Source organism: Diceros bicornis, chromosome 33, assembly GCF_020826845.1.
Source record: "Diceros bicornis minor isolate mBicDic1 chromosome 33, mDicBic1.mat.cur, whole genome shotgun sequence".
Taxonomy (NCBI): domain Eukaryota; kingdom Metazoa; phylum Chordata; class Mammalia; order Perissodactyla; family Rhinocerotidae; genus Diceros; species Diceros bicornis.
Window position 1 is genome coordinate 14,041,908 of NC_080772.1, and position 72,089 is coordinate 14,113,996.

The 72,089-nt window shown below is 43.8% G+C and overlaps 1 long non-coding RNA gene across 1 annotated transcript; it reads left to right on the plus strand.

The window, feature by feature from the left end:
- Window positions 1–431: 431 nt before the first annotated feature.
- LOC131396661 (uncharacterized) lies at window positions 432–32,730 on the plus strand. Its single transcript, XR_009216608.1, has 3 exons — window positions 432–495; window positions 30,551–30,626; window positions 31,606–32,730. It is a non-coding gene; the product is annotated as an uncharacterized LOC131396661 (long non-coding RNA).
- Window positions 32,731–72,089: the final 39,359 nt, after the last annotated feature.

Sequence of the window (72,089 nt, forward strand, 5' to 3'; positions counted from 1 at the left end):
TTCAACCATTAACAAGTGTGAAAATCAATCAGGTATAGGCTGGATTTGGCCTGTAGGCTGTAGTTTGCTGACCCCTGATTTAGGCAACAGGTTGCCTCTAATTGGAAAACTTCTTAGATCGTTGGTCACATCCATTATGTGTTGATTTTACAGTGTTTTTATTAGGTACAAACTTATTTCCAAGCTCGTAGGGCCTGTCTCACTGTGGCTGTCCCCTTCTCCATGCCCACATCCCACCATGCAACGGCCACACGCCTTGTAGGCCACATGTACCTTATATGTGAGGGTTAAATGACATAATATGCAAAAAGAGCAGTGCCTGGTCATGTGAGTACTCAGTTAATGTTCCTTTCTCAATTTCCCTTTTTGCCTAGGATTGTGCTTGGAACCTGTCATCAACAAGACTGAAGCCTGCCCTTAGTGGAAATGGGTGTGCTGCCCTAACTTTCCATTTGAGATAAGAAGGGCACCTTCTTTACTCCATAGTCCAACCTGGTGAGGAATCCCTTGTGCTTATGATGAGTGGGATGGAGAAAAAAGCTATGATAGTGCACTATGGAAATAATACCACTAGATTCCCCTAGAAAATGCTTAGGTTGTGCCCACAAGAACATGCCTGAATTCCAATTCTTGCCTCAAATACTCACTGAACATGTATCTGGCTTTTAGTCCTCTCTTAAGAAATAGATTCAGCTCCACAAAATACTTAATAAAAGTATATATTTTACTGAGGATATTGTGGGAATTCAGGAAGAAGAATTCAAAAAAAATTCTACACTGCAAAAACAATAAAACATCCTATTAGGCATTTCTTTTGACTTCCACAAAGTACATCTTTTTTTTTTTTTTGCTAGCTTTCTTGTCTCCCTTTCTTCTCTTGCCTCAAAATCCTAGTTTCCTAAGCAATTCAGCTCAGCATTTCTTGTTCTATTCCAGAGCATCCTTTTAGATGCTTTTAGAAAATTTTGTTTTTCTAGATGTTCATTCTTTAGATGTTCATTTGATAAGAGTCTGTTAATGGTAAACTGTCTTAGTTTTTGTTTGGTCAAATGTTTTTATTTTCTTATCATTCTTTTTTTTTTTTTTCTGAGGAAGATCAGCCCTGAGCTAACATCCATGCCAATCCTCCTCTTTTTGCTGAGGAAGACTGGCCCTGAGCTAACATCCGTGCTGATCTTCCTCCACTTTATGTGGGACGCCGCCACAGCGTGGCCTGACAAGTGGTGCATCGGTGCGCGCCCGGGATCCAAACCCAGGCCGCCAGCAGCAGAGCGTGCACACTTAACCGCTATGCCATGGGGCCAGCCCTATTTTCTTATCATTCTTGAACGATAATATTTCTGAAAGCACAGTTCTAGATTGACAGTTAATCTTTTTCAGCCTTTGAAGGTATGGTTCCACCATCTTTTGGCTTCATTGTTTCTGTTGGAAGTCTGCTGTCATTCTGTGATAGGTGATCTGTCTTTTCTTTCTTGTTACTTTCAAGATTTTCTCTTTGGCTTTGGTGTTTTACAGTTTTACATGGTGTACCTAGTGTGTGTAATCATTTTTTAAAAATTTACCCTGCCCGGGATATGTTTATATTTCCTGTCTCTGAAGATTCATGTCTCTTTTTAGTTCTGGCATTTTCTTAGCTTTTATCTCTTTAAACAGGGTCTCTCCCTTATTCTTCCCATTCTCTCTTGTGTAACTCTGTTTGGATGTATGTTAGAAAGTCTCATTCTTTCCTCCTTTCCTCTTTCTGTTTTCTATTATCTTTTTGTGCTGTCTTCCAAGTGTTTTCTTCAGATCGGTCTTCAGTTCACTAATCTTCTCTTCATCTATGTTTATTTTTCTGTTTCACCTATCCATTAGTATATATATCCAGACATATACATATATTTTAATATATACATATGGCTTTAATTATATATAGTTTTATTTTTATTTCTATAAGTTGTGTTTGGTTCTTTGTCAAATCTGGTCATTTTTGATAGTCCTCTTTTTCCTTGTTCATTTTCCTTTTATTTCTTTTGACGTTTTTAATATAGTTATTTAATGTTCTATATCTGCTAACTCTAATATTTGAATTCTAGGGGCTTTAAATCATGCTTGTTGTTTCTGTTGACTCTCACTTATAGTGGTTGGTTACTTTGTGGTTTGGTAAATTTTTTCTCTTTTCTTAAACTTATATTTAATTGAACTTAAACTGTGGGAATCCTCGTGTGACTCGGAAGAAGGCTTTGCTCTGGAGAGGATTTGCATTTCCCTTTGCCAGGCACACAGGCGTTATCAACCTGGGATCACTTTATTTTCTTTGAGGTTTTCAAGATTAGGTGGGTAGTGAAAATTTGAACCTGAGACTCATGTGACAGCAGGCCCATAGGTACAAATTCCCAGGGGAGGATATCATTCTTACTTTTTATTTTTATTATTATTGCTATTATTGGTAACATTTTCCACCTGGAGCTATGGCAGAAACAGATAGATTTTCCTCTGAGTTGTTTTGCCAGCAGGTGTGTTTTTCCAGTCTCCCCTTTTCCTGGAGACTGAGCCCCTTTGAAGGTTCAAACTTTAAGTGAGTCTCAGGTTCCACCCTCTACTTTGTACAGGCCCAAAGACCCCATTTCCCTACACAACCGTTAAGAGTTTTTCCTAAAGGATCAGAGAATAAATGTTTTAGGCTTGTAGGCTGTATGGTCCCTGTTACAACTGCTTAACTATGCTTTTGAAGCACAAAAGCAGCCATAGAGAATACATAAATAAGTGGGTGTGTGCCAATAAAACTTTATTCACAAAAGCAAGTGGTTGGCTCGTGTGTTGTGGTTTGCCAATTCCTGCTCCAAAGTCCTGGTATAGGCATTTGTTTCCTGAACAGCTCCAGCTCCTGAATTTTCTTACTTTTTAGCTCATGGCTTATTTTGTTTTGTTTTATTTTACTTTATGTTTTTGGGAATTTCCCTTATTATCTTGAGAGTTAATCAATTCATTTAATATTGCAATTTATGCAGCATCTCAATTTTTTTTTTTTTGCAATGGAAGAATTTTCAAAATATCTAGTCTTCTGTATTTCTAATAGCAAAACCCAACAATTTATCTCCCCCTTTTAGCTTACGTACCCTTTTGGCTCAACAAAACCTGGAAGTTAGCTAAATGACAGCCATCTATTTCCTTAAGCATCTTCCCCAGTCCTTTAGCATCTTGTTGCACTGATTTATAGGTCCTCTTCCACTTGAGAGCTTACAGCCTCGGGTTAGCAAGAATCTGACCTCTCTTCTCTCATGTCAGAGGATAGAGTAGAAAAATTGAGGTGTTATATATGAACATGGGCTTCTAGAAGTTCTTTCAGCCATGTTTGTTGAGCCTCTTCCACATGCCTCTCACTGCTCTAGGGGCTGAGGTTTGCAGGTGGAAAAGACAGAAAAAATCCTGCTCTCTTGAACCTGGCATTTTAATGGGGAGGAACAGAAAATAAATAAGTGCATAAAACCAGAAAATGTTAGGAAAGGAGAGTGCTGTGTTGAAAATGACAGAAGTCCTTTTAATAGAGAATGACTGGGAGATTGTTTTCGTTTGTTTCAATCGGATGGTAGGAAAGGGGCACTCAGTGAGGAGGCAACATTTAAACCTGACTTGAATGTATAAAGAGACAAGCTCTGTAAAGATCTGAGGTGGGGAGCGGAGGGGAGCATTAAACACAGAGCACTTGTCACAAAATGTTGTGCAAACCAGTGCAGAGTCTATAAAATAGAATCATTTTTTTTTTTTTTTTTGCTGAGGAAGACTGGCCCTGGGCTAACATCCATGCCCATCTTCCTCTCCTTTATATTGGACGCCGCCACAGCATGGCTTGACAAGTGGTGCCTCAGTGTGTGCCCGGGATCCGAACCTGTGAACCCTGGGCCGCAGAAGCAGAGCGCGTGCACTTAACCACTGCGCCACCAAGCCGGCCCCCATTGTTGGTATTTTGTTGGGTCAGAGAGAATCCTAGTGTAGTTGAGATACAGTAGCAAAATCAAAACAAAATAGCAAAATATAATTTTCTATATAGTAGCAAAATAGCAAAATCAAAACAAAAAAGTCTCAAAGAAAGAGAAAAATGGGACTCTGAGAAACAGTGAACCTAACCCAGGAGTATAATGAAAAGGAACTCTGCAGTGATAGCTGAGCAGCCGTCTTAGACCACAATTGGTCCAAATTAGCACAGGAAAGCAGAGGGCCCAATAAAGAATGTCCTTAATAAGAAAGGGAGTTCCATTACACACATTATATCACGAAGAACTTGGAAGATTTTCACAATGAGTGTATATGTCTTCTGTTAATCAGAAAAAAAGAAAGGCATTAGAAATTATGAGAAAAACAAAAATTTTATAAGAAATGTATAGTTCAAATATGAAGTGAGCTGAAATATAGCGTGATTTAGAGCAGTTGATACAATTTAAGAAAAGAGAATGCATTTGATCTTGCTGTGTGAACATTGTCCTCTGGCAGCACGAGTTTAGTGACATTCAGTCCAATTGGTACACTGACTTTTCTGTGAGTTCGGCCATATTACTCAGTGTAGCAGTGGATGATATTTATGCAATAACAGTAGTATAGATGTTGTTTTGGGGTTTAAAGTTTTAGATTCAACTTACGTTGACAAAGCTAGAAAGACCCAAATGTACTTAAGGACAGAAAGTAAATGCTATAAACCTGACTCTATAGAAGCATGCATACCAGCTAAAGAAGGCTGGGAGGACCATGCCCTCTGCATACACTCATTTCGTTTTACGTAGTATGTCTGAAGGGTGAGGGTTTGAGGGAGAATTTAAATTTTAAATTCTTTGGTATGCTTTAAAACTTTTAAAATTCCCTGCCTGTATTATTTTTATGACCTTACTTTAGAAAGAGTTATCCTTCAGGTCTTTTATTCCACAATCTCTATGGAACATTTTCTACAATCCATATGCCATGCACTGAGGAACAAATGGAGAACAAGATAAAATATGTCCCTGTCCTCATGTAGCTTATATTCCAAAGGGGGAGAATGTGCCTTTCTACAAGTATCAAAAGACCCAGTTAAAGAAATGGAGTATTAGTGACAACTCAGTCATGCTCAGCAACTTCCAAGGTTCGGTCGCCTTGTATCTGTTGATGACCCCAAACCTCTATCTTCAGATCAGATCTTGTTCTTGAGCTGGAGATATGCATGTCTGAGTGCCTAATGAGCATCTCTAAACCCAATCTTCCACATCCTCTGACGCAGCTCCATCACAAAACATCTTCCTCCCTCTTCCCACCCACACACCACCCCACATCCAATCAGTTACCAAGCTCTGCTGATTCTGCCTCCTGTGTAGAACTCAACCTCCTGCATTGGTTCTATGCTCATGGCTCCTTCTCAGTCCTGGCTGTTATTTCTCACTTCCGTTATTCCAACATGCCCTTCACTGCTCTCCAATCCATTTTCCACACTGCAGCCAGAGCAACATTACAAACAAACAAATCTGATCATCTTGTTAATCTGCCTAAAGTCCTTCAATGACTCCCTACCACCCTTGGGAAAAAGTTCAAGTTCTTTAGTATGGCTTGCAAAGTCCTCCTCTCTTTCTCTCTCTCATGTATGTGTGCACACGCACATGCACACGGGCCTACATATATGTTGCTCTTTCCAGAATGTTCTCCCCATCACCTAGCTCTCTTCTACCAGGGTCTTCCCACCCTTCCCGTTAGTCAGCTGCTTGTGTTGTTGGCAGGGCACAGGCCCCGCACTTGGCTCACGAGGCTCTGCTTGTTTTGGTGTCCCTTTGACTGTGTCTGGGGCAGAGCAATTAGAGAATGCAGGCTCTGGGGTCCCGCCCCTTGGTTCAAATCCTGATTCTACCACTTCCTTGGGCTGTTTACTTAACTTCTCTTAAGCTGCGTGAGCATCTGTAAAATGGCGGATCACAGTGCACTTACCTCACAGGTCGTTACAAGACCTGTGACAGGCCCCACGATGCCTCTTTGCTACTGCTGTGCTATTATTGTGACTCTCGTGCTCTGGTCTCAGCTTCATGAGGCTCTCAGGGAGGTCTTCCTTAAGATGCCCTCTGTGCTCATGGCTCTTACATTTCCCCTCCATGCACACGTCCTCCTTTATTGTAATCATTCGTAGATTACTGCTGGGGGGAGTTGTAATTGTCTGCTGGTGTGTGAGCTCCACGAGTGTGGAGACCAACCTCTTATTTCCCACAATATTCCCAGTGTTCCATATAGTGCTTGGTACATGGGAGGGCTCAGTAAAAAAGGAATAAATGAGGAACGAGTGAGATAGATACAGAATTTAGTTAGTCTGACTTGACCCTGGAAAGAACTTTCTGGCTTTGAATATCTTGGGATTCTGGAACACCTGAACAGGACAACTCTACACCTAGAAATGCAGTCTATCATTCTGTAGTTTAGAAGAGCTTAAAAAAATTGTTTAATTTTTTGTTTTAAAAAAAATGCTTCTTTTCCAGCCATGTTTCTAACTTAGAGACAATCAGGAGATGTGTCCAAATGTCCAAATGTTGGAACCCCCCCTACCAGCTGAGTGCAGAGAGGTTTAGAGCTGGGTTTGCAGAGCACCACACACCCCTCAGTCTACAATGTCTTTCTGCCTTGGAAAGGTCCTCTTTTAAGGGGCAGTGTTATGTATTCATCTATGTCCCTGTGCAAACCTGTCACAGAACCAGCCTGCACTCCTCCCTTGAGGATGTTGCTCTGACCTGAGGCTGGTGGACCAGTGTCTGAGGTGGGTGTGATAGGAACTCATGTGAGATTTGGCTCCTTTAAGAGGTCGGACGAGCTCCAGGAGTCCTGTGACTCCCAGCCCTCCGTTGCGAGCAGCAGAACCCAGCTGTCAGGAGGCCCCACGGGGCCCTCACTGTGTTGACACGGATGGTCATATGGTAACCTCTCCAGCTCACGGGCAGCCTGCGCCGTTACCTCATCTGCAGTGCAATGACCTCATCCACGTAAAATGTGGCAAGTGCGAGACAGGAGCAGAATGGGCCCAGCCTCTCATTTGGAACTAGAGAGAAGCTGTCCTCCATGTGGGCTCAGGAAATCAGCTGGAGAGTTGTCCATTTAGTAATTACTCCCAGGCAGAGCCGATTCATAAGTCAAGTGGATGTCTTCCAGGGGGTGGGACTGAGAGGTGTCTGCAGAAATGTGTGCCCACACCTGGGAGCTGCTAATGTCAGGGGGTTTGTGTCTCCCCCAAGAAGGACCGCTGACCCCAGGCTAGGCAGAGCCACCATCCCCCTCCCCCCAGCCACTTAGGCACTTTGAAGATGTTGATGCACAAACAGGATGAGAAATGCACCACAAAAGCAGAGAAGGGCACGTGTTCCCTTAACTTGCGGGTGGAAGCATCACGAGATATTGTTTTTTTTTTTTTATTGTTTATCACTTTCTTTGAATTATATTTGCTCTCCTTCTCCAAAAAATATTGCATGTGATGACTAGGAATATAAAATAAATTACCTTTGCCATAGGCTGCTGGGTTTATTAGCCCCTTTCAAGCTCTTCACAATGTAAAGGACAGGCTGACCTAGCGTGATCTCCTCCTTCCAGTCGGCTCCCTCTCCTCTCCCGGTAGCTGGAGCGCTGCTATTTGTGCATTTCACAGCTTAACCCTTTGAGTGACTCCAGGCTCTGGATTCTTTCCGGGATTTCTTTTGGGAGAGTGTCTGGCTTTGGGATGGCATTTTAAATTTTAAGGCAGCTGATTTATGTTATTCTTAGGATGTATACATTTGAAAAAATAGAAATGAAAAACAAGGCTAGGAAATAAAAAATAGAAAAAACAACACAAAAGTTAAATAGCTTCAGGGGTTAAGAATTTATTTGGATAAGGTCTGCACAGTGAAAGTCTTGCAGGGGGGTACTCATTTTAAGGAACAAATGTTAATAAACGTACATCCCCCTGACTACATGGACATCAATGTTCGATATAGGACCCATTGCTGTTTTCCTTTAAATGCCTGACAAAATCAGTTATTAAAAGTTGGATCTAAGTCTTCTAGGGAGGGAGGCAAATGCCTGTCTATAATGAGCATGAGAGCAGAGGTCATTATTTCAATGGGGTGTTTGCCGTTTACTCCCAGTTATGCTCTGGACATTTTCTTTCTTGTTAGCAAGCCTGGAGCAGCACTGGAGAGTGTTCGAGTAATTTCCCCCAAAATCTGGACTCCAGGACACTCCTCCTGCACACAGATGAATGCCCCTGTGAGCAAATTGCTTCCCCAGCCTGTCCAGAGTCACCTAGGCTGCTGGCAAATGGTTTTTCAGAGCAAGGTAAGCACTACGGAGAACTGGAGGCTGTATATTTAAACAATTATGGGCCTGTGTGTGTCTCAGCCTCCTGCTGCACAGTCCCGAGCAAGATGGTGTAATATGTGCATTTTACATATCAATGGCAGAGGAGGCTGTTTCCAGATGGCTGTACCTATTTCAAAGCCACCTTTTTATGCAGAAGGAAGACTGTGTGACCTCCCTCCAAGTAAATGTGTTTTGTAAGCCCTGGGAATGAATGCTTAAAAAATGGTCCTGGGCTATATTTCATGTCCAGTGCAACGTGTCGTGTGTGCACAGCTGTTCAGGACTGGCATGTGGTAGCATATTAAAAGGAAGATTACCATGTCCCATTTTTTTCCCCTTCTGAAGGCTTGCTATGCATAGATGAAACTTGTGAAAAAAATAGGCATAATGAGACAAGGAAGCCAGGTCTCAAGGCACCGGTCGGTGCACATCTGGAGTTTGTAGCATTCTGGAGATAGTTACTTATTCCCAGGAGCCGCTGCCGGAGTGGGAATGGTAGCCCGGTATCCATGGTGAGCCTCCCTATCGCACCATGCCAGGTGTGTGCCTGTGTGTTATGTCTTGGAAAAGCTGTCCTCTAAGGGGGTGGGGAGGGGAGAGGACAAGAGAAGAAAGGAGGGAAAAAAACAGAAGGGAGGTAATTAGGCGCCACCTTGCCCAACGGAGCCAGCTCAGGCGTCGGAAATCAGGAGTGGGTATTGGAAGGGCGCTGGTGGAGTCAGATGGTACGCGCAGAGCCTCCTCGGAGCCTGCCAGCTCCATGCTTGTTTCTATGGGGACAAGACTGGGGAAGGAAGCCCTGGGGTCAGAAAAGACTCACAGATAACAATACCAAGCAGGATGGGCCTGGGAAGGGCGTTGCAACTTGCCTCCTATGCAGTGTGATGTTGGTCTTGACCTGACAACCTGAATTCACCCTGTTTTTCCCCCAGTTAAGAAATTGGAAGTAGTTCAAATCTCATAGGCTGTTATTTGGAAAAAGGCTTCATGGGGGAGCATTTTTACTGAATAGCCAACTGGCTGATCCTTATATTCCCATTTAATGGATAGAGAAAGTGAGGAGTTAGGAGCTGTATGGACCTGCCTCACCATAAGAGATAAGCCAGGAGTGAGTCTGGGAAGTTTTCCCAGGAAGGGAGTTCATTAGAGTTTCATAGATTCATGGGATTCGTTTTTTTTTTTTCCTTGAGCTGCAAGATTGTGAGGTTCCAGATGCTCTGTGTAAAACAATGCCCCACAGGGGAAAGTCAGGGAGGGAAGTGTGAGGTCCAGCTTGAGGCCACCCTAAAAAAGGGCTATAAACAGCAGCTGCTTCTATTGTGCGTGCCAAGTGCTGCCTATTAGTTTAGGTCTCCTAACTCCTTGTTTCTTTCTCTTAAACCAGATGTGACCAACAGGAGTTTGTCAATTCATAGGTGGACCCAGATGGTGGGAATCTGGGAAAGGAAGCTGAGGGGCATGTGGGGTTTGGGGCCCAGGTGGGAAAAGGCTCTCAGCCCTTTCTCGGGTGCTTGGTCCTCCTCTGTCTCCACGTCTGATCTGCCATCCCGCTGCCCAGCTCTCTAGATTCGGCAGTGGAGGCAAAGTGGGAAAAGGGTGCCTGACATGTCTGATCTTCCAGCTCAAACGTGGGCATGTGGAGGGCACAGGACACACTTGAGGAGGACAGATGATGGCAGAGGGGTACTCAGAGGAGCCACGGTGAGGTAGCCCTCCCGATGGAGGGCAGGAAGAGTGAAAACAAAAGACCTCCATGCTGCTGGGACCAGGCAGACCCTGGGTGATGAAACACGAGGACGCGGGCAGGAAAAGACAGTGGCATTTCACCCAGCCGCACCTGGCAAAGGGGTTCATCAATTCCCCAGTTGGTAGGGAACAGACGTCAACCTCAGAGCCATGTTACTTCTAACTAATTGTCTGTGAGGGTGTTTCTACTGTTTAAGAAACTTTGGGTTCAGGTATTCTTAATTAGCGCTTTCTTATTTCTCTTTCCCTCTTTCTTTCTTTTCCCAAATTAGAAACCTTTTGAGATATGAATCAAAAAAGCTGTCTAAAATAGGTTGTGCCCTAACTAATACAGCCAAGAGTCAGAAGCAGAGAATGGGGAGAGTGGGTAAGCAGCATCTCTTAAACAGAGATTATTCCTGTCTCTACATTAAAGGGATGTGGTCCAAGTAAATGCACCCGCAAGCAACAGCATCTGTCTTCTGTCCTCTCCTTTTCATGGAGATGACGAGAATCATTGCAAGACTTATCTTCTGAGGTGCTCAACTGTGCTCCCAAAGCTGTTTCTGTCACATTGTATTTGACAGCTGTTTCTGAATTACACAGCAGTGAATTCTCATGTACAGCTGGTAGAGGTGAGATGGGTGTAGCCATTCTGGACAGCAATTCAAAAATACTTAGCCAAATTACATATTTTTATATTCCATGACACAGCAATCCCAATATATGCCAGAGAAACACTTACAGACGTCCATACGGAAACAAACGTGTAAGGATGTTCCTCATAGCATTATTCTGGGTCCCATGGAGTTGGAGGCAACATAGGTAGCCATCATTTGGAGAGTGGATAGATGAAATGTGATAGAAGCTTGTGGTGGAATACCATGCAGCAATTGAAGCAATAGATGACCACAGTCCTTTAAAAAGAGTGTTAAATGAAAAAGTAAGAAAGAGAACAAGATCTATGGCATGATACCATTTTAATAAAGTTAAGAAAAGCATACACATACAAACAACACTCTATTTTTAAGGTAGGTACATTTCCAAGGGCAAATTCCTAATACATTAGATGGGTGTCTGTTGGGTGGGAAGAGAGGAAGGAGACAGACAGGTCTTGAGGATTGAGGAGAAAAGGAAAAAATTCTAATAAAATTAAAGAAGGGAGAGGTTTTGTACTGACCAATTATAATATTGTGCCACAAAATGAAGGAACAATGAACTCAGCTCTGTACCTGAATTTGTATGTATAAAAATTCTCTCTCATTGATCTACCTACCTATAAAATGCCATAGTTTCTCTGATAAGAGATACTGTAGAAATGCTTAAATGCATAGATAATATCACTATCAACAATCAGTCATCAAATACTCTTTAAACCTATACTGTGGGTTTACTTCTGTGCTAGATCTGATGGGCGTGCAGAAGCATATGCTATTGTCTTTAGTTTTATCATGCAGCTTGGAAATTATATGTGAATAACAGTGTGCAATTCAAAACAATTTATAATTAAGGCCCAAACGGTGTGAGACAAACCACATGAGTTGCATGAGATTAAAAAAAAAAGAAGAAGAAGCTAGTTGGTGAGGACAGGAGAAGTCAGGGAAGATTGAATGGAGAAAGAAGCCCTGCAGTGGCCCTGAAGGATGGTAGGGCTTGGCTTGGAGGAGGGGAGGAGGTCTTGGGTCTGCCGATGGGACCACTGGAGTATTCAGACCCCAGAGAAGGCGGCAGGTGTGAGGTGTGGAGAAAGTGGGATACACTGCACACTTACTCTGTGGCCTGTGTGCGTTCATCTCCTGAGAACTGTGCTTCCCCTCCCCCAGCTCATCTGTCCCCTCGGGATCCTCAGGAAGCCATTTTGTGTCACTTCTTCAGAGCCTCTCCTGCGCCTGCTCAGGGGTGGGCACTTGAGAGTGGGATTTGGGACGCGGCCAGGAGGAGGCATCTGCCACCGCGCATACCCTTTCTCTTTATTTTCCCTCGTATACTTGGACTGCCTCCCAGCTTCTCCTCCTTCCATACGACCACTGACGGGTTACGTTTTAAAGTGACAATCCTACACTCGCAATATTACGTAGAAAATTCTCGCTCCACGCATTCGTGGACAGACTTTCCAGTGATCGTTTTTCAAGATCTTTTTAAAAATGAAAATCATACGTGCATGAGTTTAAAGAGTCAACCAATACTGTGAGGTTTGTCAAGAAAAACGGGAGTCCCAAGCCTCTTTCCCCTCCATTTCTCCTTACTCAGAGGCAGTCACTTGGAGCTATGTTGATAGATTGCTTTTGTGTTTACTGCTGTGTTTCTGCTGCTACTTTTTAATTGTTCAGTTCCAGGCATCTAGGATTTAGCTTTCTTTCCTCTTCCTTCCTTAATACAATGAACATTTCCCAATCCCATCTTCCCAATGGAGGTAATATTATAATTTTGATTAAATGTATATTCAGAGTATGTTATTCGAAGCTGAGCCGTGTAGTAACTATGATTATTTTTCCTTTTCCAAATAACTTTTTGATCTCTCTGGATCTTAGCTATCCAATACAATATCCACTAGGCACACGTGGCTGCATACTTGAAATGTGGGTAGCGCGACTAAGGAATTAATTTTTAAATAGTATTTAAATTTAATTATTTTACACATAAATTAAAAAACTGACAGCTTTTGGAAAAATTTTAAGGATGTTTGGAACACCTTTGGTATGTGAGTAACTTTTTCAACTGCAAATTTAATGAAAACTGAATACAGGTATAATCAAATATTTCTGAGAAATTTTAGTGTGCAAGTTGAGATGGGCTATAAATGCAAAATACATACTGGATCTCAAAAATTAGTATGAAAAAAGAATATAAAACATCTCATTAATTTTATGTTGAAATAATATTTTAGATATATTGGGTTAAATAAAATATATTATTGATATTAAGTAATTTTAGCTCTTTCTTTTTAAAATGTGATTACTAATAAATTTAAAATTATGTATGGGGTTCATTCACACTTTGTTCCTACTGGAGAGCACTGCCTTGGATTATAGTTGTTTTGTTTATTTATTTGATTTGCGTTACAGTTATCAACCCCTGATTCTATGCCAGTGTTCTAGATCTCCTCTTGACGTGTGCGTTCACATCAGACATTCTGTTCTCTTCATCTTCTGGAGTCCTCTGAGGGGCTCTTGTCTGGACTGGTTGCTGTCATTCTGTGATCTTTCTTCACTAACATCCTCAGAATTCCCTTTATTGTTCTACTATGTTGAAACCCGTTTCCTGGATCTCATATCTTCTTCTTTCTTGGTTCATTTCTTTGTTTTATGAAACACACTCTCCTATAGTTTCCTAAGAAAAAGTGTGTAGGAGATTAATTTTTCATATGTTTGAAAATGTCTTCATTCTGTACATGCCCTTGACTCCTAGTTTGTCTGGATAGATAAGCCCAAAATGGAGATAATTTTTCAGAATTTGGAAGGCATTGCACTATTGTCTTTTAGCTCCCTGTGTTGCTATTGAGAAGTTCTAAGACATCATTAGATTTCTTATCATTTGTATGTGATCTTTTTCTCAATCTCTCTCTTTCCTTGCAGAATCTTCTTTTTCTCACCAATGTTGTGAGGTTTCATGATGATTTGACCTGGTGTGGGTCATGCCCTTCAATTCTGGGAAGTTCCTTTGAATTACTTTACTGGTGATTTCCCCCTCTCCATTTTCTCTGTTCTTTCTCTTTGGAACTCTTTGTTATTTGATGAAACAGGTAAGTTTTGGTCTGCACTGGTCCTCTAATTTTCTTATCTTTTCTATTTTCCATCTCGGTCTTTTTCTCTCCTTTCTAAAAAGTTTCCTCAGCTTATCTTCCAACCTTTCTCCTGAATTATTCACTTATACTATCATATAATTAATTTCCAAAAGCCCTTTTTTGTTCTTTGACTACTTTTTCTTTTTAATAACATCCTGTTCTTGTTTTACGGGTGCAATAACTTTTCCTATATCTCCTTCTCCAAGAACAGTAATGATCATTTTGCTTTTTAGATTTCTTTCCCCCTCATAATCTCTGTTTCCTCTAAATCCTCTTTCATCTGTGTGTTTGGTGTCTTTGGTTCATACTAAAGGCTTTGGATGTCTAGTAATCCTGGATTGTTTGCACAAGTTCAGGGTGGGGACTGAAAGCTGGAGGCTGTGTGCCTGTGGGCAGGATCCTACTGAAAGGGAGCTAGGGTGGCTGTGCGAGTTCCCAAGTGAGTTGCTTTTGGCCTTTCTGCTACAGCTGGTCAGAATTCCCAGAGGAGAATCTGCCCGTCTCCTGCCTGAAGGGTAATATCCTGGTGGCCTGGGGGCTGAGGTGGGGAGGAGGGCTTGGGATTTCAACATTCAGCAAGTGTACATTCACCAAATCCACCCGCTTCTGTATGGTGCCCCAGGCTGCTGTTGGCTGCCTCTGACTGCTATCTATTTCTGTTTAACAAACTACCCCAAAACTTTGTGGCTCATTTTATTTTGCTCATGATATTTAGGGTCAGGAATTTGGTAGCTCAGCTGGGTGGTGTATCTCTGATCAGCTGGCCTCAGCTGGTGCAGCTGGGATGGAGGGTCCACTTCCATGCTGGCTTCTCACTCCCAAGGCATGGCCTCTCTCAGTCTCGCTTCCTCTCTCTCTGTGGTGTCTCACTCTCCAGGGTCTCTCGGTGTGGCTTGGGCTTCTCACAGCATAGTGGTCTCAGGGTGGGCACACCTTTTACGTGGCTGCTGAATTCCAATGGGCAGGAAGCAAAAGCTGCCAGACCAGCTATGATCAGAGCTGGCCCACTGTCACTTCCAACATATTCTATTGGTCAGAGAAGTCACAGAGCTCCCTTCGCCCCCTGCCCAGATTCAAGGATGTGAAGAAATAGACTCCTCCTCTTGATGGAAGAGGAAGGTCACACTGCATATGAGCGTGTGGTTTAAGAGACTGCCATCTTTGGAAATTTTAATCTGCTATACTGCCCAGGTTAAGGTTGATTTAAAAAAATTCTAGTGAGCATGATTTTCACCACAGGAATATTTATCAATTGCTTCCTCTTTATTACTATTCTCCATAATGTCCTTTCAACATTGTTGAAGATCCAAATTAAAGATTGTGTTAAATTTATCCCCTGCTTTTTGGAATAAGTTTATTTTGTAGATAAACATTTGCTCTGAGTCTTCAAAAATGTTTTCTTGTAAATATCTACGCACCCAATGTAGGTGCACCTAAATATATAAAGCAATTATTAACAGACATAAAAACAGAAATAGACAGTAACACAATAATAGTAGGGGACTTTAACACTCCACTTACACCAATGGATAGATCATCCAAACAGAAGATCAATAAGGAAACATTGGCCTTAAACGACACACTAGAACAGATGGACCTAGTAGATATATACAGAGCATTCCATCCAAAAACTGAAGAATACACATTCTTTTCAAATGCACATGGGACATTCTCCAGGATTGATCACATATTAGGCCACAAAACAAGTCTCCATAAATTTAAGAAGATTGAAATAATACCAACCATCTTTTCTGACCACAATGGTATGAAACTAGAAATCAACTATAGGAAGAAAATCAGAAAAGCCACAAATACATGGAGATTAAACAAAATGCTACTGAACAACGACTGGGTTAACGAAGAAATCAAAGAAGAAATCAAAAAATACCTGGAGACAAATGAAAATGAAAATACGACATGCCAGAATTTATGGGATACAGCAAAAGCGGTTCTAAGAGGGAAGTTTGTAGCGATACAGGCCTATCTCAACAAACAAGAAAAATCTCAAATAAACAATCTAACAATGCACCTAAAGGAACTGGAAAAAGAAGAACAAACAAAGCCCAAAATCAGTAGAAGAAGGGAAATAATAAAAATCAGAGCAGAAATAAATGAAATAGAGACTAAAAAAACAATAGTTTTTGTTTAGGTTAATAACCTAGGTTAATAACCTAGGTTAATAGAACCGAGAGCTGGTTCTTTGAAAAGATCAACAAAATAGACAAACCTTTAGCTAGACTCACCAAGAAAAAAAGAGAGAAGGCACAAATAAGTAAAATCAGAAATGAAAGAGGAGAGGTTACAACAGACACCTCAGAAATACAAATTATAAGAGAATACTATGAAAAGCTATATGCCAACCAATTCGACAATCCGGAAGAAATGGATAAATTCTTAGAATCATACAACCTTCCAAAACTGGATCAAGAAGAAGTAGAGAATTTGAATAAACCAATCACCAGTAAGGAGATCGAAACAGTAATCAAAAACCTCCCCAAAAATAAAAGTCCAGGACCAGATGGCTTCCCTGGTGAATTCTACCAAACGTTCAAAGAAGACTTAATACCTATCGTTCTCAAACTCTTCCAAAAAATTGAGGAGAGGGGGAAGCTCCCTAATTCATTCTACGAAGCTGACATTACCCTGATACCAAAACCAGACAAGGACAACACAAAAAAAAGAAAATTACAGGCCAATATCACTGATGAACATCGATGTGAAAATCCTCAGCAAATACTAGCAAATTGCATACAACAATACATTAAAAAGATTATACACCATGATCAAGTGGGATTTATTCCAGGGATGCAGGGATGGTTTAACATTCGCAAATCAATCAACGTAATACACCACATTAATAAAATGAAGAACAAAAATCACATGATCATCTCAATAGATGCAGAGAAAGCATTTGACAAGATACAGCATCCATTTATGATAAAAACTCTGAATAAAATGGGTATAGAAGGAAAGTACCTCAACATAATAAAGACCATATATGACAAACCCACAGCTAATATGATCCTCAATGGTGAAAAACTGAAAGCTATCCCTCTAAGAACAGGAACCAGACAAGGATGCCCGCTGTCACCACTCCTATTTAACATAGTATTGGAAGTCCTAGCCAGAGCAATCAGGCAAGAGAAAGAAATAAAAGGGATCCAAATTGGAAAGGAAGAAGTGAAACTGTCACTATTTGCAGATGACATGATTTTATATATAGAAAACCCTAAAGAATCCACCAGAAAACTTTTAGAAGTAATAAACGAATATGGTAAAGTTGCAGGATACAAAATCAACATACAAAAATCAGTTGCATTTCTGTACACTAACAATGAAGTAGCAGAAAGAGAAATTAAGAATACCATCCCATTTACAATTGCAACAAAAAGAATAAAATACCTAGGAATAAACTTAACCAAAGAGGTGAAAGATCTGTACACCGAAAACTATAAAACATTTCTGAAAGAAATTGAAGAAGACACAAAGAAATGGAAAGATATTCCGTGCTCTTGGATTGGAAGAATTAACATAGTTAAGATGTCCATACTTCCTAAAGCCATCTATAGATTCAATGCAATCCCTATCAAAGTTCCAACAACATTTTTCACAGAAATAGAACAAAGAATCCTAAAATTTATATGGAACAACAAAAGACCCCGAATAGGTAAAGGAATCCTGAGGAAAAAGAACAAAGCTGGAGGTATCACACTCCCTGATTTCAAAATATACTACAAAGCTATAGTAACCAAAACAGCATGGTACTGGCACAAAAACAGACACACAGATCAATGGAATAGAATCGAAAGCCCAGAAATAAACCCACACATCTATGGACAGCTAATCTTTGACAAAGGAGCCAAGAACATACAATGGGGAAAAGAAAGTCTCTTCAACAAATGGTGTTGGGAAAACTGGATAGCCACATGCAAAAAAATGAAAGTAGACCCTTACCTTACACCATGCACAAAAATTAACTCCAAATGGATTAAAGACTTGAATGTAAGACCTGAAACTATGAAACTTCTAGAAGAAAACATAGGCAGTACGCTCTTCCACATCGGTCTTAGCAACATCTTTTCAAACACCACATCTGACCGGGCAAGAGAAACAATAGAAAAAATAAACAAATGGGACTACATCAAACTAAAAAGCTTCTGCACAGCAAAGGAAACCATCAACAAAACGAAAAGACAACCTAACAATTGGGAGAAGATATTTGCAAACCATACATCTGATAAGGGCTTAATCTCCAAAATATATAAAGAACTCATGCATCTCAACAACAAAAAAACTACCAACCCAATTAAAAAATGGGCAAAAGACCTGAACAGACATTTCTCCTAAGAAGATATACAGATGGCCAACAGACACATGAAAAGATGTTCAAAATCACTAACTATCAGGGAAATGCAAATCAAAACTACAATGAGATATCACCTCACGCCCGTCAGAATGGCTATAATTAACAAGACAGGAAACAATATGTGTTGGAGAGGATGTGGAGAAAAGGGAACTCTCAAACACTGCTGGTGGGAGTGCAAACTGGTGCAGCCACTATGGAAAACAGTATGGAGATTCCTCAAAAAATCAAGGATAGAACTACCATATGATCCAGCTATTCCACTGCTGGGTATTTATCCAAAGAACTTGAAAACACCAATTTGCAAAGGTACATGCACCCCTGTGTTCATTGCAGCGTTATTCACAATAGCCAAGACTTGGAAGCAACCTAAGTGCCCATCAAGGGACGAATGGATAAAGAAGATGTGGTATATATACACAATGGAATACTACTCAGCCATAAGAAACGATGAAATCCAGGCATTTGTGACAACATGGATGGACATTGAGGGTATAATGCAAAGTGAAATAAGTCAGATGGAGAAGATCAAATACCGTATGATTTCCTTCATTAAGTAGTAGATAATAACAACAATAAACAAACACATAGGGACAGAGATTGGATTGGTGGTTACCAGAGGGGAAGGGGGGAGGGAGGAGGGTGAAAGGGATAATTCGGTACATGTGTGTGGTGATGGGTTGTAATTAGTATTTTGGTGGTGAACATGATGTAGTCCATGCAGAAATAGAAGTACAATGATGTACACCTGAAATTTTTGCAATGTTATAAACCAATGTTACTGCAATAAACAAAAAATTAAAAAAAAAAAAAAAAGATTGTGTTAAATTTATCCCCTGCTTTTTGGAATAAGTTTATTTTATAGATAAACATTTGCTCTGAGTCTTCAAAAATGTTTTCTTTCTTTTTGTGTACTAAATCTTTTCATATGTTCTGTGATTTTTATTTTGTTTCAATTTGCTTTTTCCTTTGGAAGGAGATCTATATTTACCCAGTTTGGAAACTTCAGTTGGTTTTGTCAGCAATTGTATTGGTTCCTCTTCTCTTAGTCCCAAAGGGGAATTTTAAGTTTTTATTTATTTGGTAGTTTTATTTTCCTTGCTTAGGAATCTATTTGGCTGGGAGAAGTTGGTAGCAATTACTGGGAAGGCGTTTTTTTGCCTTCGGAACTCACTGCTTTTTTGGATGGTTCCTTGGAAGCCTCTTGTGGTGGAGGTGCTGATGGTGGCCTTCCCCAGATCCCTCCAGGGCGGCCAGCAGTTCTGTTTTGAGGCATTGGTGTGGTTGCAAACTGCTCTCGTTGGCCACCACCAACTGTCCCTCAGTCCTATTCTCTTCCAATTCAAGTGTGAGAATTTCCCTGGTCTTTGGGGGGAATTTCACCCACTTTCTTCCCACATGGCTTTCTTTGTCAGCACTGAATAGTTCTTTTTTTTTTTTTTGAGGAAGATTAGCCAGGAACTGACATCTGTTGCCAATCTTCTTTTTGCTGAGGAGGATTGGCCCTGGGCTAATGTCCGTGCCCATCTTCCTCTACTTTATATGGGACACCGCCACAGCATGGCTTGACAAGCGGTGCGTCAGTGTGCGCCTGGGATCTGAACTTGCGAACTCCGGGCTGCTGAAGCCCGGCACATGAACTCAACTGCTACACCACCAGGCCGGCCCTCTGAATAGTTCTTGTTAGCACTTGGACCATCTATTTTCACCTGCACCAAATCATGCCCATGTCTTCATAGTGTGCAGCCCCTTGATCCCATTCTTCCTTATTTTACATGAATGTTATAGACTTTCCTCCCTACTTAGTATAACTCTATGATCCTTTCAGTGGGATTTGGAAAGGGAGGGGCATTTAACTGTCAGCTCAACTTGCCATCTATACATCTTATTGGCCCCTTTGTCCTAGGTTTTCATCAGCAGGTTTACTAAGACATGCTCCAAAGATTTGATTATGCTTGAAAGAGTGAATATTTTCTTTTCTATGGCTAGTAAGAGGTGCAAACATTGTCTGTAGCAGTGGTTCTCAATCCTGGCTGCACATTAGGATCACTTGGGTGGCTTTGACAAAATGCTGATGTTCAGGCCCTACCCCTGGAAGTTATGATTTGCTTGGCCTGGGATGGGGCCCAGTCATCAGCTTTCATAAAAAGCTCCCTGCGTAGTCTTGGTACTTGAGTGCTGAGAACCATGGGTCTAGAGGAATGGGTGCATGTCCTGAGCCTGTGAGTGCCTGTGGAATAGGGAAAAAGGAGGAAGGGGAATCAGGAGGGGTAGAAAAGAAGACATCATAGGGCCAAGGAAAAAGCACGAGATTTAGTGCCTGTGTCTAGCTCCACCACCGAAAGTCTGCATAAGCTTATATTACCTCTTTGAGGCCCCATTTCACTCTCTGTAAAATAGCAATAATGATACCGACCTTGTGGCATTGATGCAGGATAAAATTGCATGTCGGTGAAAGCAAAAGTTTGTTATTATTTTTTAAAAAAATGAAGAAAAGAGAGAAAATGTAGTGTTAAAAAAGGAAGAGAAATGACACAAAAAATTCATAAGATTGAGAACAATGGTACCATTTGGTTGGCTGCCTGACCTTGGCATGAATCTAAATCACTTATTTTTTAATGGTGAGAAACTGCAGGGACGTTCCAGGAGGGAAGCCCAAGGGGCTTAAATTTGGGTCTCAAATCTTTGAATGCTTCCTTCGCTCTAGGAGCAGTCACAACTCCAGCGACCAGCTCACAGATTTCACCCTCGGTAAATGTTATTCATATTTCCTGCCCATTCTCCCAGAAGACCACCTGCAGTGTAAACTCAGGATTGATGGGCAGGTGGAGTAAGCCGTGAAGACTTACAATCTTTTCTATAAAGTTTGTGCAAAGACCTCCTGTCTAACCAGGCAAAAGTTGTCTCTATCATGAAGCACCCATTATCCTCTCTACTTTTGCCTTCTTACAGATTCATAGATTTAATTAATATGTGCTCAGTAGTATAAATTTTGTGAGAATACAAGAATCCTGCTTCTTCTTTCCCTTCCCTTTTGTGGTGAATTGAATTATGTACCCCCTAAAATATATGTTCAAATCCTAACCCTTTATGTGGTGTTTTCTCTGACACCAACCAATTCTCTAATTCTTCAACACCAAAACTGGGTGTCCAGAAATTCAATTCAATTCAATTCTGACACTAATTACCCAGAGTTAATGCAGATCCTACCGGTTAAGGGCTCAGTCTTACAAGACTTTCCCCACTTCAGATGCCAGTCACAAGTGTCAGGCCACCCAAAGCTCTGACTGATCAGGTATAAATTGAAGGTCCCCATGACCCCCTCCTCAGGTTTGATAATTTGCTAGAACAGCTCACAGCACTCAGGAAAACAGTTTGCTGATGTTTACTGGTTTATTATAAAGGATAAAATTCAGGAACGGCCAGATGGAAGAGATGCACGGGGCAAGGTATGAGGCAGGGGCACGGAGTTCCATGCCCTCTCTGGGAGTGTCACCCATCCAGCACTATGATGTGTTCACCAACCTGGAAGCTCTCTGAATCTCATCGTTTAAAAGATTTTATAGAGCTCAATCTCCAGCCTTCCTGCCTAGAGGTTGATGGGTGCGGCTGAAAGTTCCAACCCTCTAGTCGCTTGGTCTTTCTGGTGACCAGCCCCATCCTGAGGCTATCAACAGTCTCTGCCCACTTCATTAGCATAAACTCCAGTCTGATGGAAACGGGCTCATTATGAAGAACAAGAGACATTCCTATCACTCAGGAAATCATAAGGGTTTTATGAGCTCTGTGCCAGGAGCCAGAGACACAGACCAAATATATTTTTATATTATACCACACCTTGGTATCTGTGAATGTGACCTTATTTGGAAATAGGGTTTTATAGATGCAATTAAGTTAAGGATCTTGAGGTGAAATTATTGTGGATTTAGGGTAGGCCCTAAATCCAGTGACTGGTATCCTTATAAGATACAGGAATGGAGAGATAGATACATAGACACACAGAGGAGAAGGTCATATGAAGATAGAGGCCGAGATGGAAGTTATGTTACCACAAGACCAAAAATGCTTGGAGCCACCAGAAGCTAGAAGATGCAAGGAAAGATTTGGAGATCTTTAGAGGGACTTTGGCCCTAGTGACACCTTGAGTTTGGACTTCTGGTCTCCAGCACTGTTAGAAAATAAATTTTTGTTGTTTTGAGCCACCACATTTGTGGTAATTTGTTATGGCAGCCCTAGGAGACAAACGCACCCTTCCCCTCTTCCTCCTCCTTCAGCTTAATTATAATGTTTAAGAAATTATTCTTGTTCTCAAGAGAGATCTAATTATGCTGGAGCAAAGAATGTATGTCCCAGCAAAAGTTAAGTGATACGCAAGTTAAATGACCAAACAGGACCAGAAGATGGGGATGCCACAAGCCAGCAGGTGGCTGAGCTAAGTGAAGAGTGCATACAGTAAGTACAGGGAGGTCAGGGACTTCTTTGCACTCAGACTCAATGTTTCTCTTGATCAAATATTCCTTGATCCTGAGAACTAGCTTGCTTTCTTCGTGCACTGGAAGATACTCCTCATTTAGCAACATTACTTTGGTTTCTCAATTCTGACTCTCCTGCTAGACTCTTCTAGGTCTAAGTTTTTTCCACATCATGTTTCCAGCATGTTTTATACCTTGATGCCTCTTAAAGAGATTTTAAGATATATAACTTAAGTACGGCAGACAAATATCACTGGGTTGTTTAATCTCTCATGAGGGACCATGAGAAAGTCAAGACCCACAATGATAAGATGTTTTTTCATGTTTGATAAAACCATGTACTTTGAACTGTGAATTAATAATTATTTTCTCTGTCTTGTTTCTAAATTAAAATCAGTCACTATTGGGTGATGTCAGGGGAGACGGCAGAGTGGGAAGCTCCAAGAATCTGCCCCTCCACCAAATAGCGATTGAGCTGGCAGGAACTATGTGCCCAATCACGGGCTGAAGCAGCTTCTGAAGGGATTTAAAGAGACAAGATCTATTTTTTTTTTTGCTCCCCCTCACTCCTTTTGGGAGGTAGACATTTAAGGAAATCTTTGTCAGGTCACTGGCTGACTGTACAGATAACAGAATAGAAACATGAGTGCCCACACAAAGCAAGGAATACACACATTGCAAAAATAGTTTGGAAAAGTTACAAATGGATGGCTTCAGCTTTCAATAAACAAGATTCACCAATCCTCAAGGTGTGGGAGAATTAGATTTTTAGAGTTATCATAACATAATACTCAGAATGTCCAGTTCTCAACAAAAACAAAAATACAAAATACATAAAGAAACATGGCCCATTCACAGGAAAAGAAGACTTTGTCAGAAATAATCCCTAAGGAATCTCAGACATTCAAATTATTAGTCAAAGACATTAAATTTGCTATCTTAAATATGTTCAATGAGCTAAAAGAGACTATGGACAAAGAACTAAAGGGAATCAGGAAAACAATGTATGAACAAAATGAGAAGATCAACAAAGATATAGAACTTATAAAAGGAACCAAATAGAAATTCTGGAGGTGAAAAGTACGATAACTGAAATGAAAAGCCAGAAGAGGGGTTAAACAGCAGATTTGAGCAGGCAAAAGAAAGGATCAATGAACCTGAAGATGAGACAACTGAAATTATCCAGAGGAGCAGAAACAGAAAAGAATGAAGAAAAATGAACAGAGCGTGAGGGATGTGTGAGATATCATCAAACAGAGCAACACACAATATAGGAGTTCCAGGAGGAGAAGAGAGAAAGGGGAAGAAAAACAATTGAATATATTATAGCTGAAAACTTCCCAAATCTGAAGAAACACATGAATATACATGTCAAAGAAGCTCAATGAACTCCATGCAGGATAAACTCAAAGAGATCCACTTTGAGACACACAGTCAAATTGTCAAAACTCAAAGAGAAAGAGAATTTTGAAGGCAGCAAGAGAGAAGTGATTCACCTTGTTCAAGGGATCTTCAATAAGATTAACAGCTTATTTCTCTTCAGAAACCATGGAGGCCAGAAGGCAGTGGGATGACATATTTAAAGTCCTGGAAGAAAAAAGAAACTGCCAACCAAGGATTCTCTATATGGCAAAATAACTTCCAAGAATGAAGGAGAGGGCTGCCCTGGTGGTGTAGTGGTTGAGTTCATGTGCTCTGCTTTGGCAGCCTGGGGTTTGCAGGTTCAGATACCAGGCATGGACCTACACACTGCTCATCAAACCATGCTGTGGCGGCATCCCACATACAAAATAGAGGAAGATGGGCACAGATGTTAGCTCAGGGACATCCTTCCTCAAGCAAAAAGAGGAAAATTGGCAACAGATGTTAGCTCAGGGCCAATCTTCCTCACCAAAAATAAAAAAAGAATGAAGAAGAGAGCCAGCCCTGATGGCCTAGTGGTTAAAGTTCAGTGCTCACCACTTTGGTGGCCCAGGTTCGCTTCCTGGTCATGGAACCACACCACCCGCCTGTCAGTTGCCATGCTGTGGTGGCGGCTCACATAGAAGAACTAGAATGACTTACAACTAGGATATACAACCATGTACTGGGGGGACTTTGGAGAGAAAAACAAAAAAAGAGGAAAATTGGCAACAGAAGTTATCTCAGGGCGAATCTTTCCCTGTGGGAGGGAAAACAATGAAGGAGAAATTAAGACATTTCCAGATAAACAAAACCTGAGAGACTTCATTACTAGTAGACCTGCCTTACAGTAAATGTTAAAGGGAGTCCTTCAGGCTGAAATGAAAGGACAGTAGACTGTAAATGGAAGCCATTAGAAAAAGAATAAAGCACACTGGTAAATGTAACTACATAGGTAAATATAGAATCCCGTATCATTGCACTTTTGGTATGGTTTGTAACCTCTCTTTTTCCTATATGATTTAATAGGCAAATGCACTAAACAATGGTTATAAGTCTATGTTAATGGACATACAATGTATAAATATGTAATCTGTAACAATAACAATATAAAGGGGGAGAAATGGAGCTGTGTAGGAGCAGAGTGTTTGTATACTATTGAAACTAAGTTGCTATTATTCAAACTGGGTTGTTATAAATTTAAGATGTTATTTGTAATTCTCAAGATAACTACTAAGAAAATAACTGAAAAATAAGGGAAGGCAAGAAGAGAGAATCAAAATGGGACACTGAAAAATCAAGCACTACCGAAACTTTCTACATTTTTTCAGAATATCTTGTGATGGTTTTTTTTATGGGTTCTCACAACCCAGCCTGTGTGAGAGGACTCTGTAACATACTCTCCTCTTTGATGGCTTGGAACACTCAGTTGTGAGCTGGTGCATTGGACCAGTTTTATAAGGCCAAGTGAAGACCTTGGGTTAAAGAAGGAGGATAATAAATGGAGAAAGCAGTGGACTAGAAGACAGTAGAAGTGGGTTCGAGCTGCTTGGGTTCTTTGCGGCTAACCAGCCATGTGACACTGGAGAGCTCTCAGTTTTCCTATCTGTAAAGGGAGGATGTTGAACTCAGTAATCTCAAAGGTCTTTCCAGGCTGATGATGGGCACCAAGGTCTGCACACAGTCCCCTCAATAGGGCATACCCTCTGAACTGAAGAGAGTGAGTAACGGAGATCTTTTTTTACTCAGTTCCAGTGCAGATGTGCACTCTCTGAGGCTAATTTTAAAAGGGATGAAAGTATCACATGGCTGGAAGGGACCTTGCAAAATGATTTAGTGCAAGAGCAGCAACACCTGTGGCAACGCTGATGCCTTCTGTCTGTGCAGAGTTTCGGAGTGATCTTCAGAGGGGGTGTGCCCAGTATCGCTTTGAGTCTCTGAGTTAGATAAGGCAGACACTCAGTTCAAGGAAATGAATATTTATTGAGGGTCCTCTGTGTGCCAGGCAATGTGCTCAAAGCTGCACACAGAAAAATAAGAGTGAGTTCTGCCTTTAAGGAGCCCATGCAGTACATCTGCCCCAGATGAGAAACTGGCCCTTAGAGAGGTCTGGTTTTGTGAATAAAATCACAAGAGAAGAGGCAAAGCTGGGGCAGGAAGCCAGGTCTGACTTGGAGACCAGAGAATGATATGAGGCTGCACTGGCTCAGCCGGTGCACCATTTTCACGATGTCCAGAAGAGGCGGTTCTAGAACTCCACTTGGAAATGAACTCTGGTGCGGCACACCTGACTGTAGGGACTCTTTTCTAAGCAGTAGCCTAAATATGTCATGTCGAAGTTCACACTTACTTCCTCTTGTTCTGTTTAATTGAAAAACACACAGTCTCTGCCCTTTTTCACTTCTGGTCAGCGGTGTAAGTTCCTCATTCAGCACATTGCAGCACACATAAATACAGTGCCCTCGGGGCAGGACAAGAGGTGCAGGAGGGAGAAACAGAACTGCCAGCCTGAGCCCTGTGAGATCTTCAGGGCCCAAGAACCGCACGTGTTCTAGCGGCAAGGTTTGCAAAGCCTGTGCTTTCTTCATCTGGAGGTGAAGAAACAGGCCTGTTTCCTCTCCTGGGCCTTGGTGAGAACTTAATCTTTTGATGGCCTTGCTTTCTCTTTAACTATCACATTAACTCAACTAATTTTAATGGGCTTTGGCATGGACATCTATTTTAATTTGGTACCAGCTTTGTCACATCTTTGAAATCTCTTTATGTCCCTTATGTCATCAGACTCAAGGTCAGAATTGTATGGTCAATAAAGAATTAACCAGAGAAACTTACAGTGGACTGAATGGTGGCCCCCAAAATATCAGGCCCTAATCCCTGGAACCTGTCAATGTTGCCTTTTTTGGAAAAAGAGCCTTTGAAGATGTAATTAAATTAAGGACCTTGAGATGAGGAGATTATCCTGGATTATCCAGTTGGGCCTTAAATGCCATCGAAAGTATCCTTATAGGGGCCAGCCCAGTGGCCTAGTGGTTATGTTTGTGTGCTCCACTTCAGTGGCCCGGGGTTCGCAGGTTCAGATCCTGGGTGCAGACCTACACACCACCTATCAAGCCATGCTGTGGCAGGTGTCCCACATAAAATAGAGGAAGATGGGCACAGATGTTAGCTCAGGGCCAATCTTCCTCAGTGCCCACCCCACAAAAAGTGTCCTTCTAAGAGAAAGGCAGAGGGAGATGATGCACATAGAAGAGTAGGCAATGTGGAGATGGAGGCAGAGATTGGAGCAATGTGGCCACAAGCAAAAGAATGCTGGCAGCCACTAGAAGCTGGAAGAGGCAAAGAATGGATTCTCCTCTGGAGTCTCTGGAGGGAGGACGGCCTGACGGCACCTTGATTTCTGCTCAGTGAGGCTGATGTTGAACTTGTGGCATCCAGAATGGTGAGAGAATAAGTTTCTGTAGTTTGAAGCCACCAAGTTGTGGTAACTTGTCACAGCAGCCACAGGAAACTCATACAGGGACAAAACAGCTAAGGCCTCTATTGTTAGAGCAGTCTGGCAAAGCCTATGGATCACTTCTCAAGGAAAATGGTTTCAAATCATAAAATAAAATACATAAGATCCCGCAGAAAGCCAAATGTATTGAAATACAGTTGTTAGAACATAAGAAAACAACTTTGTGCAGCTTTGAGCACGTTAATCAAGACGACACATTTCAAATATAGGCGAGTTAGAGCTGATTTTATTTTTGGAAAACACTAGTGGGGAGGCTGCTGTGGCCCAGCTTGTGTACACACTGCACTGTGGAGGGACCTGCGGTGAAGAAGGTTGAGCTCACGTGCGACCTACTAGGGGAGGGGGGTCTGATACCCACTGTTATTGTTTTGAAGTAGTGATGAATGTAGAAGTTTCCAAGGCATGTATAGTAGCTGTAATGTGATCATGGAACTATCTGGTGCTCTCTGGGGACCAGGTCCCAGGGACTGCTAATGCTCTGTGGTTTGTTGCCTACATTGGGAATCAAGGGAAAGGCCGAATTGCAGTTTGTGAAGCTCGGGTGCAGGGCCCCCAGCTCCAAGGGAGAGAAAGCAGGAGCGTCAGTGGGTGTGGAGTCGGGGCTGCAGGGAGGCCAAGGAGGGCCGGGCAGGGCTTCTGTAAGGACGGCAGCCTGTTGAGGCGCTGGACTTCTTACGAGGGCGGGCGCTCAGAGGCAGCAGCTCGCCAGGGCCGCCCAGTGATAAAGCAGGGCCGGCCAATTGGGCGGAGTGTCAGGCTGACTATAAAATATGACGGATTAAAAGCTGAGGCTGGTGGTGTGACCTGCTTTCAGACACTTCATTTAGAAGTTATCATATTGCTGGATGCTTCCTATAATTTGTGATGATGCTGATTGTGATAAATCGTGAGTTTCTGGCAAACTCCCCCAGCCTGCTCCAATGGCTGAACAGAGAAAATGGGTAATTCTATGGGAACATTCATGCCACGAATGCGAGCGAGGATCTGGCCGTAACAACAGAATGCTCAGTCAGTGAACAAAGTAATTAAATCAAGCTAATTAAACCACAATAAAAATAATTTTAATTTAATTAATTTCTCTGCACTGATTGAACATTATGTTGCAACCATGAGGCCTTCTGAACACTAATAGAATTTAGGGGCTGGGACACCGAAGTGGTGGTCACTGGTGTGGTACGTGGGTTATTGTTGAGGGAATGAAATTAAATACGTTTAACGAGATGCCGAAATGTTGACGGAGCCACAGACAGAAAATAGTTGTGGAATCAAAATAATGGGATCTTTTTTTCTCCCAGTTAGGTTTCTGTACTAACTAGGGCAATAAATGTCAAATTTGGTAATAATTTAAAAGGTCTAGATAAAGTAGGTGGCACGCGATTTCTTTGCTGTGTTGGAGTTGGTGGGAATCTTATGTCAGGATCTCAGCAGTGAGCGGAAGTACAAGGGACATTTACCTGTCATCAGCCCTACCCCTGGCCCGTGGTACCTAATGAAGGAACCAGAAGCATTAGAACTGGAATCCTGTGAGGTCCTCAGTCAAGGATGAAACAAGTGGCAATTTGTGGGTTTTTAACAGCAACGTGAAAGATTTAGGTGAGGCATATAGAAGGACTTTCTATCTGGGACAAGTATTAAACATAACCAGTTACTTCTTGAAAGCATGAACCATGGTTCCCTCACCCAACCCCCTACCCCTTATCCCCAGTGCTAAGCAGAGAGCCTTACACTAGCTGCTACTCAAATATTTATTGTTAAATTGAATTATTGAGGTCTCAAAGAATTTCTTTCCTTAGCGCTTGAAAATTAGGACGGACACTCTTCTTCTGGGGTTGTTTAGACACTTTAGTTTATAAGCAGGAGGATGCTCAACAAGACGACCTCTCAAGGTCACCTCCCCGAGACTAATTTTGTCATGTAAGCAACACTGGAATTCTGAGTGTGGGTTAGCAGGCGCTCACATAATTACCAACCGTGATTTGAGAGGAGTCCTGTGCTTTGGATCCCAATATTATTTATCATGCACGTTATTTTAATTAATATTTTGTGTGTGTGCCAACATTTGAACCAGACCTCATTATGACTAGCCGGGGCATGGCATTGTTTGCTGAGTGGAATTGTTTTCCGAGATGCAGCTGGATTCTCTCCTTGGCAGCCAGGGAGGGCAAAGAGACCAAGGGCCAGTATTTGCGGAAGCCTCTGCTGCCACAGACGTATGTGGTGATCCTGAGTCCTCATCAGCAAGGAGCTGTTGCTCCATCCAAAGGAGAGCGGTGGAGGGATGCCCCTGGGGAGGGTTCTGGACACTGAAGAAGGTTCCCCAGGGAGCAGGAAGTGGGGATCAGAGCTTGTGATATGTGAGCGCTGCCCGCCAGCCCCAGGAATGAGGTGTGTTCATGTGCCTTTGAAGAGTGAATTGGCACCTTTTCTGTTGTCTGTTGTTATGTAATTGTGCAAACAGTTGTGAATCCAGGAGAGCACAATACCCCTGAGCTCCAAAGACCCTCTGCTCCCCAACGCTCCACCCACAGGACCCGAGGGTACAGGCTCTTCTTCCTGGCAGAGCTGCCCTTGAGGTTAGAACATGACATTTTCCAGGAGATATTTGTTGTTCTGGAAAGGAGAACTTTCAGCTTAACCTGCATTCCAGCAAGTTCTTCCCCACCTCCTTTGGCTTCAACCCCACCTGCATTCTGACTCCGCCCTCCCAGCACTTCCTGGGTGCCGCCCTCACGCACAGGGGCAAACGTCCATCCTCATCACCGGGAAGGCACGGTGCAGCGACTCCATCTCTCTAGAGCGTCTCTCCCATTCTAGCCCCTGATGTTAGAAAGATGTACCCGCCAACATGGAGCTTCCCAGTATTCGTTAATGAGAATTACAACCCTAAAATGACCACCCTTTTCCTCACTCATAGACACATGAGGTCTAGTGCTAGTCATATTTTTTATTTTGCTTCAAATAATGCTATCTAACCTTCATTTCAGGTCAAATAGGTGCCCAGCAATGTGCTAAGCTCTTTACCTGCGTCATCGCATCTGGTTCTCACAGCAACTCTATGAGGTAGGTGCTATTTTTATTTCCTTCGCATGGCTGAGGAAGTGGTGGCTTGCAGAAATTTAATACCTTACTCCAGGTGACAGCTAGTAAGTGGCAAAGCCGCTACTGGAATCTAGGTCTTTCTTTTTCCAAAATCCCTCCTCTTAACCACCACCCTGCCCCGACATGAGCCAGGGACTGAGATACATCCTGTAAGCCTTCCGCTCCTCGCCTTCCCATCGCCGAGCTGCCCACGAACACACATACTGTTCGTCTGTGTCCAAACTCCACAATCCTCCCCCAAATCCTCTTTCCCAACCCCGGAAAGCAGTTTTACAGAAGGAAGATTTTAGACCAACTAAGAATGTTAGGACATTTTTTTCTCTTATAAAGTAGATTAACTACACACTGTGCATCTTTATTGGTCCAAGGATTCAGTCACAGGAGGAAATCTCTTTAAAGGGGTGGACTCGGAGACCCGAGGACACCTCCAACACTGGTCTTGACAGCAGCGGCGAGGCCAGGGTCCTGCGCATGCGCGATGTCCGCGGCGCGGGGCTTTGCTGGACGGTGCTTCTGAGATAATTACCCAGTGCCGGCCACAGGCACGAGACCAGGCGGCTCGGCTCGGTCTCCCCGACCGGAGAGCTCCTCCTTGATCTCCGCTGGTCTCCCTCTCGTGATCTCTTTCTCTCTTCTTCTCTCCAAATCAACTTCGTCAACTCTCCTCCCCATTCCCGTGCCAGCCCCTCACTGTCCTGTCATCTTGACTGCAGTTGGCTCCGCACTACATCCTTCAGGTGGTCTTTGCCGGCCTCATAAGTCTCTGCTGAAAACTGATAATAACAGAAAATTAAGCAGAGAAAATATTTACCAGTTCGGAAACGGCTTGAATTAATGAAATAATGTTTTGGGGCATTTAGATCGCACCGGTGTAATTGGAGGTTGCAAAGTATAATAGTAAGTCATGCAGGGATATCATTTTGTGCCATTTTACTTTCAGGTTTTTGTTAATCCAGTGGGTTTGGTGGAATTAGAAGGCTACTGTGAAAAAAAAAAAAAAAGCCAGAGCAACCTGCTGGCGTGAGAACAGCCTTGTCAACTAGCAGGCGGCTGGACTGTTAGCCTTTATCCAGCGTACAATGAGGGCAATCACCCGGGCCTGCAGCAAGAGTATTGAACGGTCGACACAGGACGTTTTTGTTGAAAGTGGTCCTTTTGATTTCATCTTCCCAGCCTAATGTAATAAAAACAGACATTATGGAACACATTCATCTCAGTTTGATAGGGACCATCATGAATACCCAGCAACGTGTGCAGTCATCAAGGTTACCCGAGTGCCGGAAGTGACTGGAAGATGATCGTTGAGCCAAAGGTTGTGAGCACCTCACCCCAGAGGAGAGCGGGTGGCTGTCCCCAGAGCAGGCCGATGTGTGGATGGAGTAGAAACATGCTGTTTCCACTAGGAGGATATTTGACTTCTCGAACATTCTAAGTTTCAGCCGCAAGCCTGTTTTCTCTAATTAGCAAAACCTTGAGGGGTTATCTCAAAGGAAGAAGAAAGGAAAACAATGTGGAAGGATCTCGGACTTATTTTTGCTGATGGGATGGCCGTTTCTGTGGAAACAGAAAGGGAGGCAGGAACCTGCGCCGTCAGAGGCTTGGTTCCTGTCAGCTTCTCCCACTTGCGGTATTCCCGAATTCCATACTCTGACTCTGGGAGTTTATGACCTCAATGGGGACCAACTACAGAGAACAGAGCCTCACATGAGTTGGGAATTTAGGAGTTCTCTCCCAAACAAGAAGCCCACAGAAGTTAGGGTGACGCTGGCATTTGGGAGGATTCCCACTTACTAACCCTTCTAATTTCCTTAACTACTTGAAGCATTCCAAGTTTACCGTAACAAAGTAAACAGTACTCCCAATATGTATTTGTGTGGTTGCTAGGGTGCTATTCTCCAAGTACTTTGCTGAAGTGCCTGAAAGGAACTGCTTATTCTCTTAGTGTCAGTTATACTCTGCCGGGAGTTTATAGGTAACATTTTGTTGGGCGTTAGAATGAAAACAGGTGAGTAATTGCTGATTGAATTTGAGACATAGTATATGATTCCTCAGACTGAATAAAAGCATGACCTGATATTTCTTATGTCTCATTGTTCTAACAATTACTGTTGAATTCATTGTATTTTATACTATTACAATGTAGTATGATAAGCACCGTGACTGGGAGACGCCCAGGGTACAGTAGGAGCCAAGAGGGGAGCCAAAGGTTGAGCCGTTTGTGTGTGTGTGTGTGTGTGTGTGTTGTGCGCGTGCCCGCATGTTCATGGTGTTTGGAAGTGTATAGCTTAAAAGTGGGCTTCTTGCTGGAGATGTTTTCTAAAATAAATCTCAAAGGATGAAAGGAAGTTAGACAACAAAAGGGAAAGGAGTTACATTCTAGATGAGAGGAATAACGAGGGCAATTGGTATTCTAAGACCTCCAAGTTACTTGGTTAGTGAGAGCTACGATTGCTTGGGGTTGTGGTGATGGATGAGTCTGGAAAAACTGGCAGTGCTCGTGTGTTTCATGCTAAGGAGTTTATCTGTGAAAGGAAGGTAGAAAGGAAGGAGGGAAGAAATGGCAACAGGGAGTATTGAAGAATAGTAAATGATCTAAAAAGATATATTTTTTCCTTTCCCTGGTGATTTTCATAACTACACGATGTCTTTTTTTTTTTTTGGTGAGGAAGATCAGCCCTGAGCTAACATCCATGCTAATCCTCCTCTTTTTGCTGAGGAAGACCGGCTCTGAGCTAACATCTATTGCCAATCCTCCTCCTTTTTTTTCCCCAAAGCCCCAGTAGATAGTTGTATGTCATAGCTGCACATGCTTCTAGTTGCTGTGGGACGCGGCCTCAGCACGGTCAGAGAAGTGGTGCGTTGGTGCGCGCCCAGGATCCAAACCAGGGCTGCCAGTAGCGGAGCGTGCGCACTTAACCGCTAAGCCACGGGGCCGGCCCTTACACGATGTCTTTTAATATTTAACCTCTGAACTCAGTTTCCTCATTTACAAAAAAGAGTTATCCATCCAACACAGGGAAGTTGTGAGGGTCAAGTGAGATACTGGTATAAGGTGCTTAGCACAGTCCCTGGCACATTATTAATGCTCAGTAAATGGTGGTCATTATTATTACCATGAGCGTGGAGGGTGGATTGCAAGGAGCAAAATCCGAAGCAGTAAAGAGGCTGTAATGACAGTGCCAGTAAGAGATGATGGTGGCCTGAAATGGAGTGGAGAGATAGGTACTGATGTGAGAGATATTTGGGGAGCCGGAACCGGCAGGGCTGATGACCAGGGGTGTGGGAGAGGAGAGTCAAAAATGACTTCTAGGTTTCTGGCTGGGTGCATGGTGGCTCCTCCACTGACAGGGACACAGAGGGAGCCGCAGGCAGTGTCCACAAGGCAAAAGACCATACAACACCAAAACCCAAACCAGCCCTTGGTCTGTGGAGCTTGTTTTCAGAACCGGATGCAATTGACGCAGTGGGATGTGCTGGTGGGCGGATGCAGAGACATCTCAGTGGAGCGGGGATCAGAGCAGTTCCCCCCAGGTGACCCTTCCTCAGTGCCATGTGACCATCTGCACTTCCTGCTCCTGACTGGACCTGCTTCTCTCTGCCTCCCTGATCACCTGTAAGAATCAAGCCTCTCTATACTTTCTTCCATCAGCCCAGGTTGCTCACCTGTCACACGACCTGTGATGCTGGTGACCTTTGATCCTCCATACACACCAGACCTAGGGTCATTGCATATAAACCTGCTACTGGGGAAAAAAAAATGAGTTATGAATCCTGCTTCTTTGTGTTCTAGCCAAAGCAATAAAATATATTCCCAGTACTAATACTGCAATTTAAATTTATTGTCTTTATGCTTTATAGTATCCATAGCAGTAAAATCTATTCCCAAGAGTATCATTACACTTTCCAACTACTTAAGGAGTTATTTTTGTTTACGTTTTAAAGCCACGGCAATAAAATTTAATACCAACAATAACACTACAACTTTGTATGCACTTAAAACTTGTCATAAATGATAATTGTGAGGAGAGAGTCAGTAAACATGTAAATGCTTTTCCAGGAGAAAGCAGCCTTTTTGGTTTGTCTCATGGTGAGGCCCAGATTCTTAACAGAGCATTGAAAAGCACACTTCTTTCCAATTGGTCAACAAGTCTTGTTGATCCTATCTCCCAAGTATTTCTTGAATCGGCCCATTTCTCTGTCCATGCAGCCCCTGAAGCAACATACCATTGCTGTAATCTAGAGAGCTATTGTCTCCTGCCTGGGCAACTAACATAGCCTCTCATTGTCCACTCTCCCACCCTTCAATCAGTTCTCCACATAGCAGCTTGGATAAAGTTTTCAAAACACAAATCTCGCCGGTTTCTAGGAAAATGTGGCAGATAGAGAACAAGTTATATGAACCTGCAAAGAAGCAGTCAGCCAAATGCAGAATGTGGGACACGGTGCAGGACAAATGACCTGCTGTGTCTAACAAATCAGTGGCGTAAAAGAGAGAGAGACAGAAAGAGAGGAGAAGACAGTGATGGAATGGAAGAGATGTTAGAACTATAAACACAATGACCATATATTATCTGTAGGCCTTGTGTGACTCCTGATTCCAGTAAGCCAACTGTATAAAGACATTTTTGAGAAAATCAGGAAAATCTGACAATGGAATGGGTATTAGATGATACTAAAGAACTACTGTTAATTTTGTTGGCATGTGCTCATTTTCTTAGAGCAAAGGCTTTATCCGTTGAAAGTGGGTATTTACAGAGGAAATGACCTGATGTCTTGCATTTGTTTTAAAATACCACAGCACTCTCCTTCCCTAAAGTGGACGTGTGGTGGGGATAGATGAGAATCGAGATTGCCAGAATGTTGACAATTGTTGAAGGTAGTGGATGGGTACATGGGAGTTCATTATATATACTGTCTACTTTTGTGAATGTTGGAAAAGTGGCATAATTAAAAGTAAAAAATGCAAGAAAATAGGCCAGAGAAAGCATTTGTTCTTTTCAATAGTAACTGAGTTATTCAGCAAAGATACTTTGTCATCATCTACTTCGATTCAACACACTTTACTGAACACCTACCTCATGCAAAATTGAACAGGACACAGCTTCTGCCCCTCAGAAGCTTACCATCTGGTAGGGGAGGAGAAACTCACATTTGTGAAAAGGTGACTAATACTAATACTGATAGAAGAGCTAAATCGACAATATGCAAAACAGTCAAAAGCTATCACAAACAATTCAAGGTACGGAACACTGCATGCTATGCTACTTTCTGAATATATAAGGAAAAAAACAAGAGTCTCTAGTCTTAATTGCTTCTATAAAAATAAAAAAAGGTCGGGAAGGAGACATAAGAAACTATACGCAAGGTGAACTGGGGGCTAGGAAAGACCTTTTGCTGCATACCTTTTCATACTTTCTGGTTTTTGAAAACATGTGAATGTATTGCATATCCAAAAATTTAAAATAAAAAGTAAAAGAAGCTCTCAGCTTCTCCCCCATATCAGACCATGGCTCTCTTCTATTTAAAACCCTTTATCAGGTCGTATTATCCTTGGGATATAATGCACAGTCCTTTTGGTGGCTTTCAGCATGGCCACCATCTGGCTTCTGTGTCCTCTCACCTTGTGCCTGTCATCCTGGCTTCTGCAGATTCTCAGCTCAGCCAAGCTCGCCTAACTCTGGAAGCCAACAAGCTCTTTGCGCCGCCAGGTTTGTCCCTCCCGCTTGGCCTGACCACCCCGATCCTTCTTCAGGTTTCGCTGGAGACACCTCTTTCTCAGGGCAGCCCATTCAGCAACTTCCTTTAGGTCCCTCTGCTGCATGCTCCCAAAGAACCCGCACTTCTCTATTTCAGTAGGGTAGTGGGTCGAATTTGTAATTGTCTGATTTCATCTTTTTTACTCATCTGTAAACTCTACGAGAGCACACCCGTGTCTCATTTTCTCTTGTGTTTCATCACCTATTTTCAAGCTCATATTTAGTGAGAGTTTAATATAATGTTTAAGTGAAGGCACCACAGTTATAGAAATGATCAGTTTGCATGTGGGTGATAGATAGAATGCAGGAGTCAATAGAGTTTCCATGAGAAGTGGAGGCGAAGAGAGACTAGAATGTTCAGACAGGAAGTAGCACAAAATAGCACAACCAGCGCAAAAGGACGCTGTCTGAGGCAGAGACCTTCCCTGAATGACTGCAATGGAGGGCAAGCATATGTACTGGAGGGGAACGTGGTGGGGAAAATGGACAAAGAGAAAAGACTTCAAGTTTGTTAGAGAAGGAGAGGGAAACATCGAGGGCAGGGTTGTCTCCCAGGTGCCTGTGTCCGTGTTCTGGAGGTCTGTGAATCTCTAGCAACTGCACGAAAACTTCCATGGAGATTTTTATGTGCATTTTTTTTCTGAGTAAATTTCATAGTTTTTGGAGGATCCTAAAAGCCTTGTCAGCCTTAGACAAACCAGAAGACCTGAGGAGAAGAGAAAACCATGACACCATGAGAGCTGGCCTGTGACAACGGAGAACCAGGAGGTGAATGTGGGAAGCGTTTCACAGAAACAGCAGCAGTGAACTGGGAGGTGGGTGGGGCGTGGAGTTAGGGAAGGTCATGGAAGGTCAGGGAAACCCCATGGAGGAGCCCTGTCGCTGCCTGGATTGCGAGCACGTCATTTGCTTCATTGATCCTCATTTTCACTGTTGGGGAGGAGGAGGAGTGGGTGAGCATTACGAAAACACCTTCTTGTCTACCTCACAAGGGTATCATGAGGGGATAAGAAAGACTGTTAACTAATGTCTGGAAAGTTGTGGGGTTTTTTCTTTCTTTATGCAATTTCCCTTAAATTTCATGTAAAAATAACTACAGTCCCACTGAATGGTGGGGAGGGGGAGGCCCTTAGCATTTTTTGGTCTTTAGCCCCTCATTGACTTTCTGGAACCATGAAAAGAGAATTACAGCGGCTCCCCAAACTACAGGATCTTTTCCCATTTAGTTTATATACTGTCAGTTTGGAATGGCCTTCACTTCTTTTCTATAAAGTTCCCAGCGTGGAATTCTGCCCCAGGACCCCACACTCCAGAAGTGGTTTTGTGCACTGGGCAGCCCTGGGGCCCTTGTGCCCTCCTGGGCTCTCGACCTGCTCTGCCTCTTGCTGGCTGATGACCCTGAGCCAGTTACTTCGCCTCTGCATCTCGGGCTTCTCACCTGTAAAATGGGAAAAGCAGTAGTCCCGAGCTCCGGGCACAGTGGTGAGGATTATCTGGTGTAATACACGTGAAACTCTGAGAGGAGAACTTGCCCAAAATCTGCTCGGGAGTCGGCTCCTCTGACTGCCTCTCCACGCTGGGAAGTCTGGCGGAAGGGGCGCTCCCCACCAACGGCAGGAGACGGGCCGGCTTCTTCGCAGCCCCTCACTGACCTCCCCGTCAATACTTTCTCTGGAGCCACCCCGGGTGGCAGGTTTAAGGGGAATGCCTGCCCATCTGTGGAGAAGGGACGTTTTGTCCAGTGCTTCTCCTGTCTTTAGGGGCTGGGAAACTCCATTCTCTTTTCAAGGCCTCTGAGTCAAAGCCAGAAGGTGTGTTTTCATTCCTGCTCTGCCACCTCATAATTTTGTTTCCGAGCAAGTTACTTTCCGTCACTGAGCCTTTGTGTCCTCGCTTCTACACTGAATATACAGGCTGTTGAGAAGGTGCGTTAGTCTACTAGGGCTGCCATGCAAAATACCACAGAGTGGGAGCTTAAATAACAGAAATTTATTCCCTCATAATTCTGGAGGCTGGAAGTCCAAGATCGAGGGGTCAGCAGGGTTGCTTTCCCCTGAGGCCTCTCTCCTTGGCTTGTAGATGGCTGTCTACTCCTTGTGTTTTCAGACAGTTTTCCCTCGGTCTGTGTCCTGATCTCCTCTTCTTGTAAGGACACCAGTCTAATTTGATTAGGATGACCCTAACAGCCTTATTTTTACCTTAACTACCTCTTTAAAGGCCCTGTCTCCAAATACAGTCACATTCTGAGGTACTGGGGGTTAGGCCTTGAACATATGAATTTTTTGGTGGGGGAGGGCACAATTCAGCCCAGGACAGAAGGCTACATGAGAAATTGTATGTTAAAACTTGGCGTAAAGCAGACACTTGATAAGTGCCAGTGAAATATGTTGACGTATGTCGCTGCATTGTCTTTCGTAAGACAACCTATGGTGTGTGCAGTGGATGGACCTGCTGCTCTGACTTTAATAAAGCCACTGGGCTTTATTTTCTTGTATTTTTCAGCACGACTCCCTCACACCTCTATCTGGTGTGCCACTGCTGGCAAGGGGCAAATGAGTGGAGAGTTAAGAATTTTTTTTTTTGATTGCAATGCCATTGAGTGGAAAATTGACTTGGTGATTTTGTTACACCACATGTTGTTAGAGGTTTTAGTACCTCATCTCTGTTGTCTGGATATTGCTCTTACTGGTCCCATGCCCTGTGTCACTGGAGCACAAGTTCACAATTGTCACCTTATGAATGAAGGAAGATGTGTTCTGAGTCATATGGGTTGCTTGCCGTATCTTTATAAAATAGCTTTTCAGTATTTCTTCAATTAAAACAAAAGCAAGGAAAAAGCAGCAGTAACAACAACCATAAAAATGAAGAAAGAGGGAGAAAGAATTACTTGGTTCCAAAGGTAAGAAATGTGAAAAGCTCTCTTGAAAATTCTACCCCGGGGCCCAGCTCTGTCTCAGTTTCAGAACAGTAGCAGCCCCTTCTATTTGGCTTTTCCTCTCTCCTTTCTCTCTTCTTGTTTCCAGGTTCCCGCATCTACAAATACCATCACCTTATGTATTCCTTTGAGTGGTGCTCTGGCGGCTCTCTGTCACTCAAATTGTCCCTCTGGCCAGGGTTAATGACTGAGAGCAAGGACTTGCTAGTTGGCATCTACCCTTCTTCTGGGGAGAAGCAGACAGAGGCTTTTACGCCATTGTGCAATCACCTGCAACCTTTGCCTCTCCAAGGCCTCTGCATTCTGACCTTCTCTGCTCTTTTGGTTAATGACAATTATAAATGTTCAAGAGGCACACCACTGAGGCAAGCGGCCTCCGCTAATTGGGGGAAATGATTAAATGGAGTTAGACATTTTTTTCTCCGGTATACAGCCATATATGTTCCAAGAGCATAAATAATGAATTTGAGAAAAAAATTAAGCATGGAACCTAATCGTGGTTTAAAAGGAAAAAAATTTTAATTTTAGATTTTGGGGAAAAAATGGTTGCAATTTTGGATATTCTTGATGGATGGATTTGCTTCAGGTGGGGGATGTCAAAGGCTCAGGTGTGAGTGACAGGGGGAGGGCGGACTACAGCTGCAGTACGGAGAGGCCAGATGGCTGGCAAGGAAGGAGTGAAAACTCAGGGAATGCTAATGATAAGGAGCCCTCAAAGAGCTTTCAGAGAGCGGGCAGACAGGCTGGGAATCCTGGGAGCCATCGCAATTAGCATCTCGAAACAATTGTGAGACATCTTTGCCTAAAATACAGGTGCAGTATAGTCTCAGCGCCTGGAGTATGTACTCAGAACAAAACAAACAAACTATATATCTAACATATATGTGTATGCAACCGTGTACAAATTTTATATATTTATATGTACGATTTATATCTATATGTGATTTATATTTGATTTATAGCTACATATGATTTATATGTGTAACTATATATAGTACATCTTTTTTAAATCTGTGCTGGTTAGAATGAAATCAGGTGGGGGGAAGGGTGGCAGACCACACGTTTCCCAGTCTCCATCCATTGTCAACTTTCTCATGTTGCTATTGGGAACAAGCCCCTGGTTGCCTGTCTGGGAAGGGAACAGCTTCCTGAAGTGATGGGCGATGCCCAGCCCAGCCCAGGCTGAGGCATGCTCTCTACCTTCTGTGGAAGCTGTGCCATCAATGAAAGGGGAGGCTGTCCCCTTACTCTAGCTGCAGCCAAGCTCTCTCTTCTTGAGCTGAGAAGAGCCTAAGACTTGGTCTTTTAAATAGTACAGGATCACCTTAAATAGCCAGATGGTCATTGTCAAAAGAAGATGTTCTTTTTTTATGCAGAGTTCCTGGAAAGGAGCTCACAGCACTCTCGGGATTCTTGCTAACCCTCAAGGTTCTTCTAGATGAGTGTGTGTGTGTGTGTGTGTGTGTGTGTGTAGGATGGTGGGAAGGTTGGGAATAGGTCAGAAGGAAGGCATCATCTTTTTTTCCAAAAATAACTGAGGTGCTGAGAGTTTGTGTTTGCCCATGATCTCCCTTAAGAAAGAACCCAAGTAGTAGACTCCTTGTTGAGTGCTCTCTCGGGGAGGACTTAAGACATGAGCAGGTCCTACTCTTTTGCTAAGAGTGCTAAGGCTGTTAGTTGGCAATGATTTGAGAGGAGCACAGCAGAGGGAGAAGAGAAGTGCTGTGTCGTGCTGGGAGGGCTGGCCAGCTGGCCCCCCCTCTCTACCTACCTGCTTCCTGCCTATCCTTGTATCATCTTCAAGCTTGAACACACTCAGCCTTGTTCGGTGAACTTATTTGACCTTAATTCCATAGCTGCATGCAATACCAGGATACCTGACTGAATTTTCATAGGAAGATGTGAGAGCTTGCCCCTGGTGGTGATGGTCTCCGGAGTGAGGGACGAGGGTGGGGCGTCACTTCTCCTCCGTGGTTCTGTGTGCCTGCCTGGTTTGGCTACTGTCATACTCGGTAGCACAGGAGATGGATTAGGGGACAAAAAGAAGTCCTGCCAGGCTTGGGGTACTGTAGGAATTCTATTTACTGGCCCCTGCCACTGGCTAATTTGCATATTTTAGAGCAATACTACATTTCCTGCTATTTGGGTCTGTTCCTGGTCTTGGAGGAAAATCAGTAAACATGACCCCAAAAGTTTCAGTTTAAAAAGAAAAAACCCACAACAAAGCAGCCTATTTTTTCTTTATTTGGCAGCTTTTCCCTTCACCTGTAGCACAGCTTTGTTGACTGTCTCACTTGGTGTCAGTTGAGTTGGCGCAGGTAGTCCCTTATGCTGCTGGAGAATCTGCCTGCTGGGTTTTTCTTTTCTTTTTTTCTTCCAGTATTTATTTGCTCCCAGGGAGTGCTACAAAACACACCGAGGATGAGAAAAAAAACAGAGATGAGCCTCAAGGTTTTACAGTCCATGGTGGTTTGGGAACACAGGGGACAGTACTCCATTAAGCAGCCACTGTCCTGGGGTATGAGGGGCATGTGTGAGAGCGAGGTGGCAGGGTGGAAGAGAGGGTGGAGAGCAGGGTAGGGACAACTGATGATAGCATTTCAGATCAAAATCCTACTCTAAAGACTCATAGCCAAACCAGGGAATTCGCTCTGAGATGGCAGAGGACTTCTGGCTGATTTGTTCCTCTCAGCTTAGTGTGCAATGCTCCTGGCTGGCAGTTACTGACCAAAGGGAGCCTGGGCAGAGGATGAAGTGGAGAGGAAGCAATGTGGGTGAAGCCAAGCAGAGGACTGATGAGAGACGCGAGAGGCCAGAAATCAGAAACGAGAATGCGGAACAGCACCCGATGAGGAAGTGAAACAGGGGTATGGTAGAAAGGCGTCGTGATTTGGGAGCAGAAGACCTAGGTTTCACCTCTGCCCTTTATGAGCTGGGGAGCCTTAGGAAAGGGATTTACCCTCTTTGAGCCTCCATTTTATCGTCTTTAAAATGGAGCCAATGATAATCTCTACCCGCCCTATTTCATAAGGATATTGTGAGAATTAAATGAAAGCATTAACACCCCATAAGCTCAAACTTATGCCAACACACTACTTGGCCAACCGTGACTACTTAACAAATTTGGCTGAAGGCATAAATAAATGGGTGAGCATAAAACAGAACATAGAGGAAAGATGATTAATCAAAGTGAGCAAGGGGGAGCTAGGCGGAGAACTGAGAAAGAACCAAATGGCGATGGTGTTGGCAGAGGCATCAGACTCACTCAAAAATAGAAAAAGAGTGACAGGGTCCAACAAACAAGTGGGAATACCCATGCTATAGAACCTAACGTGTCAGCTCCTGTGCTGATGAGTGGCAGACAGGAGGAGGGTCAGCAGGGAAGAAGCCACAGGATGGAGGTGGGTGACAAGAAGTCAAACAACAGCTTGTTTTAGGGAGACTGAAGGCATAGGCAGGAAGTTGCCTACTGATGGACAGATGGAGTAAGCTTGGATAGGGTAGAGTTGAAGTGAGGCAGAAGGAGGCAGGTTACCTTAGTTGATATTTGGGATAGAAGAGATATTTATTCAAAATGGCAATCTAAGAAAGGGACTCACCATTTTTTTCAGGAGAGAAAGCCTTCATTTATTTGCTCTGAATCCAATTATTTAGTTCAAACTGGAAGTTTAATCATTGGTAAGGGAGACCAGGGAAAGAGTCCCATCTCTAACTAAAGAGAAGGCTGGTCAAGCTTCTGTAATTCAGTGTCCTGAGAGGTAAAGGAAGACTTTCTGGAAGGAGGTGACAACACTGTTTAGCCTTTCAGGAAAGAGGTGAATGAAAATGGAATGATTGTAGTTGATTTAAGGGGTAAAAGTTGAGAGCAAAGGACAACTAAGGTTGAAAGGGCTTCTCTGAGTAGTCCTTTTGTTCATGGGCAAGATGTCGCTGCTGACTGGTTCAAGGGGAGTGGAGGGCATGGGAGAAGTGGGAGGGATGATGGATTGCCGAAGAACCTATGGAGAATGAGGCAAAGCAGCATGAAACCATTTGTTTGGGTTTTATAGTTTTCCTAATAAAAACGTCAAGGTTTTTTCACACCATTTTGAAAATGTCATCAAATGCAAAACATTTCTCCTTGTGCCAGTGACAAAGGCTGCATTTCCAATGGTAAATTCCAGCCTGAGATGCAATAACAAACTTTGTCAGGTTTTCCTTGGAGTCAAACCAGGGGTCAGATTTGGTCCAGAACCTTTTGGGGTGACCTTTGACCCTTCACAGTAACTGACCTTTCCCAATAGAACCCAGAACTTTCCTGACCTCGAAGTATTTGGGGAGTGATTAAGGGTTAGTGTTCGGCCAGTGGAAACATTCCTGAGAACAGGGAGTCCATTTCTGAGTCATGTTTTGGGAGTGAAGAGCATATTTCTGAGGCTCTGACTCAGTCAGGTTGCTTCTGATGTGGCTGTTAAAAGAATCTTTCAATGGCCTTTCTTGTCTCTAAACTCTCCTTCTTGCAATCTGCCTCTCACACTTCCTCAAAGTTATGATTTTTATTATTATTATTTTAGTGTATCTCTAATCATGTGACAGCCCAGCTCAAAGACCTTCAATAGCTCCCCTTTGCCTTTTTTTTGTTTTCATTTTCATAACATTTTTATTTAACCCAAGAAATCCAAAATATTATCATTGCAAAATGTAATCACATCAGAGTGATGAATAAGATGTTTTATGTCCCTTCTTCATACTGGCTTGGAAATCGAGCGTGTGTTTCCCAGTTACAGCATATCTCAATTTGGAAGTTAAATTTGATCAGATATACTTAATCTGTATTTAGCTTTTATAAGATGTACAGTTCTAAGAGAAGATTCAAAACCAAGTTGTCCAAATATACCTTAAAATTTTCCAATAAATGAATCAAATGTTAGTTTTTAGAGCTGAATTTACACTGGTTTGAATTTGAATCAAATTAAAAACATCTCATTCTTCTTTTTGCAGAATGGTACCCATTGTAGGGATGGACCATTCATTCCCCTTTGCCTTTTAAATTAAGCACAAACTTATTTGACTGGCTTTCTGCACCCCAATTCCTTTGCAGCCTTATCTTCTGCAATTCCTGGGCATGTACCCCATACACGGGCCAAACTCACCCAGCCTTTGCCCCCACCCCAACCCTTCACACTGCCAGCTCTCCACTGCAATGTCACAATGTCACTCCCCCCATGTAGGGCATTTTCCCGTCAGGCCATCTTTGCCTATTAAAATCCGCCTATTCCTTCAAGATTTATCTCAGAAACCACTTCTTTCATGAAATCTTTCCTCATTTTCTCAACTGTGATTCTGTAGACTGTGATTTCTTCCTTCCTTCCCTTTGGTGCCTCCAACCAATCCACTTGAACGTGTATTGTTGTGTAATCTGAGATGCTCATCTCCTTGAAGTTGAAGTAGAAAACTGTGCCTCACATATTGTGCAGCCCCTACACCCACCACCTCAATAAAGCTTCCTTGAATCGCCTCCTGTGGGTCACCATGATTGGGGAAGAGTGGAAGCATTCAGTTTAGAGTGAGTCTTCTTTTTGGGTTCATCTCGATCAAGTTTACTTGCCTAAAGGACCATATATAGAAAAAAGGAAAAGAAAAGAAAAAAGGAAGGGAGAGGAGGGGGTTTGGTACCTTGGTCTAGTCTTGTACCTCACATCTGCTGCCTCACATTTGACTTTGCAGATGTCTCTTTCCTGGGCCCAGAAGCAGAGGCCAGGAATGGACTTGCAGATATGCTGGCTTCCTTTCCTTGCTGGCTTTTTGCAGCTCAGAGGTAAAAAGTTAAAGCACCATGAAGAAAGAGCGGTGTCTGAAGGGACTCTGTTACACACGTGAGATTTCTGGCGGGGCTTGCTCTAGAGGAGTATCTAGTGGGGTCCTGCTCCGACATTTCCTCTCGATCTCCTAAGCATGAGGGTATTACACACTGGAAGGAGTTACTTCTGAGGATCATGGCAAACACAAGAATTACATTCTTTGACTTTTAGAAAAAGTACTCGAGTTCTGTCTGGAAGACACAGGGGTCAACTCAATAGGCTTCTGCTTCCCAGGAGCCACTGAAGTGTTGGTAGTCGGATTAGTGATGTCTAGGCAAGAGTTGTGCAGTAGACAGGAAGAAGACTTGAAAAAGCTTGATAAATCAGCTCCCAGCCACAATTTGCAGGGGGTAGGAAGCCACTGATGGGATAATTGGCAACGGCTTAGTCTGTCAGTCACAGAATTTGATGGTTTAGTCCTAGATCTACCAGTGGTTTAAGGTAGAATCTTGAAAAGGTCCACCTTGTGCCTGAATTGTCCATATGTAGGTAGGATTGCTGCCTGCCTTTTTTGGCAACCTGGCCAAACATCGTGAGTATTTTAGCTTCAAGCTGGAAAGAAATGCATCCCCCTTCCTTCCTTCCTTCCTTTCCTTTCTTCTTTCTTTTCTTCCTCTTCTCCTTCCTCCCTTCCTCCTTTCCTCCTTTCCTTCATTCCTTCCTTCTTTCTTTCCTTCCTTCACAGATATTTATTAAGTGCCTGCCACGTACCAGGAGGATAAGCAGTGAGCAGAATAGTCAAAGTCCCTGACCTCATACACATGCCAGCAACAGCTAGACAAGTAAATATGTATAATATCAGGTGGTGATAAATGCTCCAAAGAAAGACAGAGATGGGTGAGGGGACAGGAAGTAACAGAGAGCTGTTTGAGACAGAGCAAGCTGTCTAAAGCAGCTTTATCTGAGGGATGGCATTTGAGCAGAGACCTGGATGAAGTAAGGGTGTCATAGAGGAAGCTCTGTGGTACCTGCAGAGAGGAGAGTTGACTCACACAAATGTGCCAGTTGCACGACCCTGAGCAAGATAACTTCTGTGAACCTCCATTTCCGTGGTTTAAAATAAGGCTAATAATGCCTACCTGACCAGGTGCTGGTGTCGATTAAATGCAATAATGCACGTAGAGCATTGGCATGCAGTAGAAACTGGATGCGGGGTTCGTGTTATCAAGAATTGTGGAGGCCCCTGTATGCAGCCTGGGTGAGCAGATTGGGTGCTGTCCTACTCCTCCCCAGAACCTTCAGTCACTCGGGGCCTCTTTCTCATTCAGTGCAAGTGGCAAACAACCCTTGCCCCTTCCTCAAAGGAAGGCAAAGGGGCAGATGAGGTAGCAAATGCAAAAATGCTTTGCACCAGCTCTTTGGATAACGGTCTGCACTGTGAGATGCCATCCCTCACCCTGGGGGGGTTTGTGTGTGTGTGGTGGGAGTGGGGGGCTTGGAGGCAAAGACTCCAGTACCAGGACTAGTCCTTTAAAGACGTGGGGGTTAGACCGAGACAGAGCCAGATTTGCCACACAAGAGAGAGCTGGGAAGAGAGCCAGTCCCAGGGTGGTGGCTCGGCAGAAGGGCGGGCTCCGGGTGACCGCCAGGAAGCAACAAAGCGGCAGCACAAACAGGAAGCAGGACCGCTGGTGACAGGATGGGGCCCTGCGAGAGCCGGGAAGAGCCCGGGGCGGCGGGGGCGGCGGGATGCTGGGCAGCGGCACCCCAGGGCGGGCAGGGAGGCCCCTCCGCGCGGGAACCCCAGGCGAAATTGACATCGCCACTCGAGTACCGAGCAATCCTCCTCTTATTTTCCTTGAAAATACAACAGAAAGCTGCCTATTTTGTAACCCCCTTCTCCTCACCTCTGCTGGGAAAGGGCTTTTCTGCTTCCCTCTCATCCCCTTACACATCCACCTCGTCGTAATTAGTGAAATAGCGCCTCATCCCCCGGCCTGCCCTTACCGTCTGCTGGTTCCAGAGGCCTGGGAATCAGTGCCTGTCTTATTATTTAGAAAACTGCCTGTGGGGGCATCTAGCAGATGACTGACTCCCACTAAGAACAGGATCTGCATCTAAAATAATATGAGTAGATTGCAGATTGATTCATGGGACGGAGCACTGAGCAGCCCAAACTCCATTCTTTCTTCCCAGTTCCATCTCTGATCTCCTGTCAGTCTCAAAATTGATGGAACAGCCTGAAGCCATTGAACAGAGTTATGTCAGCAATCACCTTTCTAATTCTTGCATATAGGTGCCAATACGTCAAGAGGACCCAGGCAAGGGGACAACAGGGTGGCTTTATTTAGCATTATGACAAGCAAACGCTTGAACACCAAGGAGCTCATGAGCTTTACAACGGCAGGAAAAATAAAAAATTTAAAAGCCCCTGCATGGATGCCTGTCTCGCTCTCCAGTGGCCCCGCACAGTGCAAAAAGGAGATTGCTGACAAAAAGGTTATTGAGCGGTTCCCAGAATAAACGCAAAGGTAACAAGTAAGGACGGAGCAGATGTCAGGAGACTGAGCGCTATTTTGGAAAACTGCCGAGATATTTAGAAGTAGCGCTTTCTTATGAACCCAAGCATAATGCTGCAAGTCCTTTAAAATAAAACTTCCCAGATGCCACCTGCATCTGACATGGCAATAGGATGAATGCCAGTGCGTCCACTGATACTGGAAATGCTCTTAAGAAACAGCTTCGACTGATTGTTCTGGCACAAACAAATCACAAACTAATTTATGTATTCCTGCAGCTGCACCCGAGCTGAGGCGAGGAGTTGGACCAATTCACAGTTGACTAGTGCTGCCTCATTCTTTGCAGATTTTGGCATTTAACTGTAATTAAGATTTATTGTTCACTAGCTTGCAGGTCAGGGCAAGCATGACAATATGGGTAACTTTTCTGTTTACTAGTAAAATGTCTGGTAGGAGGAAGCCTCAAACCTTCCAAGCAGAACCTGACAGAAATAAATAGCACCTCTTCACTCCTGGATCAGTGCATTACTGATTTTAATCAGACGCGCGGGTTCTCTTTAAGGGAGGGCAGGGAGAAATCGGAAAGAGCTAGTGAACTGTGCTGTTGCTTTTGCACCAGAAGGGTACGGGCTGGGAGCCAAATCAATTATTGCTGATCTTCTGGATTTGGGGAAGGGATTGTCTGCTCCTTGTGGGAGGGACTGAGACCTCGATGCCGACAAAGGTTCTGCAGAGACTGAGACCTGCGGGTCTTCGTGGCCCCTCCTTGTGACTGAGAGGAGAATCATCCCTCATCCCTCTCCACTCTCAAGGATGCCCTTGGACTAAATCAGATGGCCCGAGGAGGAGGGGGGCGGGGTTCAGCAGTCAGCGGCCACTCACCTGCTTTTACAGTCTGTCTGCTCAGGTCCTGCGCAGGTGACCCACGACACAGTGGGTGTGAATGAACAAACAGTCTGCAGGCAGACAGATGAAGAAGGGCACCTCATCCCCACTGGTTTATTAGAAGGCAGGAATGCTGAAGCATAATGTCCTTCAATTTTCTAGCATCTATAATTTATTATAGATTATTGTTTGTCCTCCTTGGGGTATTTTTGTCAGTGCTTATATAAAATAAGAAAACATTACTCGCATGGACCAGAGATTTAGACGCTGGGCTTGTTCTGTTTCTCCTGTTCCCTTACAGAGGAGCGGAAAGGAACAAAAATCCTTTGCTTTTCAGTAGTGCTGTTGACTACAGAATATAATTTTATATGATGCAGTAAACATATCTTCGTATCTCACCCTAAACTGCAAATCATTCAAGTTGTGCGTGCAACAAAAATGTGTACAACACCTTGGGAAAAAATTAAGGATGAGTGAGAAAATTTTGTGGTTCCTGGCACTCTTCTGTTTCATGTTGTCTATTAATATTCGAGCTGCCAGTTCGTGGAATTTGAGGAGGGTTGGTTCTGTTCTGCGGCGATCCAGTACTCCCCGGTTGCCTTAATTCGAGCTCATTTGTTTTCCTCTTTACAGGAAAAGGGTCTTGAGATTCTAAGAAGTATAAGGGAGCTTTTGTTTCGATATTAAGAGAAGGCTATAAAAGCAAGCGTCTTTCCCAAAGGTCCAAGGGGAAAAATGGCTGTGAAATTAATTTTAGTGGTAGATAGAGACAAAAATATGAAAAAGGATTTGAAAGAAAACTTCCCATCTATTTTACCAACTGAAGGTGTTTTATGGTCCTAGACACCAGATTTCTAGTCTGGTGAGATCCAGTTCAATTAAAATGACACTGAATCACAGAAGAGGACAATATAATTGTAGGAGGGATGGTTCTAATATTTAGATTCAGTCATTAGCGGTATTTTTAACCACTTAAAGGAAAGCCAGTCTTCCTTTCCACGGAAGTCACTATCACGAGTTTAATTTTCAAATCTGGCCAGTTTAACTCAGCATTACTCTACCCCAAGGACACTTGGGGCAGGCACAGAAAGGTTGGAGTAAGTCGCAGAGGGAGCAAACTTGACTCTGAACGTGAGCCTAGTTTTACCAAGCCAGTGAACTTTGACCTTTGGTGATGCTCTGCAAGGTGATCTCCGGAGAATGCAGTCTCACCACGGCCTTCCCGCATTGCTGACCCAAGCAAAGCACGTTTATAAACTTGGGCCTCGGCCATCATGGAGGCAGACGGGCATAGGAAAGGACGTGCAGGACGCTGCGGCCATTTAGTAGACGGGACATCCTTGAGTCCACTGCTATTCAATATAAACAATGGAAGGAGGAGAGAGGCAGCTGCAGTGGCTCAGAACAGGTGGGAAGCCGGTGGAAAACCACTTTACTCTCAGCTGGAGAGGGCTTTGTGGAGGAAGCAGGATCTCAGGAGCTGGTACAATGATTGCAGGAGACAGCTTGACGGGATGGGATGGGGCAGGATTCCAGGCACAGGGACTCTTGGCCAGGAACGGAGGGAATCTTGAAGGAGGGAAGATGGTACTTAGTTGAAGGGGCAGTGGGAAAAATTCCAAGGAAGTAAGAGGGGGAACGGGCCATATATTAACAGGCTGCACAGATGCCCAGGATGTAGGCAATCCTCATCTACTTGAACATGATCACTATTTCCCCTTCTTTGCTAAAGGTGTAATTGCTTTGTTATAGTCGTCGGCGTTTACCTTTGTTTTTTAAGAATAATGTTGTGCCCACATTGGTCACCACATTCTTTTTTTTGGTATACTGTTTCATTTTTCCTCTGTTCATTTTTACTTTTCCCCAGTTTCTATAATTAGCAAATATCACTTAGGAAAATGAAAGATCCCCAATAAATTGTTCATTTTTAACAAATGGGCGTTCCTGTGGTCACCATATTCTTCATGAAATGTTAAAAAAAAAAAGAGAGAGAGGGGATTTATTAATGACTGCCTGGAGTAGAGATAAAATGGATCAAAACACAAGGAAAGTAACCCCATTGTCTGAAAATTTTAAAAATGTGTTTTTTAAGTTAGAGAAGAAGGGCCTGGGGAATAATGATTATTTCCTGAGACAGTAAGAATTGGAAATTTCCTTTTATGAGGAAGAGGCTAAACAATAGTTTTGTATCTTCAAGGTAGAAACAAGGAAATGTCAGAGATTTTAGGTGCTTTGAATAGATATTGTTGAATTATCCTTTAAAAATGCTGGAGGAATATTTACCTACCAATAGTTTGTGAGAGACTGGCTGTTTCCCAAAGCCCTTCCCGGGAATAGACGTTATCAGTACTTATGATAACATAGGCCAAGAATTAATGTCTTGTTTTATCTTGACTTTCCCTGATTGTGAGGATCAGTGATTACCTAAATCTAAATGTCCATCTCAGTCAAATTCTGCATCCATGGCTAACCTACCTCGACTGCTTACATCTCTGCCGTGAGTGGCCTATTCAAACACTTTGCTTATTTTTCTATTGGACTCTTTGTCGTTTATTATTTTGCAAAGTTTTTTGTATATTAGGGAAATACCATGAGTGCAACACATTGAGCACCCTGGCCAGCATTCAGTAGAATTGATTTTCTTCATTTGCCAATTTAAAAGTCTAAAAAGGGCATTTTGATGTTTTTTTTTATATTTATTTGCTCATTAAAGTGGTTGAACATTTTTTCATATGTTTTTTTATTTTTTATTTTTATTTTTTTCCCTTTTTCTCCCCAAAGCCCCAGTACATAGTTGTACGTCATAGTTGCACATCCTTCTAGTTGCTGTATGTGGAACGCCACCTGAGCATGGCCGGAGAAGCGGTGCGTCGGTGCGCGCCTGGGATCCGAACCCGGGCCGCCAGTAGCGGAGCGCGCGCACTTAACTGCTAAGCCACGGGGCTGGCCCCTTTTCAAATGTTTATTGAAATTTCTACTTCTTTTGCAAATATCTCCTTGCCCATTTTTGGGAGCAGGTGCTGATAATGTTTTTCTTACTGGTTTGTAGGTCCTCTTTATAGCATATGAACCCAGGGTCTATTATTTGTGGTAAATAATTTGTCATGCAAATTTTAGGTGCTTTGGGTATCTGTGAGCTATCAGTGAGCTTTTCTGCTTGGTTTGCAGGAGAACTTCTGGCTCTGTGGACAGAGTGGGGAGAAGGTATGTGTTTCAACTCTGGCTTGTATGCTCCTTAAATTTGGAAATCAAACATAATTCACCATCCTGAGGATTAATTTCCTTTGAAAATCACCCAGTCTAGTCTATGTAAGAAATGGTATTTCTTCCTATAATGTGTTTTTGACCATGTACCATATAACATGGTAACCCTGGCCTTATTGTGTGAAAGGTGTGTTTGCTTGCTTTATTAACATTGAGCTGGTGAATTAAATTGCCTCTGCTTTCTCCCCTGTCCACAGGAGCTGGGGGCTAGGGTGGGGTGGGCAAGGAGTAGAGACTAGCAAGTTGAGGACAGAATAGCCAAGCTGTAGGAAGGGCAGGGAAGGGACTTGAACCTGCTCTCAAACGCTGTCAGCACCCCTGCTCCCTTCATCTCTGCTCCTCGCTGACTCTAACTTCATCTTATTCTTTCTGTTGGTAGGTTGACCTTTTCATGGCAGAAAACGTCTTTCAGTCCCTGGAGAGAGGTGGACTCAGTTCTCTTTTAATTGCATCCTGCAGAAATCACTCTCTTGAAGGCTCAGTTTGGGACAGGAGTAGGGTTGCCAGATAAAATACAGGATGTCCAGAGAAATGAGAATGTCTGAGAAACAACTCATCATTTTTTAGTTATAAATATCTCCCAAAAGGTGCATGGGATATATTTATACTAAAAAGTTATTAATTGGCTATCTGAAATTCAAATTTAAGTGGATATCCTGTGTTTTTGTTTGCCACGTTTGGCAACCCTAGTCAGGGGCCTGCTGCTAGGCCAATTAGCCTAGAGCCAGGGAGCTGGAGTTCTGTCCACCCTCACATCAATTAATTGTGGTCAGTGGGCTAGATTCTGTCCTCACGGGGGTGGGGGCGGGGGTGGTTACTATGCTGAGCAGACAATCCTATGGGCGTCTACCATACCTACCCTGCTTAGACTAGCTGTTTCCTCTGCCCGGAATGGGACTTTCTGCCCCCTCTCTCCTCTGCCTTTGATGCCTGATCATACCCTACTCTCTAGCACAGTGCTCTGTGATTCGCTGTCATTGTTTGTTAACTCTCTCAATCTCTGATCCCTGCACTGTGATGTAAGCTACATGAGGAGCAGGCCTGGTCCGGGGCTTCTCCCAGGCATCCCGACATTTCATTAAGGGTCTGGCACACGTCAGGTGCCAGTACATACCTGGTTGGAATGATTTCAGCCCAAGGTCCTGGTATCTGTTATATTGTGTTCCTTCCATACCTGTCCCCCAGACGCCAATCTTACAGAAGATCCAGCACTTTTCTCTGGAGGCTGCATCTCAGCACTTAAAACATGCTCATGAGGACACGTGTGTGCCTGTCCTTTCTGCTTCCTCACAGCCCAGCCTGTGCAAGCATGCACTTACCTTTGGCACTTTCCTGCCCAGCCACCGCCAAGCCTCCCACGTATGCCGGGGCTCAGCTCTGGGTGTGGGTAGCCAGTGTGTCAAGGCAACCCTACCACAAGGGGAGACCGTGCTGGGGCAAATGCAGCAGACAGGACGCTGGGTCTGGATCATGGGAGATGGGAATGAGCTCATATGGGGAAGCTGGACCAGGACACCCTGGGAGGGCTTGCTAACAGATGGCTCCAGAAGGGCAAAGGTATCCAGGCCCTCCTCCTCCTGCGTTCTCCTCCCCCTCCTGTGCTCTCCTCCCCTCCCCTGGGCTCACCCACATTCCGTCTGCCTCTCTTTCCTCCCATTTCAAGAGCACTTACTATAAACCCGGCACTTGACATGCTTTTTTAAATTCATTTTAACAACACCAGAGTATAGCAATTTCTATTTAAAATTGGAAACATTCAGAATTGAGAAACTTTAAGGAAACCCAGCCAGAGAGTGATGGAGATGGGCTTTGAACCCACATCCAAGGACTGCAGTCTGCACTTGTAGGTGCTCTGTTGCACTGCAATTTAGCGGTCTGGGGCTGGAGTTTCCGATTGCATGGCCTCGGTATGGGCGGGTGGGAGGTCAGATATTCCAGGTTGGTGTCCTGCACAGGATGGTGTGAATCCTTTTCCACCTTTATCCATGACCAGACTTGGTGCTGCCCTCCCCCTTCCTCCTTCCATCTGTGCCAGCCCCGCCCTGCCCCTGGCACTCCGTGGTCACCTGTCTTCATTCTGCTCGCTTGTTTTTCATGCATTACCCTGTAGGTTAGCTGCCTCCTCCCCACATCTAGGGAGGCATTATTACTTTGCAAACAAAACATGTCCTGCTCGCCCTGGAAGATGGGTTGTCTGGAGAGATTTCCTGCAGACCGCTGTGCTCATCGTGGCTCAGGATTCTTGTAAACTGCAGTCACAGAGGGTGGCACTTCCTGCCGGAGAGGAACCTTGTCCTCTCCCTGACCTCTGTCTTATTATCCCTTGTCGTCCATCTTGGAATCCCTCTCCCATTTGCACTGAGGGCCTTGTCCTGCCAACCACGGGATGCACCAGGCAGGGAGAAAACCGTGTCATCTGGAGGTGGCAGGGGACAGACAGACTTTGCAAAGTGGGACGTGTTCCTGCCTCTGTCCTCGCTCACCATTTGGCTGACCCACATACTGCCCTTCCCCCAGAACCGCCGGGGGCCAAGGCTTGCAATGTTCCTGATCGTTCCTCCAGTGTGGCAATTATGTCAGCAAATAAATAGATGTGGAAAGTGCAGGGGTTCCTTCCTGGCCCCTTTCTAGAACCTTCCTTGAAGGATATGCTTGTAATCCCAGCTGCAGCTGAGAATGTGTTTCAGGGGCTCCTCTTCAGACAATGCCAGACACTTCCACTCTTTTCCCAGCTCCAGAATGCATTTTCCTCTGGCCTGGGAGTCTCTGTATCTCTCTTCTCTCTCTTCTCTCTCTTCTCTTTCTCTCTCTCTCTCTCTCTCTCTCTCTCTCTCTTTCTCTCTCTCTGCCCCTTGGTAATTCTCTTTCCAGGTTTTCAAAAGGGGAAGGGATTGGGAAGCAAATCCAAACCCTGATTTTTGAGTGGGGAGAAGCCTTTCGCATGAAGAAATAAAAGAACATACATTAATAGCTTGGAAAACAATGGTAATATTTAATTAACCTTTTGAAATGGCTGATCTGCAAATCTGCACGTGTCAGCTCATCTTCAGAACAGAGGGACTGTGTGTGCCGATGCCAAAATCAACATGCTGGGTTTGTGCATTTCTTCCATGGGGATTCCACAGGGGGAAAAAGTAAGACACGCTACCCCTTCCCCTCCCTACACCTCCCCCACCAAAATCAGTTGTTTGACTTTAAAAATTCATACCATCCAGCTGCCCTCGTCAAGGCTGGACGTAGCCTGTTGTGCTGCACATCTGAGGGCCCCGAGCTCAAGCTTGGCTCCTTTCCTGTCATTGTAGCAGACAGGCCGCAGGCCTCCTGGGGGACCATGGGTCAGTTCTGATGACAGCAAAAATCAGCTCGATGCACTTGGAGCTCTCCCAACACAGCGCATGTCCACAGGACAAAGAGAATTAGACTCATCTGCAAGTGTCAGCTCTTTGGCCTTTTTCGTTATTTTTTTCCTTTTAAAGGTGTTGTGCTCTCCTAGTTGGAGAAGTCATGTCATCCACGGAGCACTGGGGTTGGCTCATTAAAATATCACCTGGTTAAAGTAAATCAATGTTGATGGAATTGTTTAAGGTATTCCCCCTCGTGGAGCCAGTGTGTCATACTGATCAACTTGTTACTCCCATCACAGGCTGAATGGAAACCCCTCCTTTCTGGCTCTGCACCCTATACCTGCTTTAATGAGCAAGTCTCACAGTGTAATCAGGAGACCAAGTTGACGGGTGGTGACTAATACATTTCATTTCCTTTTATCAACAGCAGTAGCAGAAAGAATTAGGGAGGGTGATGTTGTGCTCTTTGGGACTTCCAGGAATTAAAGAGTGTGGAAATCCAGAAAATGAATATGGAACAGTTGATTTGTACTTTAAACTGTACATACACGTCAATCAAGCAATAAGATGTATTTTGACACGTTAGAAAAATAGCTGTAACTTGCAAAAAGCCTTTTGTTGTTGCTTTTATGTGTTTCAAATCATCAAAGAAAAAAGTTTGGGGCTTTTAGGAAACAAATCTGCCAAGCTTTCGGTAGGAAAGATTCAAGGCATATGAAGACTTGATCAAGGTGGGGAGATGCATAGTTGATCATATAAAGCAATTACTTGATTGCTAAGCTCTCTTTTCTCCTGATTGGAAGGACATAGCATAACTGGGTACAACAATTGAAACCTGATCTTATCTCTGTCATTCCAGCAAGATCAAGAGATCTAAGGACCAAGAAATGAGGCTAGCATGTGTGAGATCTTCCCTGATGACCAGGACAGTGCCTTTCAGAAGAAAAAGTTGCTCATCAGTGAGGGCCACATCTCCCGGGAACAAGCCTGACCACCAGAGACTCAACTCACACACAAGGGCATCAATGACCACAATGACCCCAAGTGTTACAAATACCAAATCTACCAGGGGCAATTGCCAGGTTGAGAGCCAAGGTTGTTTCAGTCCCTAAAACCATGAAAGGCAATAGGAAGCAAGGTTTCCTGGAGGTAGAAAGAAAATGCCTGGTTTGGTTATGAGCCTACACTTAGAGACCACTTACTGCACTCCAAGCTTGTTCTCAGAATTTTACATGCCTTATCTCATTTAATCCACACAACAAACTATTTACTAGTGTCAGCCCACTTTACAGGTGAGGAATCTGAAGCACAGAGAGGTTAAGGAACTTGCCTAAGGTCACACAGGTTATGCTGATTCTGAGTAATAATTGAACAGTTGAGTTGAAGAGGAAAGTATCAGTTATATCCAGTAGTTTGTATTTTCTTTTTAATGGATTTTGTTTTACTTTGTCTTTATTGTGTTGCTCAACCTGACTTTCACAGTATATAGTAGCGTTGAGCAGTTCCAATGTCAGGCTCTTTTGAGAAGTTAACCCTAACTCCTCATCCACTCCGGGATGCATGGGTCTTTCCTCTGTGAGAGCAGAAACAGGACAGATCTTAGATTCTGGGGAGAGCCTATCCATCCTGAACACACTCAGGGACAAAAGTCAGCCAAGTTTAGAAATGAGAGAATGGAGAGGGGACTCTACATGCGTGTGTAACATTCTCGTCCCAACCCCTTCTCCCTGCTGAGAAGGAATGCTCAGCTTTAGGAGGGAGTTAGACAAGGGAGCAGAATGGCAAACCAAAGAAGATACTTATTTGTAGAAAAATGAGACGGTTTCCATGCTGGTCTTCCACCGATGCGGCCCAATGCTCCATCTGACCACTGGACTGAAGACTGGAGTGTATGAAAATAACACTAGGATTCCTGAGAGCATTGAATCTCAGAGCTGGGAAGGACCTCAATATATGACCTGCTTGAAGGACCTGACTTCTGGCCCGGGCGTGTTTAAACCATCCAGAGTTAATACAATATGGCGGTCTGGGCAATGTCTCAATAATGAACTAGCGCATGGATGTGATATTATGGGGTCCTGCAATCCAAAATGTCTTATATATAGGCCATAACACAAAGAGGCTTAATCCAGCTCTTAAGAGGTTATTTTGGGCCAGGGAGGGAGAAGCCTCTTTACTAAGGGCTCCCCCTGACGCTGAAAGCCAGAGGCCACCAAAAGGCAATGTGAATAACAATGTGAGTAACATCGTCATTGATGACTGCGGATGGTGGAAACATCCACCAAAGCCCATGGACTTCTTTGATGTCCCATGTAGTCATGCCTGTCTAATTCCCTGAGCTGCTAAACTATCACATTTAGTGATTAGCTCTCTCGGAAAATCTACGTTGACTCCCAGGAGGTGGGGGAAGACAGCGGTATGTGCATACATAAGCGCGGAGGCTGGATAAATGTGTGTGCGCGTGCATTTGTGCATGCAAGTGGTGAGGAGCTGAGGGCCTGAGCAGTTTTCCGAGATTCCCCAGAATATGGAAGGCTTGTGGTGCATATGGGAGAACTGACAAGTATACCAGAAGGTGAGGAAATGGCTGGAAGCAACACTAATGCCACTCCATCTGGAAAGAGGGGTACTGTTTAGTACGTCTGGAAAGCATTATTTCTGCAAATAGCTCAACCTCTACCAACTTTCAGGCAGGGATCCCGATCTGCTGCCAAAATGAGATCTCCCTGACGGCTATGTGGTGGGAGAGGCTGAGCAAATGAACTAATAGCAGAAAGCAGGAAATCTGCAGAGATGGCAGCCGTTAAGGTACCACACAGCAAGCACCTGCCTCTCTCCAAAAAGACAGCCGGGGTTTCACATCACATTAGGCCAGGGCTGTGCTTCGGGGGGAGCTGAACCTGGTGGGATTTTGGGCTCGGCAGCCATTTCCAACAATTTCTCACAATTTTTGGGCGCAGAAAAGCCCCAAATATAGTTAGCCAAATGGCTTTCCTGCATTGATTTTTATACCCGTGGGTATTTTGAAGGAAATTAAATCCATGTGTTTCTGATTCTGTTGCCATTAGCACATGAAAACGCTGTTTTGTGAGAGTTATGGTATGCTGTGGGTGCCTTTGCACAGTGCTGCTAAATGCCATAAAACCGTCTAGCCAGACACGGAGGTGCAAGAAGCCGGGTGCGTTCTGCGATACGCCATTTCCCTGCCTTCCAGAAGGCAGCATGTTTTTGTCATTTGCATTCTTTCTGAATGTAGCACAACACGTTTTCTCATGCCTGTTAATCATCGATCATTTCCAATTTGAATGAAGCCGTATTAGCGTGGATGATAAAAAATTGCCCTTAACCACTGCTAGCTGGATGGGGTTCATATTAAAGCAGCCACCAAGACTGGTTACCGGTCTCCAGGTCTAGGGCAAAGAAGCCAGCTGAAAGGCATTCCCAGAAAGTCCCACACGGGCTCTTGTCTGCAACACTTAGAAGCAGGCAAGGAGTGCTGGCAGTGAGAAATAGCGGGAGGGTCCTGGTCTGGGAGCAGGAGAGGAGGCGGCTCGTCTGGGCTCTGCTACTTTCCATCTCTGAAATTCCTCCATCATGATCATCTGGTCAAATGCCATCGGCTTAGGGCCATTTCCAGGCCTGGCATCGTAAGATGAAAAACTGGCTCCTGTCTTAGTTATCACATTCATTGCATAATTGCATGTGTGAAATCCCTTGTGTGTTCTAGTATGTTTTGTGCTCAGCCTTGAGGACACAACGATGCAAGGCATGTTTTTGCCTTTGGAGGGAGGAGAAAGGGGAGGGACTAATTTATGGAGTATTGACTATGAGTCAGGCCCAGTGCTAGGGGCTTTATTTGCTAATCTCGTGTCCTCTTCACAAGAATATTCTGAAGCAGGCATTATTGCCCCCATTTTATAGATGGAATTGCACTAAGGATCTGGAAGATTGGATAACTTGCTCAAGGACAGAGATTGTAAATGGAGGAGTTGAGATGTAGAATCTCTTATCTCTGACCCCAAAGCTCGTGTTATTTTCCCTCCTCCTTACCATCTCTTACAGTTTAATGTGATCAGTGTTAAATATATATGTATAATGTATAATATTTTGTATCTGGAATCACAGAGGAAGGAGTGCTTAATTCTGTCTTGGAGACATTGGGTGATTTCACTGAGAAGATATTTGTGTTGGGTTTTGAAGGAGGAGCAGGAGTTAACCAAGCGGAGATGGAAGATGGGTTGGGGAATGGCAGAAGGAATGGTGTGTGCAAAGACACAGGGTGAAGAGGAGAGCAAGGTGTTTCAGAAACTGAAACTATATCCCTTACCTCATTTCTGCAACACTGATTAATGTTTAAACCGCTGAAAATGCTCACGTTTCTCCTGTGGACACATTTGTGTCTTGATTATACGTTTTCTTTTTTGTGAGGAAGATCAGCCCTGTGCTAACATCTGATGCCAATCCTCCTCTTTTTTCTGAGGAACACTGGCCCTGAGCTAACATCTGTGCCCATTTTCCTCTACTTTATATGGGACGCCACCACAGCATGGCTTAACAAGCAGTGCGTCCGTGTGCTCCCAGGATCCGAACCAGCGAACCCCGGGCCGCCGCAATGGAGCGCGTGCACTTACCGCTTGCGCCACCTGGCCGGCCCCTTGATTGTAGGTTTGCTTATAAGAAAGATAAGACCTTCAGTCCAGTCTCATTACTGCATCTCTTGGACCACACAGGAAGTCATCTTTGAGAGCAGGTGACAACTAGAGTGGTATGGTTGACTTTGACTTTGGTCAGTCTTGACTGTCAGGGGAGGAGGGTTTCTCTAAATTTTCCTCCACCCACATTATCATCAAAGATGTTTTGCTCTTCACTTGCAATAGAGAAAGAAAGTTGAAAGCACAGCTGGTGGCAATTTTGCTTTGAATTCGGAGGTTGTGGAGCAAACGGGAAATTTCATGCTGCAGCCCTAGTGGAGGCCAACCAAGCCTGAGCAGCTTACACGCTGTGTCCACAACCTGCTTCCCATGAAACTGCCTATCAGTGCGGACAACCTGGGAAGCTGTGGCTGAGCTGCTTCTCCAGAAGGCTCTCTGGATTTCATATCGAGGCTCGCTCTAACACTTAAGAAAACTGCATTCTCCTATGTCTTGGACTGGTCAAACTTGCCCTGCGCCCTATTCCCAGCCAATCTGCTTTCTAAAGCCATGTAATAGGCAGTCCACTACTAGTTGTCTTATCCCTTCATAAGGATTTCCGGTCTCTCGACTCGTGGCAAGGGGTGTGCTGTGCTCCCGACTCAACAAACGTGCTTCCGTGGTCTAGAATTTGACGTGTGGCTCGAGTGCCTTTGGTGACATATCTGTGCTTCTAACGATGTCTAAACTAATCCTTCCGGTGCTGGTGTCAGCCAATTGTGAGCATCTAGCACTCCATTTAGACTTAGGAGACCTTCTAGTTCAGAACCTTTCCCTGAAAAATAAACTTCATTATCTGTCAAATGAAGAGATCAGACTAAATAATCGCTAAGGACCAATCGCTCTAAAATTTTCTGATTTTTCTTGTTCTAGCTGTGCTAAAAGTTGAGAACTACTATTTACTCTCATTCAAAGACAATTTCACTCCCCCAGTATCATTCTAAAGACTGTTATAGGTCCCACATCCCCATCCCAGATTTCTCTCTTTGCTCCCAAAACAAATCCCAATTTATTTGGCCTTTTCTCAGAAGGACAATTTTCTCAAACATGTCATCCTCCATGTATGTGTACAGGGAACTCTTTGGGACTCTCGCCAATGTCTCCACCTCACACTCCAGTTGCACCTTCCAAACAGAACACCAATATGGGCTTGACTGCACCGGGGCTGTGTGGCTGCGGATGGATTGAGTCAAGTTCTGCCTTTCCAAACCTTGCATCCGTGAGAGCTAAGCCACGTCAGGGAGCTTGCAGCCCACTGACCTCTCCACTTGGGGTCTTTTAGGATATAAGCAGTGTTAAATGTGTTACAAACATGGCGGCCAACAATGAACGTCCTGGACCGATTCCCCTCTTCGCTTGTGCAGAGAGAGGCCAGTCAGGTGGCATGGAGAAGTTGTTGGCAGGGATCATTGCTCCCTCTATTTGGGAATGAAGGACCATAAATGGTGGCTGCCTTCCAAACTGCCAATAAGTAAGTAAATATAGAGAGTGTTGACATTAGTCTCCCTGCCAAACGCCGGGCTGCTTCTATCCTCATCTTAGGGGGAGACGAAAGAGAGAAGCGTTATTGAATAGGCTGTTGAGAAGTAGCCTCTGTTCTACTCGGAATATCTCCTCCTTTTGGAAACCTTTCCATCAGCTTCCGGCCCTTCTTGGGGAGTGAGACAATTCTGTCAAACATGTTAGCTTATTCATAACAATTATCAGCAATACAGTGAAATGGAGTTGTTTCTAAGGATGGACTGTTGTCAACAGATACTTAGGCTACAGTTTGGAATAAGTGCTGAGCCCCCGAGGGTGTGTGTGATGGGCGTGCAGGGATTGGCGGAGATGGCAAGACAGTTTAAGGTGCTGCCAGCACACACACCTTAGGAACACTCAGCTCCGGGCTCAGTTTCACCTTGGTCCACAGACTCACAACGTTTTTAACATCTGCCTCCTGAGTTGGAGGATTTTGTGCACTGATCTGAGTATGAAGTCAGACAAAATGGTGTCCGTGCTTCTGTTAGGAAGGCATTGAGAAGAAATATCTCATTTGCTTTTGCATGCCTAGTGCTTAACAGGGTGCCTGTCACATCAGAGGCACTTAATAAATACTTGGGGAAGGAATGAATTGATCTGGAGACACTTTGCTTCCTCTCTGCTGTGATCTACAATCTCAGACTGTTCCTGTATTTTGAATCACTTCCAGGATGTCTGAAGCTTCTGATTCGGCTCTTTCAGATGCTTCTCTTGCCACCGTGTCCGGCTTTCTTCTCCTTCGGACCCTCACCGCCAGCATCGTGCAGGGCTCCCCATAAAGGCGGTTCGAGCCCAGGCTGCACTCACCCTTTTCCTATTCTGAAGCATGTGCCTACAAGTCCCATGCACTTGCTCTCTCTCTTTTTAAAAAATTATTATTTCACTGCTTTCCCATTCTTTTTCCCTTGAAAAATTTCAAGACCTTGCAAAACAAACAACACACAAATTCTAACTGAGAAACCGAGGAAAGAGAAGGCAAAGGGCTAATGGAGGAGTGAACAGCACAGTAACTTCTCTTTTCTTAGGACCCACTGGGGTTTTCTCCCTCTATGGCTGGTCTCCTGGGCAGAGCCGCTAGCCTTAAAGGGCCAGGCACACTTCAATTTCCCACTCTTGTTTTGACAGCTGAAGTGAAGGAATGAACCTTTCGAATCCAAGTCTTCTATAGTTTGTTTGGTTACTGCTTTTCTTCCAAATGTGATTTATTATTTACCTATTAAGGCATGGTGTGAGGGCATATTCACACGCACACACATGTAGGGTATGATTGGGTTTTTGACTAGTTTAGAAATCACTGCTTTCCCCACAATTCTCATGACATCTGAATGTCATAAGAGTTCCTATTAATGGTTTTGAGACAAGACTTTTCCTTTTATAAGGGAGATTCTGTTTTCTAAGAAAGGCTCATCTCTTCAGAACTCTGGTTCCAAAGAATTGTGGATTATTGGTGGGGAAAGATCAATTTACAGCCTTCAATTTGGGGGCTGATATAGTTTAATGGGCAGTTTTTGCCATACCATGACAGTAAAGTTATATAAATGTGTCCCTTACAGCTTTGACACATTTTTAAGAATATAGTAAGCATATTGTATCTATAAAGAGACAGAAGCCCACACGATTGTTGTTTTTTCCTAGGGTTTTAACATGTTTTCACTATTTATATTTTTAACTGTGTGAAAGTACCCAGAGGCTCAGTGGAAAAGAAAGAGGGTTGTAAAAATTGAATAAATAAATAAATTAAAATTAAAAAAAATCTGAGTTAGTGTTGTCTGACTTCCTCTATTCATGTTATTGCCACTCTTGTTGCTTTTTGGTTTTTGTTTTGCTTCTTGACTGTTGTTGTTTTCCACCAAAGCTGTCATTTATCGTGAGAACAAGAGCAGCCATGTGTTGATTTTTCTAGATTCTTTTTGGATACTATCCCAGTGCTAATGAAGGCCCTTCCAGAGTGCTAAAGAGCTGGTGCCAAAATCAGTTATGCTGAAAACAGTAGAGGAAAGTGGTACCCAGACAGTGTATACATCCCCATACACGTACACACTCTCAGAGATATTTGAATTAATACGTGCCTGTGTACAACTCCCTATGTTTATGCAGAGACACATGCACATTTGAGCAAACATGGAATGTGTGCACAGGAGCTACACCGAGGGGAATGTGGGGGCTGCATTTTTATAAAAGGACTTTTACATCTTCTTGTAGAAAATTTTCATTGATCAAAGGATGAACAGAATTTCTAGATTTTGCAGTGTCCTAATTTGTCAGTTTAGAAGCTATTTGAAATGTACATTCACCAACTTAAAAAATTTAGATGTGAATATAAATATTGTTATAGATCTCATTTGTTTTACTAAGAGAGGAGGCTTCTACTTCAAGAAGCACCTGGAAAGCCCTTAGCTTAGGCTCAGCTGCTGTGCTTATATTAATAAAGTCTGTGACACTCGTCTCTGAGTACCTCTGAGGTCGTTTATTACCTGAAAAAAAGGGGAAATTTTGTAGCTGAGGCTGTCTCTCCACCCTCGACAGATTCTCCTTGTCTTTCTCCCAATGTGTAATTATTCTCTCCTCAATTTGTTTACCAGGCTTGGAGATGGGGACAGAGTTCTCTGGCGACCACGCAACTGAGTGCAATCGCCCTAAAGAGAAGCATTTAGAAGCTATAAAACCTAAATGCCCTGCCATGCGTCATTACATCGCACAGTTAGTCAAATTTAGCAAATTAAATTAAATAATCTCAAATAACTTGATTTCGGGGCTTTAAAAATTCATCTCTATGGTGCCCAGTAGTCAATTTCCTTTATTATTATTGTTCATCAAGTAGAATTTACGTTTTTTATGAATCAAACTCCTTGCCTCCCTCGCCAGCCGGAGCTGCTCGCGGCTCGCCGGGCTGAGTCCGTAGCTTGGTGCGCCACCTACCGGCCGATTCGGGCACAGCCGCCCGGAGACCGCACGGCGACGGCCCCGGAGTTCCGGGAGCGGCGCTGAAAGCCAGTGTGGCCACATCGCACATGTCACTGTACAAATCATAGACAGGACGCTGCTCTCAGCTAGTGTGCTAACTGCTCCCTTGGGCTTTGTCGTTCTGGGTCAACTTGGAGTCGCGGGGACAACCGCGACTTTGCTGTTGAGAGATTTGCTGTTGAGGCTGGAGGAGCGTTTTCTGTTCTGGCTGCAAAGCCAACACATTTGGTGTGGTCGTGTTCTGCTGTTCCATTCTTCTTTATTAAAGGCCGGATGATCTAATCAAACTACTGTTTACCCGACACATCTGGGAAGCCATTCTCTGCTTACGCACGTTACTGTTTGAACAGGACGTTGGTGCTCAGAGACAGTGGCTGCTGATGCCAAAAGCATGGTGTCCCTGAAAAAGACAATGATGAATTTTGCCATGTGTTATGTTTTTAAAAGTATTTCATTTCCAGGGAAATCTTTTCCTTTTAACACTTTTGAAATGGAGCTGAACTCTGGTGTGGTAGGGAAAACTGCCAGCCATACGTTGTTTTAGAGGCTGGTTTAAATTTATGTTGAATTTAATGATAGTTTAGCAAATAAACGACCCTCAAATGATGGCTGTGTGTGTTTTAAGAGGGAAATCCCTTCAAAGCAGCATTAAAATACTCTTGATTTCAAGCTTCCCCGACACCTTTGTTTGATCTAACTTGCTTCAGTAAAGTCACATAAATGTGCCACTTACAGGCTTTCCGCACATTTTAAAGAATATAATGACCCAAGCATCCCAGCCAGGCATCCATCCTTTCTCCATGAGGATCCCAAGCAGAGGACTCAGAGGGGATGTTAGTGTGTCTGAGAGTGGCTTGCAATTTGTCAGCTGTCTCCTCTCCCTCTCCCCCAGTCAAATGGTGCAACAGATGGTGTCTTAGGCTTTTTGCTGAGTTTGGGATGGTCTACTTTGTGCTTTCCCAGGAAGATTTGAAGATAAATCCACTGTTATTAATAAATTCAAATGAAATGCTAGAACCGTCTCTTAAAAATTAAGCTTACTTCACCAACTCCCATGGTTCAGGTTTAATGTTTGTCTCATCCTCAAGGAACTCTCCTTCCGTCTCCTTAAAAGGAAACCCTCCTCTTCCCTTACAGCACCATTCCCCATAGGTTCTAAGCGGTTTCTTCAGATATTTGTACAGAAAAGAAGTGTAAGGAAAAAGTTGCCATATTGGGAACAAAAGCACATAATTTCTAGTTCTTCTGTGCATGTTAGGTTACATGTCTCTGGAGATTATAAGATCATTTTATCTTCCAAGCAAGAGTTAAAACTAAGTAACATCCTTCATCTGAGTCAAGAAAAGTAGACTGAATGGTCCTAGATGGTCTTGTTAGTGAGTTTGTTTAACACAGAAAATCTCATTCTTAACAGACTGCCTGAGAGCCTTCCTCTTTGTTCAGTGGTGTGAGGAAAAACCAAGGAACCTTCTGCCAGGTTGTTAATGTTCAAGATGGAGTCATCTTCCCCTCATCTGGTAACTGAAGGCAAGCTCTTCTGAATATCCTGGCCTTACTGTTCACGTCATGTTAGTAGTAGTAACATTAACATCGCTTTTGTTATAGCTACGTCACTGGGGGAGTGGTCCTACATTTGGTGCAGATTCTGCAAGGCTTCCCCAACCAGCCAGCACGCTGATCCAGGTACTGGGCCCTGGAGTCACCCACCTGCATCCTGCTCTATCCCCCAGGCTAATACAATATTTCGTTTGGTGTTTTTTTTTTTTTCCTTCTCTACTGAGTTTAAAGGAGTTGGCAAAGAAACCCGGGCATGAGCTAGCTCCCCAAACTCAGTCTTTAATCTGTTTGTCTTATTCATTTATGGAGAAAAACAGAAGCAAAGTGACAAAAGGTTGTGTATTTTGACACCAAAATATCCATAGAAAGGTGTTATGGGCTGAATTGTGCTCCCCCCCCAATTCACATGTTGAAGTCCTAACCCCCAGTACACAGGGTCTTTACAGAGGTCATTAAGTTGAATGAGGTCATTAGGGTGGACCCTAATCCAATATGACTCATGTCCTTATAAGAAGAGGTTAGGACACAGACAGGCACAGAGGGAAGACCATGTGAGAACATGGGAGAGGATGGCCATCTACATGCCAACGACAGAGGTCCTTCCCTCAGGGCCCTCAGAAGGAGCTAATTCTGCCAACACCTTGATCTTGGACTTCTTACTTCCAGAACCGAGACAAATATATTCTGCTGTTTAAGCCACCCAGTCTATGATTCTTTGCTACAGCAATCCTCACAAACTCATGCAGAAGGTGAGAAAATTAATTCAGCCATCAGTATATTTTGGTATTCCAAAATGCCTTTCATTATTTCGAAGAGCCTGAGGCTCATCTTCCCTGGCAGGGAAATCGGTGTGCTGTGGTGGTGGTGGTGGTGGTGATGGTGGCGGCCAGGTGTCAACAGTGACTAAACGAGGCCCCTGAGGCCTCCAGCCTGGTCCTGCCTAACCAACCACTGAATCCTGGGTAAACCATAATGTAGCACTGAAGTCTGTGGAGCGTTGTCACCACGTGCAAACTGTGGTTAATAACAGATACAACTGTCTTCTATTTAACGTCATATGTCCAGACACAAAAAGCACTTTCATGCGGACAAACTAAGCACTTGAAAAACACAGTGCTTTATGCGTCTCTTTTGCACACCCTTGCCATGATTTTGAACACAGTTTAGCTCTGCGGACCTGAAACTTAATCCCCAGGTACTGACACCCCTGCCTATGTCATCCAGATGGAGGGTAAGGTAAGAGCTTTCAGCGTGTGCTGTGGAAGTTGGGGCCTCATCAATAAATGCTCTTTAAGGCCTTGCCTGACTCATCTTTTCTCTTTGCAGCCATTTTCCCAGGGAGCTCCTGATGGGATGCTTGATTCTTTGCTGGATGCCATGGGCACTGAGTTTATCCCATATGGCAATTGTAGTAACCTTCCAGAAGCTAAACTCGCTTGGTGTCTGGAGAGCACAAAGCGCAGCAACTGCTCTGGGGTGTGTGATGGATTTGGTTCAGTAGATAGGAGGGAACAACTACAACTTTCAGCTGGATTTGTTTTTTCTTTCCATGTTAGTAAATAAACATTTCCAAACCAAGTCAAATTATGAGCATTCAATTTCACTGAAAAAGATTGTAGAGCATTCTTACTTTTATTTTCTTTAGTGTACCTCACTACATAACGTTGGCTTACTAAAGAAGTCCTGAAATCTTTTTTGTGGAAAAGTGGGTAGAACTCAAAATGAATCTCAAAAGGGATGGGAAGGCGATGGAGAAGTGGAGTAAAGAAACACCTTTTACATGGGTTTTTACTAAAGCTCAGTAGAATTTTTAAAAAGTCAGGTATTGTTGCTAGTGTCCCTTTAAGAACGTGGGAGGTTACTAATGGATACAGGTCATGGTGACAGCCTTAAATAAACCTTCAGTAATAAACAAATCATGTTGAGTTTTCATAAGATTACCATCATCTCGTGCCTGATCCAATAGAGCAGAGAACGCATGAAGGAAACGAGCATGATGGATCGTCTACATCAGGCTGTCAGGCCCATGAGTGAGACAGACAGTGTCTCAAGGAGACTCACACCACCTTCCAGTTAAAAGGTAACAAGAATGCGCATTAATATGATCCTGTGCTTTACAATAAAGTATTTACCACCTTGTGTTAGGTTGTGTTTTACACACACACACACAGTGGAATAAGAAAGAATGCAGTAGACAGTAGGCATTTGCTCTTGGGGTTTGGGAATTAAATACTAAGAGAGCTAATCAAATGTCAGAAATTGGAGTGGAATTAATAAAATGAATAAAATGAGCTGTGTAACTCAAAATTATATATGTATGTCACTGTTGCTCTGGGTCCATATCTCAAGACCCCACGTAAATTAAGTTTACAGTTTGACCCATTTAAAAATAACTCTTTCGCTGTTGAGATCTTTAAGGTCAAGTTCAGGAAGTGTCAGCACAACCATGATTTACTGTTTTGTGTTTCTTTCCTGAATATCTTTCTCCAGCATTGGTGTGTTTTGTCTCTCCCCATTCCCGTTTGCACCAGAGAACTGATGGGCTGTGGATTTACAATATCCAGCGTCTGGTTAGAATATGAGAAATATCTGCATTGTTTTTCATTTTTCACTTGTTGTGAGGATATTTGAGGTGATATACTAAATATGCTCATATGAAGTTATATGACTTAAAATCTCATTCCCCTCAAAGTAATCTGATTCTAATGTTCACATTTTAAAGTATGATTTTGTTTATTGGTGGATTGACCACTCTGTGATAAGTGTGTTAAACAATCAAGAGAATATTTTCATAGTTTAATAAAAAAGATCCTGATGGTTTTCCTATCTCGATGGTCCTTGAGATGAATGTGGTGTAAAAATATGATACATTTCACTGCTACAGAAGCAGCTCAGAAATCCTTAAGTGTAGTGATGGGCTAACAGCTGCAAACACAAGGTGACATCTTTAAAGATAAGGACACTGAGGTATTGATTAGACAAATCTATTTGACAAGGCAGAGGTGATGTATAGATAGGGAAAAAGGGTATTGGAAGAAACATGTGACTGCACATATTCGAAAATAGCTTGCACAGTTCGTAAACAATAATTATAATAAAGGGCCTGCCAGTGGCTTAAGGATCCAAGTAACATGAATTAATTGTTAGCATTTCACTTTAGAAAGATTAATTAATGCTAAATCATACAGTAATGTTTATGAAAGTACCACACATATAACATCGAAATTCATGCTAAATGTATTCATTACAAGTAGGATAATTACAATGAATACCCAATCGATTAATAACAACAAGACATTTAGAATTCCAGACATTAAAGTATTGAGAGGAGCAAGTCTCTGGCCACTGCTGAGGTGTCAAGTCACTTTAAACACAATTCTAGAGGTTCCCCAGCCTTTCAATGTGAGTTTCTCTGATGGCCAGTTTGGAGATTTCTCTGCTGGCCATTTGGCCTCTGCTGAGCCAGATATGCTGAGGGTGGTGTCACGGTCACTTGCTCTTCTAAGGGTGCCAGTTGTTCTATGAATCTCCTAAAGCAAACTGTTACCAAAGAAAAGCCCATGAGCTGAAGCAAGTCACCAGGTCCTGGTTAACAAAAAACCTGCGAAGATTCTGGACCTGAGGCTCTGTTCCTGGGTTGATCTTTCTTATCCTTTCCGCCTGCTACCTAAGTTTATTGCATTCTCGAGCTTGCTCTGGCCTTCAAGCAGATCTAGTAGAATCCTCTCATTTTGCATAGGCTCACGTTGAGACTGGGAGAAGCGGAGGGACTTCCCCAAGAGCACACTTCTGTAAATCCCCAGCCCAGGGTTCTTCTTTCTGGCCTTCACTAGGGCACCTTGACCAAGCAGTGAGCTGTAGCCAAACAGAGGAACATTCAGAGGTGTCTACCGTACCAGGGGCCCTGTGTGAGAAACCAAATGACCGAGAAACTTGATGAAAGGTGTTCATTTCCTGCCCTAGGAGAAGGGCTCCTGCACAGTGTTAGAGTTTTGGGCTTTCTAGATCTGCTTAAATAATTCAGAATCGTTCCTCTCTGCAAAAAGCAAAGACGTGAGGTCGCTTGGAGCTGGCTGTTTGCTCATTCGTTTGATAATTCATGGGTTCATGAGAAGAACAGAAAATGAAGTCTAAATATCAAATAGCTTCTCCCTCCTCTCAGTACTTAAGCAGAACTCTTTGAGAAGCCAAGAGAGGTCAAATTTCTTCGCACAGAAAAGACCAGGAATTGGAGAACCCTGCTGAGAGAAGCAGGTGAGAGGGAAGGGAAATGGGAGCAGTGTGCTTTGTAGGGAGGGACAGCCCAGAGAGGGTTTTCAGGAAATCTCACTGTGTGCCTTGTGATGTAACCCCCCCACTGCCACTAAAGACTTGCATCATCCTTCAAGGCTTATGGAGGTGGTGTTGCTTTGAAAACGACACTGTGGAGAGATTGGGCTCAAGGTAACCCAGCTTCAGGTGGCCTACCTTTAATTAAGCTTTTATATTTCAAGCACTATGCTAGGGCTTAGGGACAAAGAGTGACGAAGACCCCATTTCTGCCCTCACAATTGGGGTAAAGGGAGAGGTGGTACCCTGGACTTTCACAATTAACTGTTTGATTGATGTCTGCTTCTCCCACCAGACTGTAAACTTCGTGAAGGCAAGAACCGAATCTGTTTAGTTCATAATGCCTGAAGAATAATCGGTGCTCAACAATATTTGCTAAATGCACGAGGGTTGTACTTGTGTCTTAGGGCTGCTGTAACAAGATACCATAAACTGAGTGGCTTAAAACAACAGACGTGTATTCTCTCCCAGCTCTGGAGGCCCAAAGTCCAAAATCAAGGTGTTGGCAGGGTTGGTTCCTTCTTGGGTGCTCTTGCCTCTGCTCCTGGCTCCCGGTCATGAGCCAGGCCTTGGTCCTCCTTGGGTGGCAGGGCAGCACTCCAATTCCTGCCTCTGGGGTCGCATGCCCATCTTCCCTCTGTCTTCACATGCATTTCTCTCTCTCTCTGTGCCTGTCCCTGTGTCTCTTCTTTTCTTACAAGGACATCGGTCATATTGGATGAACGGCCCACCCTACTCCAGTATGACCTCATCTTAACTTACATCTGGAAAGACCCTATTTCCAAATAAGGTCATCTTTACAGATACCAGGGTTTGGGACGTCAACGTATCTTTTAGAGGAGACACAGTTCAACCCACAGCAAGTGATGAACAATATTAGTGCACTCCTGGGTGGGTACCCAGTTTGGACAAGGGCAATCTCCAAGACCCATATTTGCATCCACTGAGAAGCGGACAGGGAGTGGACTGGGAGAAGTCTAGGGCGTGTCCCATATGCCTCTCATATCCTCCCCGCTGACCCTGCCCCTCACTCAGACTCCTGGCCACCCCCACCTGCCCCACTACCTCTCCCTTCACGCACACCATCCCTCTGCCTGCCACCCCTCCTCTCTTAGTCCCTGCATGCTCCCCTGCCAAGGCCTTTCCTTCCCTCGTCTGTTTCTGTGTCAACTTCTCCTTTGGCAGTGTCAACTCAGAGGAGGGTGAAGAAGAGACACAGGGTGCCCACTCTTCTCCCTCATTCTCATGATACCATGCAGATGGTTCCAGTGGTGAGAAGCAAATGCCAGGGTCTGGGGACCTTCCTCTGGCCTACATGGTCTGACTGGGAGACTACAAGGAGCATGATAGCTAACCTTTGTTAAGCACTTACCACAAGCCCAATGTTGTTCTGGACGCTCTATGTGTATCTCGATGTGACCCTTTGAGGCATAAGTAGAGCAACTTGCTCAAAGTTACCTAGCACATTAGAGGTGAGTTGAGACTTTAACCAGGGTTTATTTCTCACTTGTCACCAGCATCTGTCTCTTAACCCCGGGCTCTCAGGCAGCTGTGAGGTTCTACCTGGCGCCGGTAAGGGTGTGGTCTCCCTGTGAGCATCTGGTTTACTGTGAGGCCCCTGCAGCCACACCAGGAAACTGGGTCAACTGTGAGGGAAGGACAGACTGAGTTGGGGCAGAGAGAGCAGCCAGTGGAACGTGACTGGAAGTGAAACGTGTCACTTTTGAGCTGAGGTTTTGAAGAATCAAGGATGCCTTTATCAGTCTCTTTTCCCTTATCTGCCGGGAGACGGTAGAACCATGAGATGAAAGGGACCTGCCAACAGGGAGCCCTTGTGTTGGACTGTTATCTGGATGAGAAATAAATTTTCATTGTGTTA